Consider the following 72,089-nt stretch of genomic DNA (forward strand, 5'->3'; position numbering starts at 1 on the left):
GAGAATACTTTTGTACAAATATTTCTTGATATTAAAGGCTTGCGCAATAGTAATGTATATGTACATAATTGCACAAACTGAATTAGAAAAAAAAAGATATTGATAATTATAATTTTATTACCTAAGCCATATTGTTATGGATAGTAGCTATTGGACGGTAAGAATGTACATGCACCAATAAAACTTGTCTTAAAAAAAAATCTTCATTTATCAATAAATTAATAAATTATTCATTAATTGAGATATAATTAATTTTGGTAAAATAAAACTTTTTCATAGTACCGACAATATTATTTTATAAAGATTATAAAACATATTCGACTATTTTTAAAAATCACAAAACTTTTAAAAATAAACTTTATCAAATATTTAGTTGATGTTCTTCACATCTGATTATTCCTATGACACGGTTAACAACAATTATTAAGAATCTCATCTTGAAAATTGTTATGAAATGAAATCAAAATGTTTTTTTCTTTTCTAAAATGAACAAAAAAATCAACTTTGTTTCTATTTTAATGACGAATATGTTGTACTAACAAAACAAAAGAACTAACTTTTATGTGAATTGAAAAAGCTTTAAATGGGAAATAAATACGTACTATATCCAAAAAATCTTTATTAAATATACTTATTTCCTAATAAACTATAAAACTTGATCCCTTTATTTGTTTTGACTTATAATGACATGAATGTCAAATAAATATGTTTGAAATATTTTTTATTTATGAAAATAAAAAGATGTCATTTATAATAGGATATTAAAACAAGAAAAACAAACATGTCATTTTGACATCTGTATTTGGACTCATTTGGACTATAACCAAATTCAGACATATCTAGATTTTAGACATTAAAAAAAAAAGGCTATAAGAAAAGAAAATTAGTGTTGCTATCGTCACTGCCTCACTCACTTGTCGTTGCTATCAGTCACTAGGCACCCATTGAATGCGCCAACGTGAATCAGTGTATTTGTATCAAACCCCCTCTATACAAAATTTCTGAATCCCCCGCTACGTCTCATAGTTTAGTAATCAGATGACCTACGTCTAATAGTTTAGTAATCAGATGACCTGTCATTTAGAATGAATCCTTGATAGTTCTACTGTTTGTAATGCTGTTGCTTTTGCTTTGGACTGCAAGACTAATCGGACTGCAAGGTTAATCGGGTGATTAGGCATTATCTTCATTCGTATTCGGGGTTATTAATATCCAATTGATAAAGAATACCACAACACGCTTAGTTTGGTTTTTGTGTCACTACTTGCGTTAGATATTGGTAGTCACTGGCTGCAGATGTACAGGTACCCATTCTTTTCCCTGACATAATTCATGTGACATGAAATTGCTTGTAGAACTGGAAGATATTAGATTTTTTTTCCCTTTTTTGCTAAAGAAAAGTATTACTTTCGTTGGGAAATGTGCCTACCACTCTGGATCTCCTTTGTAGTACATTCTTGAGAGGAAAAACTAGCCATGAAGATGTAAAAGATAGCACAAATTGGCTTTTCAAAGCCTATTATGGGAACCGGATGTTTATGGGTTATTGTTGTGTGGCTTTCGAGGTAATTGTAGCTTTCGGTGTTATTATACATATCAGCATTTGCAAATGTTATCAGTACTTTTTACCTGATCCAACCTTTTCAACCCTGCAGGTTCTTTACCTAATCCTATTTCTTATTGCGGAGAAGCAGTGTGAAAGTTTGGTGGATGTAGGTTCTCATTTTCTTACTATTAGATTGTTCTGCGTATGGAAAGATTTCCCTTGTTTCTCGGTTTTCAAACAATATCTTCTTTCTGGCTGTGGTGACTGGTGAGTGCTGCACGACAGGGCTCGCCTCTTTCCTTCCTCGTTGCTTTGAGTTTATTTGGATGGGCAATCAAGCAAATGATCAACGTCATACAGGTAACTTGCACTCCATATGATGGAAATGTTTGTTTATCCTGATACTTTTTGACAATAAATAAATTTCTTGATGTCCAAAAATTAAGGAAACTTTTGTATCTGTAAAGTTGACATTTTACAATGGCATTATGGATTCTGAAGTTGATCAGTTTTAGACTCACATGCTATTATATGCTTGAATATTAAAACTCAAACCTTATCTATCTTAAATGGATTGTCGTGGATATGCCTGAGATGAACATTTTCTTCCTCTTCACCTCATCATCTTTGTCATGGTAGTTATAATTGATTGAGGAGTGTTAAAACGCATTGTGATGAATGAATGCACTAGCTATTGTCAATGCCCCACCAAAAAGGGCAAAGGAAAATGAAGAAAGAAGACAAAAGAGGAAGAAGAAAAAAATTGAGAGGAAAAGATGTCAAGGGTAGGCACCGGATGTTTGAAAAAGAAAAAGATAAATTCAAAGCTCAAAATTTCAAAGTTTGAAAACTTGAAATTTGCAGCTGTATTACTTGAAGATTAAAGCCACATTTTTTACTTTCTTGGCCATCATTTTGCTATAAATAGAAGTGCAAATGAAGAGCTGAAGCATTTCATCGAGAGAGAAGCATTTCCTTCCTTTAGAGTTGAGAGTATTTTAAGAGTTTTAACAAACTCTTGAGTGATTAGTGATTTGAGAATTTTGGGTGTATTGGGATTTTGGGTAGTGAGACAAAATACCATAATACTTGTAACTCATTTTCCCTAGTAAAATATTTTCCTTCTGTTTTCGCCCGTGGACGTAGGCTAAACGCCGAATCACGTAATTTCTAGTGTCTTCTATTGTGCTTGTTCTTTATTTTCTTCCAATTTTATTTTAGCTGCGATGCTACTTCACCCACCAATTTCCTGACAGTGGTATCAGAGCTATTGGTTATATTTTTAGAGTCGGGGGTACTGTTCACGTATATGGTATTGTTCACGTAAGGGGTACTATTCACGTATACAGTACTGTTCACAGATACGGTACTATTCACGTGAAACGGTGGGAGCGATCCAAGAATTTTACGGTGCAAAGCAGGGAATAATGTTTTGAGTAAAGCAACTGTGCGATTTTGTATATGTTTAGGAAAGTTCAGTAACAAAGGCGATAAGAGCTTAAGGAGTCTGGGTTTTATGTGGGATCATTGTGACCCCTCCAGTCTTTCCTGGGAACGTTCCTGGTGTGCATTCTCACACACACTCACAACTATTCAAGGTGGTGCACTAGCTTGTGTGCGGTAGTTATCAACAAAATGGCAGCAAAGTATGAAATTGAGAAGTTTAACGGAAATAATTTTTCGTTTTAGAAAATGAAGATGAAAGTTGTATTGAGGAAAAATAATTGCTTGGCAGCAATTGGAGAAAGACCCATGGAGATAACTGATGACAAGTGGAACGGGGTAGACGACAATGTCATTTCTGATCTACACTTGGCACTTAGGGATGGAGTATTATCCAGTGTGGCAGAGAAAAATACAGCGAAGGAAATTTGGGATACTCTCACAAAATTGTACGAGGCCAAGTCACTACACAACAAAATCTTCTTGAAAATGAAACTCTATACTCTTTGAATGGCAGAATCTACAATGGTGACCGACCACATTAACACCTTGAAGACTCTATTTTCACAACTCACAATGTTGGGTCATAATATAGAGGAAAATGAACGTGCAGAGCTTCTACTTCAAAGTCTACCAGATTCATATGATCAGTTCATCAACAACCTGACGAACAACAGACAAGCAAGTTCGCAGCAAGCAGAGGTGCTATCGGTGACGAGAGGGAGATTAATGGAACGTGGCCCCAGTAGGAGGCAAAATCATGGTAGATTAAAATCTAGAAGTAAGAAGAATGTTAAATGCTACAACTGTGGTAAGAAAGGGCACGTCAAGAAAGAGTGTTGGAGTAACCAGAAGAGAAGAGAGGGCAAAGAACTTGAGTCATCAAATGCTCAGGGGTGTGTAGCAAGTAACTCAGATGATGGCGAAATTCTCTACAGCGAGGCAACAACTATCTCAGAAGGCAGAAAACGACTATCTGATATCTGGCTTATAGACTCAGGAGCTACCTGGCACATGACCTCTCGGAGAGAATGGTTCCATACATATAAACCTATCTCAAGAGGATCTGTATATATGGGTAATGATCATGCCTTGGAGATCGCTAGTATTGGTACTATCAAAATAAAAATATTTGATGGTACAATTCACACAATTGAGGAGGTACAACATGTCAACGGCCTGAAGAACAATCTATTGTCTTTGGGATAAATGGATAGTCATGGGTACAAAACTCATGTGGAGAATGAAATAATGAAGATCGTTAAAGGCGCGCTTGTATTGATGAAGGCAGAAAAGATTGATGCTAATTTATTCATGCTTAAAGGAGAACCACTACAGGAGGCTGATGCGTGTATCACGTCAAATGGAGAAGAATCAACGATGATGTGGCATCTCAAACTTGGAATTTGCAGCTGTATTGCTTGAAGATTAAAGCCACCTTTTTGACTTTCTTGGCCATCATTTTGCTATAAATAGAAGTACAAATGAAGAGCTGAAGCATTCCATCGAGAGAGAAGCATATCCTTCCTTTAGAGTTGAGAGTATTTTAAGAGTTTTAACAAACTCTTGAGTGATTAGTGATTAGAGAGTTTTGGGTGTATTGGGATTTTGGATAGTGAGACAAAATACCACAATACTTGTAACTCCTTTTCACTAGTAAAATATTTTTCTTCTGTTTTCGCCCGTGAACGTAGGCTAAAAGCCGAACCACGTAATTTTTGGTGTCCTCTATTGTGCTTGTTTTTTATTTTCTTCCAATTTTATTTTAGCTGCGGTCCTGTTGCACCCACCAATTTCCTAAAAGCTATGTCATTAAGACTGCATTTATTAGGTTGGTGCCACAAATATTAGGCAAGATATTCACAATAGTGCTACTGAAGCTTTATATGGAATAAGGAGACCAAACCTCTATATGATAAAGTGTTGTATGAATACCAAATGAATTGTAAGAGGATATGGTTAATTTAGATTGCAATTTAAGAAAGCTTGAGTTCTAAGAGCACAGAAATGGGATCAGTCTTGCTCAAGTGTAAACTCCGTCAGTTAGGAAGCTGTCCATCAAATGCAAATATTTATGTGATTGAGAGAAATTTTGGACTTTTGATGAAAACAAAATCCTGCATGCATTTGCTTGCCCCCAAGGAGCTGAAAGTTCTCAAATTGTTTGTAGACGTAATAGTTCTCCTGATCTCATTTGGCTTGCTAATCTTTTTTGCTCGAAAATTTGCCCATTGTGTGGTCTTGACGGTGGGTGAAATTGATTTGTGGTTTCAGATGAAGAATCTGTTCGTGGTTCTCCTGCTCGAGTGCCTACTTTTCAGTGTGCAAGCATATATGTTGAGACCGGCAGATGAAATCACTAAACTTTTACAGTTGATCTGAGGCTCCTCTAAAGAAGGATTGGGATTTTGGAATTAATTTGGGGAAAGGGTTTTTTTCTGGTATATGAGTGTAAGCATTCCTTCAATCACGTAGCTTTGTGCCATTAACATAATGGCAATTCTACAATGGGGATAATGATAATTTTGTGATTGGGAACTCTTTACTGGTTTTTCTTTCGCCATTTGTGTCTATGATTAAGGTTGTTTAAAGTGTTATGGGTTTTAATCTACAACCATTGCGAAATGGACTCACTAGCTGGCAAATAATAAAACATAGTGCTGTCAAATTTTGTAAGGATTATGCATACACACTCTTTCGTCTTCAATGCCCTGAAACTGGGTAACTACATGTATGATTTTCATTCAGAAAAACTGGCGAGAACTAATGACTTTGCAGATTAAAAAATAAGTAGGATTTTCAGATTATGTAGCATTGTTATGTAATGCCTTGTGGTTTTTTTAAGGTTAAAGTTGGTTTGGAAATTAATTAAAAGACGATATTCATTCTATCATGACGAGTTTTTAACAAGAGGAAAGGTTCCTTTCATAATTTACTAATTTATACAACCTTTAATATTAAAACAAAATTTTATATATTAAGGATGATGATTCTTGCTCACTTAGTAAGATATGTACATAACATAGGTTTGTTAAGCAAGGAATCAATTATGTATTTCTTGTATCTGAAAAAATGAATCATCCTTTAACGAGGGTTATCATCAATTGCAGGTTTCTAGTTTGGTTGCTTGGTTTGAGGACTATGAATATTACATTGTCATAACTAAAGGAAAGAATATTGTATACACAGCACACTATAATTACCAATTCTTTATCTTATAATATAAGTTCATAGTGATTAATTTGACCGTCTTCAGCCAAAAAAAAAAAAAAGTCCCATTTCAGCACAAATACAAGAGCCCTCATTTTTCTTTGCTCCGGCCATTTTATAGCAGTGTCATCACAGACACCTCAAGCTCTACCGAATCATCATAGACAATTCGTGATTGGTGGGAGCATTACAAGAAAGGTACGACAACTTCAAACTGATAGATTTGTTTATATGATTTAGCTATAGTTTTAACTTTTAACAATAAACAAGAGACAATCATGTACATCGTTAGTTACATAAATGTAGATACTAATTTATTCCTGTACTTGCCAGATCCATACATATAAAAATGAGATAAATTTTAAGGTTTAAAAAATTTCAATTCATCAAAAATCTAGTGCCATATTAAGCGGTAAAATCACTTAGAGTTAATACAAGAGGTTTATGATTCCCCAACCCGTTTATATGTAGGGGTGGGGAAGGTATTAGGTAATAAAGAATTAGTAAAAATTAATAAACATATTATAAAAAGAAATAAATTTCAAGAGGGAACGTAAAAGATTGTATGTAACTTATCGTTAGTGGAATGGAATTTTTTTGGAGAGGCTATATTTGGCTTGGAACATATGTTAGAACAAGGTTATTTGAACCCACCACACTCTCCAAAATCCACTTCTCAATAAAAAAATTTGGGTTATTTCCACCTAACCCCCAAATCTTTCAACATTTTCCACCTTGCACCCAAACTTTTCAACATTTTCCACTGGACACCCAATTCCGTTAATTTGACCGTTATTTTTAACGGAACTATTTGAAAGTTAATGAAATGTCTGAAATACCCCTTATCTTGAATTAGAAAAGAATTAAATGAGATAAAATATTTATTCAATAATTAATATTTACATTAAAAATTCTTAATAAAAAATAATTAATAATAATTTCATTAATTAATTTATAAAATAAATTTAATTTATTATTATTAAATAATATTTAGGGAATAAATTTCCAAATTTGCCCTTTGACCGTTAGAGTAAATAGTCAAATTAACGGATTTGGGTGTGGATTGAGTATTGTTGAAACATTTGGGTGCACAGTGGAATATGTTGAAACAATTGGGGGCAGGACGGAATTAACCCAAAAAATTTCATTACAAAATTTTTCTTAATTAAATTACTATTTTAACCAAATATTATGTTAATTTATCTCCCTAAAGCTTTTATTTTTTTCACCCCTTTTTCTCTTTTCCTCTCCGTCTCCCCAATTTTTTTTCTAGTCCTGTGTGGTTCTTATACTTTAAGGCTTCTATTGGAGTAAAATCTCTATTGAAATTGCTTATCCAAATTTTTTTTTTTAATTTGCCTTTCCTTTACCCTCGAGTCACTATTAGATGTATATGCTCGTGATGAAACTTTAGTAATTGGATTTCTATTAAATATTTTAATTTAAAAAAAATGAGAAGATCACTATAAAAATATCAAAAGATCACCAACTTAATTATAGCAATAATTAAAGGAATTAAAAGACTTACTATTTCTGTTTGAAGTTATTATTATAAAGAAAGAAAGGGAAAAAAAGAGTCGCTGCAATTGCATCAATTGAGGACATGTTAAGAAAAGTATCATAGAAAGTAGTGAGAGAAACAACTAATGAAAATTAATGATACTTATTGAGGGTATATTGGGAATATTTGTGGTTTTTTGAATGAAAAAATAAAATTTTAAGTTGTGATAATGTGTTTATTATATAAATGGGTTTATTCAGCATTACAATGGGTTTAAATGGCTTTATCCTTCATATTATAATAAAATTTTATATTACTATAATAGCCGTAATATAGAGGACAATGTAATGAAAATATTGTTACTCTTATACCTATTAGAGAAACAATATAATCTTGTACAGACAAGAACACTCCAGTGCTCAAGTGTAAAAGTTTTAGTAAAACGTATAAGAACTGTTAAGTGTAAACAGAATTTCGTCAAGGTGCTGTAATAGAATCTAATGCTCTTTGGTAGTGTAAACTATGTGTGGCGCGTGTAGTATTTCAATCTTCACAAGTGGCATTGTAAATAGTGGCTCTTATTTCAGTTCCTCGTAGGCACTCTAGAGACAATTGAGCTTCGAAGCTAGTATTTGGTCATCACGTGTTTCTTTTAATGAAACATGTGGTTCATTTTATCCTTATACAAGAGCATTTTGTGCGGAATAACCATGTCAAATGCTCATTTATCAAGGACACGTGTCGTGTTCTCAGAACATAGTAAAAATATGATACGCTAACCCATGTACATTTATGGAAAATCAAATGAAAACAAAGAACTAAAAAAAAAGTTCAAAGGCTAATTAATAATGTTTGAGTTTGAGATGATTAATATTTAATTTTATGGTTGTAAAGATAAGAATAAAAGTAGGTCTAGTGAGGACTATACTCATATTATAACACTATTTAAAGTAAACTTTGTTATAAAAGATTTTATTCAATTAGGTACAGAGACCGTTCAAACTATATTTTAGTATGTCTCATAATAGGACTAAAATTGGTCAAATCAACCTATTTCGATAAGATCCATCGAAATTAATATTTAAAAGATTTATCATCTCATTATACAATACACAACTTTGCCATCTAGTAGAGAATGATTGGTTGGCACACCATAGTTTACATAGATATTTCTAATATTTGAATCATTTATTAGGAAATTTTAATCCTACCAAGATCTTGTAAGTAAACATATCAAATAAATAGTAAATAGATAATATATAGAAAATAAAACCAATCATACAACACAATAATTTACCGGAGAAAAAATCCTATATTGGAGAAAAACCACGGCCGCCAAAGATGACGAAAGAAAAATCCACTATGTAAAGATCATTACAATCACTCTAGTATTTTCCTCACATACAAAACCCCAATAACAAATAATCTCTTATTCTAGAAACTGTCTACTTGTATAGAACTGATTATTGTGTTATGCAAACAAGTGAATCTAACCTTCTTATATATTGTGATTGTTTCATATAAGAGAAGTATTTATTTCCTTATATAATTTGTATTCCTCCTTTAATAAGTTCTTTGGAATTACTTATTCCTTAAACATGAACCCCCCAAACAAAACAATTACTAAATAAAAAAATTCTAGTAAATATTCTAATTTAGGATTTACAAATCCTCATTGAAAAAGGAGATATGTTTCTTAAAAATCTCCACTTTGGCGAGTTTTTTAATTAAATGAAAAAATATGATCCGCCATACATCTATGCAACCATGTCGTCTCCACCTTCTTTAGTCTACCAAAACCACACTGACATTGGACTAATAAGAATCACTCCACTATGAGTAAAATCTTGTCCTCTATCCAGCAGCCATAATTTTCTACATCGAGAATCATCATACTTCACATTATCCAGAGTACCATGTTTGTCATATGTCAATCACATTTATGAAATTACCCACTCTCATGTTTGGCTTCTTTGAGAGTCCTCAATGATCAACATAAAAAGTCCACCACATACCTTTCATAAATACTAAACTACATGTTGTGTGCACATCTTGTGGACCCATTAGTAATAACACATCCTCTTCCACGACACACCAATAGATGACATAATTAGCATCTCCTTCTATTAATTTACAGCTACTTTCCAAATTTGCTATATTCTAACAATCTCTTTTAAGATGTTTTGATTACCTACACTCCTCCAGGGGTTTCTACTAGTGGAATAGGCCTAGCATTGCTCTTTGCTTTACTTGTATAGACAGATTGAATCAATATGTTATTGACTTGACCTTCCCAAAAGCCAAAATTAATTATTCGTCAAACTTTTCTGTTTCTATCTTCATAGGTTTTGAAAACCTCCTTGTTGACGTATTTGCTCTACATTGCAGCCTTAGCTCTATTATCACCTGCTAAGAAATAATTAAACTCACCTAAGATTTGCAAGAAAAAATATGAAATAAATAGTAAATAGAAAATAGGTGGAGAATAAAGCTAATAAAATAATACAAAAATTTACATGAAAAATTTCTATATTGGAGAAAAATTATAATAGCTAAGGACAATAAGAGAAAAATTTATTATGTAAAAATTATTATAATTACTCTAGGGTTTTTCTCACACCTAAAACACCAAAAGCACCTAATTTTAATAGAACTACTTATATTATTTCATATAGAAATTGTATTCCTTTCCTTATATGATTTGTATTCCTCCTTGAATAAGTTAAGTTCTAAAGAGAAAATTACTTATTTCTTAAATATGAATTATCTTCAATAAGAAAACTGAAAAGTGTAAAAAATTCCTAATTTAAGACTTAAAAATCTTCTTTGAAAAAAGAGACATCTCCCAATATCCTCAAATCCTCCTTACAATGCCACCAATCTCTTTTGTGACTAGCCCAGTTGAAACTTTTAATGGATGGGCTGTAATTGCCAATATCCAAATAAAACAAATTTCCATAGGTATATTGGTAGATTGAATGACAACTAACAACACATGATTTGATTAACTTACTTCCAAAAAAAAAGAAAAAAAAAAGATAGAATGGATGAACATAAGACTCTTTTACCAACTCATGGAATTCATCAATAAGGCCTTGGCTGATCCACCTCATGACTAGTAGAGTTCAAACCCCCGCTAAATAGTAAAAAAAATATTTGGATTATTAATTACTCTTTCTTAAGTCTATTTAAACTTAACTTTGAGAATTATGAACGTCTACACTTTAATTAAAACAATACAAGCCCACCCGTTTGTATTTAAAATTTTGTTTGAATTTATTCACGAGCAACAAGAATAGTATAAATGGAAAAAAAACCATCAAATAATATCCCATGACTCTGTTTCTTCAATTTCAGGAGCAATGGTGGAATCATATTTTTCGATTGAAAAACTTTTGGAAAAATTAGGGGGCTTTGCTTATGAAGAACTTTTATTGTTCTGCGGTGTCAAAAATGACTTAGAAAAGCTAAAGGAGACCTTAACCATTGTCAAAAGTGTGGTTTTGGATGCCGAGAAAACGCAAGTCCAGAATGACCGGTTAAGCGTTTGGCTGGGAAATCTTAAGGATGCTTGTTATGATGCAGAAGATGTGTTGGATGAATTTGAGGTGGAAGATCTACGAAGGCAAGTCATGAAGCAAAGAAGCATCGGAAGAAAGTTTCGTAACTTTTTTGGAAGCTCAAATCCGATAGCTTTTCGTTTTAGAATGTGCCAACAAATCAAGAAAGTCAGAGAGAGGTTTGATGAGATTGCAAACATGATGCATAAGTTTGATCTCACTGCACGACTTGATGATCGTAGTTGGCGAATTGTGCATGAAGAGAGGGAACCTACTCACTCGTTTGTGCGTCCATCAGATATTATTGGAAGAGATAAAGATAGAGAAAAGATTATTGAACTATTGATGCAAACAAGTGATGGCGAAAGTGAAACTGTGTCTGTGGTTCCTATTGTGGGACTTGGAGGTTTGGGCAAGACTTCACTTGCAAAATTGGTGTACAATAATCAAATGGTAGAAGAGCATTTTGAGTTGAAAATCTGGATATGTGTTTCTGAGGATTTTGATGAGAGACAAATTATGAATAAAGCATGTTTATGGTTTGTCTTAATTCATGGTTAGATGTTCTACTGTATTTTTTGTTTGGATCTGCAATAAGAGGGTGATTTATTATAACCATGTTTCCCTCTTGATTTAGTTTATCGTAATAAAAATTTTGTAAGCCAAAATTAGCATCGGATTATTGTAAATCACTGGAAAATTGCGGAAACTTGCTGGAACCTGCAGCAACGAACCAGCACACGCAGCAGCGAGCGGCCACCAGCACACGCTGCTGCACGAGCAGCACGCGGCCAGAAGCACATGCTGCCAGCAGCGCGCGCTGCACGCGAAGCGGCCAGCAGCCACGCTGCAAGCAGCTCGCGCTGCACATGCAGCAACTGCAGCGCGCGTTGCAACGCTGCAAGCAGCGCTACCTGCAGCGCGCGAGCAGCAGCTGCAGCGCCTGAGCAGCAGCGCGAACGTGGGCTGGAGGCGCGGAGCGTTTTGGTTGACGTCTTTCCGGCGTTGATGACGGCTGTCCGGTGTGGAAACAGTGAACAGCGGCTGGATTTTTTGGAGATGGCGGCTGGGGAAGAGAGGAAGAAAAATATGGATTTAGGGTTACATGGTTTTTATCATGGAGGTCCCTATGGTTCCATAATTTTTCATTTGGGCAGAAAGTTTTTTAATTTTTTACATTTATATCCAAAAACAGTTTTGAGTTTAATGAATCCTAATTTTAGGCCCAATTTCAATTGGGCTTAATGGATTAAAAATGCATAGACAAAATTAAATACATTAAATTTATTTTTGGTCCAAAAGTTTTATTTTAAAAAAAAAATAAAATAAAATAAAACTATTTATTTATTTATTTCCTTTCAAAATTAAAATTAGACCAATTATAAATTTAAAAGCCCAATTTCCCCTAGTCCATTAACAAAAACAAGCTTATGGAAGATGGACATTGACAAGAAGCCCAATGAAGATTAGGCTTAGGGTTAATGTATTTTTCATTATTAGGAAAGCCATGAATTAAGATTATTTAATTATTTTTCTATATGTTATGTTTTGGATGATAACATGCCATGATAACATGTCATATAGAATAGGTAGTGCCACTCTATGCATAATGATACATGTTATTCATTAAATAATGAATTTCATTATATTGTTTGAAATTTGCATATGCTTAATAATATTTGATATCATCTAGATAATATTATAGGAAGCATGCAATTAACAATATGTATGTTTTAAAAAGGAAAAATCAATTTTAAAATATTGAGTGGGAGAGGGAAAATTCAAGATAATTTTTCCCACGGGCTCCATTGTTAGTTCAATAATAAAATTATATATATACCTCGACTTCATGATACGGTGATGCTCCCTACGGAGGGTATATATATTGGATATTTTATTTGATGAACTTCTTCAAAGATAAAATTGAAATATTTTTTCAATCGATTGTTCGCCCCAACGGTGACTATTGATATGAAAAATACGTAGATTGAAACAATGGTTATACACTCAACTAAAGTTTGTTATTAACCTTTCCAACGAAGCTCTATTAACAAATTTAGGCCCAAAGGGATAACGATAATTATTTATCATGTCTCTACATGAAAGTAAATAATCTAATGGATAATTGGGTCTAGTAAGTGTAGACATGACTTCCCCAACGGATAGCTTGTCAAAACGGTACTAGATTATCGTTACAATAAATTAAAATGCATTTATGATTTTTTGCATTTTTGTCATTTATTGTGAATATTGTTTCAAAGTATTTATGCATGTCTATTTTGTTTTTTCAGAAAATGTCTTCCATCAACCCATTATTAATTATCCTTGGTAAAAATGAACTCACTGGTGAAAATTATTTAGATTGGAAACGCAATCTATTTAATATTCTCACTGCTAAGGGAAGCAAATATGTTTTGACTCAGCCTTGCCCTCATGAACCATCGTTATACGATTATAGAAATCAGAGGGAGCCTTATGAGAAATGGTGCGAAGCTAACAAAATGGCTAAGCGCTATATATTGGCTTCGATTTCTGTGGAACTGCATAAGAAACATCGGAGCATGGAAACAGCCACTGAAATAATGGCTAGTCTTCATCAGATGTTTGGGCAAAATACCCATTTTGCCAGAGAAGCAGCATAGAAACGTATTACGGATACTAAGATGGAAGAGGGCACAAAAGTTCGTGATCATGTCCTCAAAATGATGGACTATTTGAATGAGGTAGAGATTCATGGTGTTCAAATCAATGATAAATCAAAGATTAACATGGTGATTGAATCTTTACCTGATACATTCAAAGAGTTTAAGGTCAGTTATATCTTAAACAATAAAGTTATGACCTTAATTGAATTAATGCACGAACTACATGCTATAGAAGAATTCTATCATAGCAGAAAACTTCCTAAAAAAGGATTCTCTTCAAGGCTTAAGTCGAAAGACAAGAATGAGCAAGCAAGAGTTGGGATCGGCAAACTGTCCACTAAAAGAAGTGGCAAGCCAAAAGGCAAGTGTTACAAATGTGGACAGAAGGGTCACTGGAAGAAAGATTGTCCTAAGATTATTAAAATCAGGTATAGGAAATCTTTAAGCTTCCTAATTAGTTCAGATTTCTATTGCATCATACAATAATGAATTCTGAGATAACTAATCTTATTTGTAATTCATTTATTTGGTTTTCAGGAAACCAAGAGATTAAGTGAAGAAAGCATCAAACAGCAGTTGAAGACATGCTAGTTTATATCAATTGAAAGACTAGATCAATTTTATAAGACTTTAGTTTTGATATTTGTCTTTATATTAGAGGAATTTAATTTCGGTGGCTTGTTTTAATAAACAGGAGTACACTGTTATTTTTTGGATCCTCTATTTATTATTTATTTTGGTTATTTATAAAGACAATTTATATCATAGAAGTCCATTGATCTATTCAAAGTAAGATATAATGATAAAACGTATATGCATTTATCTAAGAAAAGAAATGTTTCTTCTAACCAAAAATCACCTCTGATATTTATGCCTAAGTCATATAAACTATAATAAGATTTTAAGAAAATGATCAATGATAGACTTGTTGGCCTATTAAGATTGATCATTGTAACTCTATAAATCTTATTTAGAAAAGTAATATGACAAGGATGCTCTTTTTGAGCTAAAAAGCATAACTATGTATTTGATGATTTAGCGCATACAAATGTATACGGACTAATCAGTTTACATGTTATAAGGGATTATGAGTATTCTATCAATCTTGTTGATGAATATTCATTTTATTTATGTTTGTCTAAATGCGTCATGATTCCATTGCTTTTGAAATTCAAAAGAGTACGTGGATAAGACAGAAGCAATTAGACAGGAACATAAAAGAACTTCGATATGATCGAAACAAAGAATATCTCTATGGAGAATTCAAGCACTATTTGGTTGTCAATGAACACTATAATACAATAGTGTAATTAAATGAAGAAACAAGATTCTTTTGGATAAGACAAGATATATACTAAGTGGTTTATCATTTACCTTTTTTGATTCCAGATACTAGTATTTAAAACTACAAAGTTTATTGAACTTAGTTTCATCTATCTCGGTGTCTACTACTCCAAGAAATTATGAAAAAGTCACAAACATGGTTTGAGACACATTCGTATTTGGAGTTTACTAGTATTTCTACTAGAATCAGAGATAGACAAGATGGATTCGTGTTCAGAAGCTTGCATGTTTTAGGTATCTTAAAGGAATAAGGGAAAGTCTGAATTATAGTCCTCAAGATAGGAATGTATTTATAGAAATATTCTTTACTTTCTTTGAGGAAGACTCTATAATGACTTATAACCTAAGAGTAAGGTAAAACTAGAGAAATAAAAGAGATCAGGTTGATGCTCAGCTTTCAACACCTGTTATAGAACAGGAAGAACAGCAACAACCAGCTGATCAGCACAGGATTATCCTTGAACAACCATCACTTTTAGAACCTTGTTGTAGTGGGAGGGTAACTAGGTTACCTGCGAGATACATATTTTTGGGAGAAACCTATATGGTTATCTCAGATGAACATGTACAAAATCCCACTAGTTACAACGAAGCTCTAATAGATAGAGATGTTAAATTTTGGAAAAATGCCATGAATCAAGAAATGGAATCTGTGTATTCCAATAAAGTCTGGGAACTTGTAGAGGCACCAAATGGGGTAAAACCTATAGGCTGCAAGTGGATCTACAAGAGAAAAAGAGGAGTAGACGGAAGGGTGGAAACATTTAAAGCAAGATTAGTAGCCGAAGGGTTTACTTAGAAAGAAGGGATCGATTATGAGGAAACATTTTTCTACGGTTGCTATGCTTAAATCCATCAGGATTCTGCTCTCCATTGCTGCAGTGCTAGATTATGAAATTTGGCAAATGGATGTCAAGACTGCCTTTCTTAACGGGCATCTGGAAGAAAACATCTACATGCAGCAACCAGATGGATTTATACAAAAAGGCCAAGAACACATGGTATGTAAGTTGCAGAGATCCATTTATGGATTAAAGCAAGCATCCCGGTCATGGAACATCAGATTTGATCAAGCGATTAAATCACTTGGATTCATTCAGAACATTGATGAACCATGTGTGTACAAGAAAATTCAGGAAAAATTTGTAGCCTTCCTAGTTCTTTGTGTAGACAATATTCTCCTTATTGGAAATGATATAGGAGTATTGACTACAATAAAGATTTGGTTAGCAAAATAATTTGATATGAAAGACCTGGGGGAGGCAAGTTATATTCTTGGTATCAAGTTACTACGAGACCGGAAGAATAAAACTTTAGCCTTGTCTCAAGCGATCTATATCGATAAGATATTGGCTAGATTTAGCATGGAAAATTCCAAGACTGGTTTATTACCATTCAGACATGGAATTACATTCTCTAAGGATCAATCACCTAAAACATCTGAAGAGATAGAGAGAAAGAGACGAGTTCCCTATGCAGACGCTGTGGGAAGTCTCGTGTATGCCATGCTTTGCACTAGGCCAGACATCTGTTTTGCGGTAGGGATGGTTAGCAGATATCAATTTAATCCTGGACCTCAATACTGGACTGTAGTCAAGCATATTATAAAGTATCTGAAAAGAACTAAAAATTATATGCTTGTGTATTCTGGTGATGAACTCATTCCAGTGGGTTATACTGATTCTGACTTTATGTCAGATAAGGATTCCAGAAAATCAACTTCCGGCTATGTGTTTACATTGGGAAGTGGAGCTATTAGTTGGATGAGTGTGAAACAATCTTGTATCACAGACTCAACAACTAAAGCTGAATATGTGGCTACATCTGAAGCTGCAAAAGAAGCTATATGGTTCCGCAAGTTCCTACGAAATCTTGAGGTGGTACCTGTTGTAACTGCACCCCTTAAACTATTTATGTGATAATGGTGGTGCGGTAGCTCAATCTAAGGAACTAAAGAACCACAAGAAACAAAACATATTGAAAGGAAGTATCATCTTATAAGGGAATAGTGTAGAAAGGTTATATGACAATATCCCAAATGGCATTAGATGCTAAATGGCAGATCTTATTACAATGGCCATTAGTGGGAAACCTTTATAACCTGCACTTAGAGCCCTAGAGCATGTGCAATATGCCAGATATGCTTTGAGAGCTAGTGGGAGATTGTTGGGAAAATATGCTCTTTAAAAGCATATGTGTTTATTTAATTGTAATAAACAATTTTTCTGATTAATAAAATAAATGAGGTATTTTATTCAAATATCTTAATTGCATTAATATTTGTATTAAAGTCCATTTAATCATATTATATGTATTTATGTGATCACTATGTGGATTCACAGAAGACATAAATACAAGTTATCTTATGATTAAATAAATTTAGTTCGCAGTTGATAAATAAAGTTGGGCACTTTATTTAGGTATAGACTGTAATAAATTCATTGAATGATTTGTCTTAATCATGTATGAATTTATTGATGTAGTACGACTACATTGAACAGGATCACATATGAGATTTAATTAACTTTGTAATAACTGTCAGACTTATTAAATCTCATAGGCGTTGATTTTACTGTAATCTTAATCTTGAGTTAATTATGATTTCATGATTGTAATTGTTATTCCATTTGAGTTACCAATGGGCACGACACAGCCTTGTGGTCAAGATTACCCGGTATCTTGGTGGGAGCAATTATGAGTATTGGAGTTATGTATTAACAATATAGAATTTGTACAACACATCTCTTGATGGGTTTTCGGCACTTGATCATAGAACTCTCTGGCCAGAGTGTGTCAACATATTTAGTATGTTGAAAATGATCATTAGAGAAAACCAGTAAGGATCAAGGAATAAGATGTTATTAAATTGATTGGACAGTTGAGATATCAATTTAATTAACGATGTGGTACAAAGGATTGTGCAGTAAAGAAATCAATGTGGCTTGGGACGAATTATTATTCGAGCATACAATTATGGAAGTCAGTTCTAATCTTTTAGTGGAGTAGATTTGAAATTAAATAATTGGACTAGTTTAATTACAGGCCTAATTATTGTAGCCACTATTGTATGTTCCCAAATGATCCCCGGGTTAGCTCATTTAATTGACTGCACCACTACTGGACTAATAAGTAAGATAACTAGCTATTTTGGTCAAAAGCCTAAATATATCATTTAGTGGGAGGCTCCATTTAATTAGCTTTTGTATAAGGGGCCTTATGTTATTTTACAAGGTGGGTCCCCTATTGAAAAAGAAAATAACGTGAGTTTTATTTAGGGTATTATTTGGAGCCTAGGGTTTTCACTAAAGGGTGATATAAAAGGCTTATTTTTCCCTAAAGAAAAATATGGAAGCCACTATATACAGATCAGAGAAAAAGATTTTTCTCTCTATTGTTGAGAGAAAAATTTTCTCGTGCTAGTTGTTTTGATAGTGATAAAGGCGCCCACATGTCAAGTGCAGATCGAACCTGAGTCATAACTTGGAAGATCATTGGAGACTGTTCGTGATCTAACAAGCGTGGTGGTGACGGATCGTGATCTAACAGGAGTGGTGGTGGCGGATCGTGATCTAGGAGCCTAAAACACTTCAGCGGAAAAAGCCAACTCAGATTTTCAAGGTACGATTTCTAGAATACAAATTCTTATATATTATATGAGAGCGATCTTCAAAAGGTTTTATAAAAATTAAAAAACTGGATTTTCCCCAACAGAAGGAAGTCATCATGATCGCAAAAACACAAGGCCTCACCTTCGGAGGGTTGTCATCGGGGAAATAACACAGTTCTTAGAACTGCCACAATGGCTTCTTCAATGTTGTACTGATACTTTACAGAGCTTGATAATTGTTGATTGTCCCAACTTCATGGCACTACCAGGGTCTCTAAAAGATCTCGAAGCTCTTGAAACTCTTGTCACTGCACGATGTCCAAAATTGTCATCGTTGCCGGAGGATATGCATCACGTCACTACTCTGAAATCATTGGCCATTGCAGAATGTCCTGCGCTGAGTGAACGATGCAAACCGCCAACAGGTGAAGATTGGCCCAAGATTGCACATATCCCTGAGATTTTACTTGACGATAAGATGATTAAATCAAGCGATTATTAGGTATGGAGCTCTCTTCTTTTTTAATTTCCTCTTTTCATGCAGCTTTCTAATTTTTAATTTCTCATACAGCTATACCGTTTATAGTTTAATGTTTTGTTATGTTTACCAAACGAAAACTTGACTTTGAACGTTAGTTAGTTCAATCAAATTTGTACTAATTTATTTTCTTCTAATACATAATTAGTTTGTCAGTACGAAACACAAAAATAATATTTCGGAAACCGCATTGTTCTAGGGGTCAGATCTGTTTCTAAATTCAAACAGTTCAGGATTTTTCAAAATGGAACTTATAATGAGATTTTTTTTTTTTAATTATCTAGTTATCTTCATATGGAATTTCAATCTTTGTTAATACTTTAACTTGCGCCGAAACATCTAACTATTCTTCCTCTTATCCTTTTTTTTTCCCAAATATTGCAGCTTTCTTGGGAGAGGTTCAACCAAACTGTAGGGACAGTGAAAATATTACTCTTAACGTTGTTCAGAACAGAGGTTCAACGGTTTTAATGTTGTGTTTTAAAGTTACAAGTATTATATATTCGTTACGTGTGGTTATGTAATTTGCTGATATATAAGTACATTGAGTGAGGTATATGTGTGTGCCTGTGTGGTCATTACTGAATTTCTCAGTAATATAATTTGCATTGACTGCAGATTTGTGTAATGGGAACGGTGGTGTCTGTATTTTTTGCTTTGTGATTGACGACTTACATTTGCCCAGGAAGAAATGAAAACAAATCGGCTTCTTGAAATTAACCATTTATTCTTTCGAATGGTAACCTTTTTGTGACATGATTCGCATATTAATCAAAAGCAGTTGGCAAACTAATCAGATATTGCATCGTGATTCGTGGCCTTGAAGTGAAATGCGTGAGCATGTTTGTGGAGGTTTTTGTTTTTGTTTTTTTTTTCCTCCATATAAAATGACTAATTCGAAAGAATATGTATTGTAATAGAACCTAGAACTTCTATGTACTTTAGGATGAAAATTCTGTACGATAGAAAATATTAAAACGAAAATTAAAGTTGATATGAGAAAATTAAAGAAGCTTGCAACTTGGAACTGCAATCTAGCTCGACCTACTATATATATATATATATATATATATATATATATATATGTTATTAATTAATTGATCAGGTAAGATAGGGAGAGACTCGCAGACTCTTTACAAGGAGCAAAAATGGTATGAAACTCTGTTTTGATTAAAATTCAATGACTTTCTTCGTATTAATCAAATTAATTGATTAATTATTTTGGTAAAAAGAATTTGCGAAAAGTCATTTTATCAAATGATTTGGTGAAATTTCAAGTACTTTCATCTTGGTTTTTGCAGTTAATAGGAAATAGTTTGGTCTTGGGATGTGGTATATGTATCAACTTCTTATTGCTGGTGAACATTACTGGTTTAGTGTGCGATCGTTTACTATCACTGCATGCATTATCAGTTTATTTTATTGAACTATCCCAAATCAGTAACGAATCCTCAATTCCCTCTGTTTTCTTTGGATCCTAGTAGTGTTTGGCATGCATCAACTAGTGTTCATGCATGTGTCGGTTCATCATAGACAACTTCAGCACACATACAACAGCCCTCATTTCTTCTTATATTGTCGGTTCGATATCATTTTGAAAAATCATATCAAAACTGCTTTTGGAGTTCTAATCCAGTGCAGTTACACCTATATTGTACTTTTGATCTGCAACCTTGAGTCACTGTCATTTTGCTGTTAGTATTTCGATTAGCAACTTGTACAGTGGTATTTGAACTGCATGGTATGTCAACTTTCACTCTATGTGTCTTAGAAACTCTGTATATCACTAATTTCCTAGCACAGGCCTTGTTGACAGTCAAAGATTTGAGGCATATTTCTGTATTGAAGGCTTTTCTGTCGTCAATTTGATGATGAGCGCATGTATTATCCCCAATATTTTGAGCAGGAACTTGTAACTAGTAATAACCAGTACCTAAGATGTTGCATTTGATTGACTTCTCTTTCTCGTTTAGTTTCAGCCGTTGGAGTTGTTTCAGACATGGTAACTGATACGTAATTTCTCTCTTTCCACCCCACAATGTATCATTAGTCATCATTCGTTCTGGTTGGCGCGGATACGCATACTAATTTGGATTATTGTCTGTGCCTTTGTCTTTTGTCAATAATCTTTTGCATTTCAGGATTAGTACATCTTGTGTACTGGTATACTCTCTCAACTATACATGTAAGACTTTGTTATGTTTTCTTGACCCGTAATCTAATGCTATAAGATGACGGCATAATTGAGCTATTTTGCATCTCCATGCAGGCCTGATTTGGTTTTTGTGTCACTACCTGCATTAGATATTGGTAGTCAATGGCTGCAGATGTACAGGTGCCGTTTCGTTTCCCTGACATAATCTCATGTAACATGAAATTGCTTGTGAAACTGGAAGATACTTGATTCTTTTTTTTTTTCATTTTTGCTAAAGAAAAGTGTTACTTGCGTTGGGAAATATGCCTACCACTCTGGATCTCCGTTGCAGTACATTCTTGAGAGGAAAATCTAGCCATAAAATGTAAAAGACAACACAAATTGGCCTTTCAAAGCCTATTATGGGAACCGGATGTTTATGGGTTATAGTTGTGTGGCATGTGAGGTAATTGTAGCTTTCCGTGTTATTATCCATATCAGGATTTGCAAATGTTATCAGTGCTTTTTACCTGATCCAACTGTTTCAACCCTGCAGCTTCTTTACCTAATCATATTTCTTATTGCGGAGACGCAGAGTGAAAGTTTGGTGGATGTAGGTTCTCATTTTCTTACTATTAGATTGTTCTGCATATAGAAAGATTTCCCCTGTTTCTGGCTTTGCAAACAATCTCTTCTTTCAGGTTGTGGTGGGTGCTGTGCGACAGGGCTCGCCTCTTTCCTTCCTAGTTGCATTGAGTTTATTCGGTTGGGCAATCAAGCAAACGATCAATGTCATAAAGGTAACTTGCACTCCATATTATCGTAATGTTCGTTTATTCTGATACTTCTTCACAATAAGTAAATTTCTTGATGTCTACAAATTAAGGAGACTTTTGTATGGGTAAAGTTGACATTTTACAATGGCATTCTGGATCCTGAAATCGGTCAGTTTGAGATTCACATGCTGTGATATGCTCTACTGTTAAAACTCAAACCTTTTCTGTATCTTAAATGGATTGTCGTGGATATGCCTGGGATGATCATTTTCTTCCTCTTCACTTCATCATCTTTGTCATAGTAGTTATAATTGATTGAGGAGTGTGAAAACGCATTGTGATGAATGAATGCACAAGCTATGTGATTAAGACTGCATTTATTAGGTTGGTGACGGCAAATATCAGGCAGGATATTCACAATAGTGCTACTGAAGCTTAATATGGAATAAGGAGACCAAACCTCTATATGATAAGAGTTGTATGAATACCAAATGAATTGTAAGAGGATATGGTTAATTTAGATTGTAATTTAAGAAAGCTTGAGTTCTAAGAGCACAGAAATGGGATCAGTCTTGCTCAAGTGTGAACTCCATCAGTTAGGAAGTTGTCCATCAAATGGAAATATTTATGTGATTCAGAGAAATTATGGACTTTTGATGAAAACAAAAATCCTGTATGCATTTGCTTGCTCCCAATCCTGTATGCATTTGCTTGCCCCGAAGGAGCTGAAAGTTCTCAAATTGTTTGTAGACGTCATAGTTCTCCTGATGTCATTTGGCTTGGTAATCTTTTTTGCTCGAAAATTTGCCCATTGTGTGGTCTTGACGGTGGGTGAAATTGATTTGTGGTTTCAGATGAAGACATCAGCAGATGTGTGTGCGCTATATCACATCGAGAAAAAGCAAAGGCCTTAAAGAGTTCATCAACATTTTCCATTTCAGAAGAATCTGTTTGTGGTTCTCCTGCTCAAGTGCCTACTTTTCGGGGTGCAGCATATATGTTGAGACCGGCATATGAAATCACTATACTTTTACAGTTGATCCGAGGCTTCCCTAGCAAAGGATTTGGAATTAATTTGGGGAAGGGGTGTTTTTTGGGTATATGAGTGTGTGCATTCCTTCAATCACGTAGCTTCGTGCCATTGACTTATTGGCAATTCCACAATGGTGATAATGATAATTTTATGATTGGGGCACAGTGTTAGGAACTCTTTACTGGTTTTTTTTTTTCGCATCTATGTCTATGATTAAGGTTGTTTAAGGTGGTATGGATTTCAGTACATTGAACAAAAAATTATTTATTTTTATTCAAATAAAAATACCTAAAAATCAAACCTAAGTTAAAAAAAATAAAGTTTAAAAAATTCTGAAATTAATCAAATTTTAAAACTTGAGACTTTTAACAGATTAATCCAACCTTTGAATAAATAAACTAAATGGGGGTCAGTTTTTCTCGTGTCAGCTTGTTCAATCGACACTATCTTTTCAACCTCTCACGAATAAACAAATCACTAATGATGTGTCCATTTCTTCTACTTTATAATAATTTTTAATAAAAAGATTATTAAAGTGGTTCGGCTGTGGGAGCCACACGTGTCTGTGGCAGCGCACACCCAAGAGAAGCCAGTCTGGTTCCAAGAAGAAAGTGAACATGAGATGATGAGATGCCGTATCAAATGGGGCCACGTAGACAGAGATGCTTCGAGGTGACATGTCAGCAGATACCTCCACCACCGATCTTCAAAATAATTTGAACGGTTGGGATTTTATTTTCAACTTACCTGTGTCCAGGCTGTTGTTGATTGTCGCTATCCTCAATTGTCCACTTCGAATTTTTTTTTCAATTTCTCCAACACTCTCCTAACCAAAGGAGTTAATAAGATTTCGATATTTTTTTCTTTAAATGATTTGAAATATCAATATTTTATAATTTTTTTTGGGTCCTATTTTGTCCATAAAATGTTTAGCGATCCTTTCGTTAATTAGTTTCGTGGCTGTCTTATCAAATTATTACAACGGTGATATTGGTTAGACACAAAAATTAAGAAAAAAAAATGATTATAATTATCTGCGTGGCGCTAACACACTCTTTCACCTTCAATGCACTGAAACTGGGGAACTACATGTATGATTTTCATTCAGAAAAACCGATGGGAACTAATGACTTTCCAGATTAAAAAAAAAAATAGGATTATCAAACAATGTAGCATTGTTATGTAAAGTTTTATGGTTATTTTAAGGCTAAAATTGGTTTAGAAATTAATTAAAAGACTATATTCATTCTAACATAAAACGAGTTTTTAACAAGAGGAGGAGGTTCCTTTTATAATTTACTAATTTATACAACCTTTAATATTAAAACAATATTTTATATATTAAGGACGATGATTCTTGCTCACTTAGTAAGATATGTAGACATAACATAGATGTGGTGATCAATTGCAGGTTTCTAGTTTGGTTGCTTAGTTTGAGGAAAGAATATATGCTATGGTGTTTGGCTGGTCTGCTTTTTCTTTTCAATTAATGTAATATTCTTATGCTTTGGAATTGATTATCATAACTAAAGGAAAGAATATATACTATGGAATATATGCTATGGTCTTTGGCTGGTCTACTTTTTTCTTTTCAATTAATGTATTATTCATATGCTATGGAATATGAATATTACATTAAGGGAAAGAATATTTTTACACAGCACACTATAATACTCTAATTACCAATTTTTTATCTTGTAATACAAGGTCATAGCGATTAATTTATCCGTCTTCAGCCAAAAAAAAAGTCCCATTTCAGCACATATACAAGAGCCCTCATTTTTCTTTGCTTCAGCCATTTTATAGCAGAATCATCACAGACACTTTGAGCTCTGCCGAATCATCATAGACAATTTGTGATTGGTGGGAGCATTACAAGAAAGGTACGACTACTTCGAACCGATAGATTTGTTTATATGATTTAGCTATCGTTTTAACTTTTAACAATAAACAAGTGACAATCATGTACATCATTGGTTACATAAATATTAAAATGAGATAAATTTATTCCTCTACTTGCCAGATCCATACATATTAAAATGAGATAAATTTTAAGGTTTAAAAATTTGCAATTCATCAAAAATCTAGTGCGATATTAAGCGGTAAAATCACTTAGGGTTAGTACAAGAGGTTTATGATTCCCTGACTCATTTATATAGGTGGAGACTCATTTATATAGGTGGAGAGGGAATTAGGCAATAAAGAATTGATACAAATTAATAATTATATTATAAAAAGAAATAAATTTCAAGAGGGATCATAAGTTCATAGAAGATTGTATGTCAGTTATTTGTAGTGGAATGGAGTTTTTTTTGGAGAGGCTATTTGGCTTGGAATATATATTAGAATGAGATTATTTGAACCTACCGCAATACTCTCTAAAATCCACTTTTCAAAAAAAAATTTCAGTACAAAATTTTCCTTAATTAAATTACTATTTTAGCCAAATATTATGTTGATTTATCTCCCTAAAGTTTTTATTTTTTTTTCACTCTTTTTTCTCTTTTCCTCTCTGTTTCCCCAATTTTTTTTTTCCAGTCCTATGTGGTTCTTATATTTTAAGGCTTCTATTGGAGTAAGATCTATATTCAAATTGCTTATCCAAAAAAAAAAAATCTTTTAAAATTTGCCTTTCCTTTACCCTCAAGTCACTATTAGATGTATGTGCTCCTCAAGAAACTTTAGTAATTGGATTTCTATTAAATATTTTAATTTCAAAAAATGAGAAGGTCACTATACAAATATCAAAAGATCACCAACTTAATTATACTAGTTATAATTAAGGGAAATAAAAGACTTACTATTTCTATTTGAAGTTATTATGATGAACAAAGAAGAGGGAGGGGGGGGGGGGGGGGGGGGGGAACAAGTCGCTGCAATTGCATCAATTGATGACATGTTAAGAAACGTATCATTGAGATAAGATTTAATTGATAAAAATAAGATTTACTAGAAAGTAGTGAGAGAAACAACTAACAAAAATTCATGATACTTATTGAGGGTATATTGAGAATATTTGTGGCTTTTTTGAGTAAAAAAATAAAGTTTTAATTTGTGATAATGTGTTTATTACGTAAATGAGTTTATTTAATATTCCAGTGGATTTAAGTAGCCTTACCTTTCATATTATAATAAATTTTTACATTACTCTATATTACCCCTACTATAGAGGACAATGTAATGAAAATATTGTTACTCTTATACCTATTAAAGAAACAATATTATCTTGTACGTACAAGAACGTTCTAGTGCCCAAGTAAAAGTTTTAGTAAAACGTATAAGAACTCTAAGTGTAAAGAGAATTTCGTCAAGGTACTATAGTAGTATCGAATGCTCTTTGCTAGTGTAAACTATTTGTGCCACGTGTAGTATTTCAATCTTCACAAGTGGCATTGCATATAGTGGCTCTTATTTCAGTTCCTCAAAGGCACTCTAGAGGTACGTTAGCTTATAAGCTAGTATTTGGTCATCATGTGCTTCTTTTAATGAAACACGTGGTTCATTTTGTCCTCATACGAGAGCATTTTGTGTGGAATAACCTTGTAAAATGCTCATTTATCAAGGGCACATGTTGTGTTGTTGGAACATAGTAAAAATATGATACGCTAACCCATGTGCATTTATGAAAAATCAAATGAAAACAAAGAACTAAAAAAAATGCAAAGGCTAATTCATAATGTTTGAGTTTGAGATGATTAATATTTAATTTTATGGTTGCAAAGATAAGAATAAAAGTAGGTCTAGTGAGAAATACCCTCATATTATAATACTATTTAAAATAAATTTTGTTATAAAAGATTTTATTTAATAAGGTATGGAGACTGTTCAAAATATATTTTACGTACAAACTCATATGTTTGACGTGATAGTATGTCCCATGCTAGGACTAGCAATGGTCAAATCAACCTATTTCGATAAGATCCATCAAAATTAATATTTAAAAAATTTATCATCTCATTATACAATACACAGCTTTGCCATCTAGTAGAGAATGATTGGTTGGCACACCATAGTTTACACGAATATTTCTAATATTTGAATCGTCTGTTAGAAAATTTTAATCCTAGCAAGATCTTGTAAGTAAAAATATCAAATAAATAGTAAATAGAAAATATACAGAGAATAAAACCAATCATACAACACAATAATTTACGTGAAAAATTCTTATATTGAAGAAAAACCGCAGTCGCCAAAGATGACAAAAGAAAAATCTACTATTTAAAGATCATTACAATTACTTTAATATTTTCCTCACATAAAAAACCCCAATAACAAATAATCTCTCATTTCAGAAACTGTCTACTTGTATAGAGCTGATTGTTGTGTTATTTAAATAAGTGAATCTAACCTTTCGTATATATTGTGATTATTTTATATTGGAGAAATATTTATTTCCTTATATAATTTGTATTTCTCCTTTAATAAGTTCTTTGGCATTACTTATTCCTTAAACATGAACCCCCCCCCCCCCCCCGGAACAAGAAAATTACTAAATAAAAAAATTCTAGGAAATATCCTAATTTAGGATTTACAAATCTTCATTGAAAAAGGAGATATGTTTCTTAAAAATCTCCACTTTGGTGAGTTTTTCAATTAAGTGACAAAATATAATCCGCCATACATCTATGCAACCATGTCGTCTCCCCCTTATTTAGTCTACCAAAACCACACTAACATAAGACTAATGAGAATCACTCCACCATGGGTAAAATCTTGTCCTCTATCCAGCAGCCATAATTTTCTACATCGAGAATCATCATACTCCACATTATCCAGAGTACACATGTTTTGTAACACTCCAAAAATTACCCACGAAAACACAAGGATAAAATTGGAATGAAACTTTACATCATTTATTCTTATTAATAAATCTCAAGATAGACAATTATTCATACTCCAACTGAATCCGTACATAAAACATCTGAAATAAAGTCTATAAAGAAAAGTCTCTAGTCCAAAATAAAAAGTCTAGCCAAATTCACTCTTGAAAGCAACTCCAAAGATCCACTAAGAAAAATTCTCCATTTAAGCACCCAAGCCACATTTCTAATCAATCTGCAAAATATTGGAGACGAGGGGTGAGCCGTCAACTCGGTAAGCAAATCTATGCACAATATTTGAAAACCTTGTAAGTTTACCTTTAAATATTTTATAACAACATCTTTATTTAGCATAAGGGGTGGATTCATATAAAAGCATTAAAAACATTAAAACATTCATAAAAACGTTAAAACATAAACATTAGTAGCTCATGCCTCGTAGTCATCATTATTCATCATTCATCATTTAGGGTGTTATACCCCGCATTTTTCCTCATTTAGGGTACTATACCCCACGTTGTTCATAATATCCTTGTGCACCAGATCATCATCATACCAGCAAGTTGGCCTTAGCATTTCATAACATCATAACATTAACATCATATATATTACTACAGACTATGAGCCAAAACATTTTTGAATCCACCTTACATCTTTTCATAAATAGCATTTAAAGTCTTCTAAAACATTTAATTCTTTTAAAAAATTCTTTAAGAAAACATTTAATTTTAAAAAAACTAATTTCTTAAGAAAAAATCATTTTAAAATACATTTATATAAATTCATTTAGAAGCGTTTTTATTTTACAAAATTCATTTAAATATTTTAGAAATCAGTTTTGTAAAAATCTCTATTTAAACATAATTCGTATTTATTATAAAGGACATCATGCATGAATCTACTTATCTTGATCCATATCAATCAATTCAATACCTTAAGAATAACCAACGAGCTCACCCATGTCCTATAATTATCATAAAAATATTCTTATCAATATCATCTCTAACCTTAAACATAATCCCAGTCATCCTTAAATCATAGGCACTTATACTAGCTTAATACTTATACATATTCTAAACATATCCTATACTTATGAGTATCATGTACATGCTGATTTTTAATAACCTATACACATGTCGGAAAACCATGAAAATTTACAGAGGCACTGTGAACATGCATAGCATTGCATACAATATTTCACAAAAATCAGCACAAGTCAAAATCGAGTCAGAATATTGACCTTTCACCAAAGTAACAAAATTGTCCAGCACTGATCAAAACAGACATTTTCCACTTATAAAATTCATAAAATTTTCTTTAGTACTCGAAATAATATGTTTCTTTTTTTGAATCACAGAAGAAACATTCAGAAAGCACTAATTAAATTTCATAATTTTTGGACTCCTGAAACTATTTTAAAACGTTTTATTTCCAAGAACATCTAACCCGTCCAGAAAATCTCAGAGTTGAAAACAGAATTTCAAACATTCGTATCTTTTATTTTACATGCCCAAAAATCACGATTCCATTTTTTAAAGATAGAGGAAAGATTGAAATTTCATTATAAAATCCTAACATGACATGTAATATTCATAAACTAGCCCAACTGTTATACGTTTCAGCTTCTGCAATTCTGGAAAACAGTTTTCAGATTTGCAGCAGCCACATGTTACGGTTTTTAATAATTCAACCATAAAGAATAAAACTACGAAATTACACATGCAAGCATAGGAGACATAGATCTGTTGATACAAAAATCGCCATAATTTTTAAGGATGTGTAACCTTATAGAAAAATTTCCAGAATTGAGAACCGCTGCTGAAAATCGGAATTTTCCAGCACCAGTAACCCAACTTCGAAAACCCATAACAATTTGCATAATCAGACGATTTCAACACAAAACCTATCAATGGAAAGCTTAGGATGTCTAGTTCCATGATATGTAAGCATATTCATGTGATTCTAAATAAAGAAAACGCTTTCAAGCAAGGAATAGAGGCTGTTCATATCATCACAACATTACAAACACGCATATATTACCCAAATCATACTACAAGTAATTAAAGGCAAACAATTCAAAAAAATAAATCATATAAGTCTAAGAAATATTTAGTACCTTAAGGAAAACACTAAGGTGGCGTTTGTTTTTTAACTTAATGACTTAAAGTGACTTAACTTAATTAATTAAGTTAATTAAAGGTGTTTGTTTTTATAACTTAATGAGACTTTTTAGATAATTTTGACTTAATAAAATAAGCCAATTTTTTTAGCTTTTTACTTAATGGAGAAATCTGAATTAAGTCAATTACTTACTAATGTCAAAAATATCCTTGCTTTATAATTTATTTTTCATGTTTATCCCAAACTCATCCATAGACATTTACCCTACATAAAAATATCCATGTTTTTCTTTCTTATATTATATACGATAAAATTTAAAATTTATGGTATTTTATCTATTAAAATTCTAAAATAATTATGTATTTACTTGAATTTAGTTTTACTTATAAATGTTAAAATATTGTGGCATTTAATATATTATTTATTTGACATTCAAATTTAATAAGGATACAAATGTAAAAGTACATATTTTTAACTTTTTAAGTTGAAAAAAACAAACAACTTAATACTTATTTTCTGAGATTCAGACGAAAAAATAAACATATTATTCAGATTCAGACATTCAGATCTATTCAGAATTCAGACTAATTCAGGTATATTCAGATTTTAGATAAAAAAACAAATGCCACCTAAAAAAAGAAAGTTATAAAACTTTCTTTTCCTTCTCCAAAGACTTATGTTTCTTTTTTTTTTTTCTTTCTAGAGTTTGTAACGGTGTAGAAAATAAAAGACGACTTCCTCTTAAATACTTGTCAATTAATAAATACTTTTAAAAAAAAAATTAATAACTTACATAATTTATTTAAAGCAATTTGATAAATTTTACCCACACACAAACACTCAATAATAATTATCCTACTCAATTTTGATAAGGGTAAAAGTAGAAAAATAAATAAATAAATAAAAGTGGGCGTTACATGTTTGGCATATGTCGATGACATTTCTAAAATTACCCACTCTCATGTTTGGCTTTTTTGAGAGTCCTCATCAATCAACATAAAATTTCATCTCATACCTTGCATAAATACTAAACTAGGGGTTGTGTGCATATCTTGTGGACCAATTAGCAATAACACATCCTCTTCACGAAACACCAATAGATGTCATAATTACTATCTCTTTCTGTTGATTTAGAACTACTTTCCAAATTTGCTATATTCCAACAATCTCTTTTAAGATGTTTTGATTACCTACACTCGTCCAAGGGTTTCTACTAGTGGAATAGGCCTTACATTGTTCTTTGCTTTACTTGTACAGACATATTGAATCATTACGTTATTGATTTGAGCTTCCCATAAGCAAACATTGATTATTCTGTCAAACTTTTTCGTTTCTATCTTCATAGGTTTTGAAAACCTCCTTGTTGCCATATTTGCTCTACATTGCAACCTTAGCTCTATTATCACCTACTAAGAAATAATTAATCCCACTTAAGATTCGTAAGAAAAAATATCAAATAAATAGTAAATATAAAATAGATAGAAAATAAAGCCAATCAAATAATACAAAATTTACATGAAAACTTCTATATTGGAGAAAAACTATAATAGCCAAGGATGATAAGAGAAAAAATTATTATAATTACTCTAGTATTTTTTTAACACCTAAAACACCAAAAGCACCTAATCTCTTAATAGAACTATCTTTTCTCTCGCAGTAAAAACTATTTACTTACAGACAATCGATTGTTATATTATGCAAATAAGTAAACCTAATCTCCATATATGTGTGTGTGTGTGTGTGTGTGTGTGTGTGTGTGTGTGTGTCTATGTAGGTATGTATGTATATATGTATGTATGTGTATGTATGTGTATATATATATATATATATACTCACACATATATAGATACCTACATACATACATACATACATATATATATGTACATGTATGTACATACATACATAAATACATACATACATACATACATACATACATACATACATATACACACACACATACATGCATACATACATACATACATACATACATACATACATATATGATTTGTATTCCTCTTTGAATAAGTTAAGTTCTAAAGAGAAAATTACTTATTTGTTAAATATGAATTATCTTCAATAAGAAAACTGAAAAGTGTAGAAAATTCCTAATTTAGGACTTAAAAATCTTCTTTGAAAAAAGAGACATCTCCCAATATCCTCAAATCCTCTTTACAATGCCACCAAATCTCTTTTGTGACTAGCCCGGTTGAAACTTTTAATTAATGGGCTGTAATTGCCAATATCCAAAATATCCAAATAAAACAAATTTCCATAGGTATATTGGTAGATTGAATGACAACTAACAACACGTGATTTGATTAACTTATTTCCAAAAAAAAAAGAAAAAAAAAAGATACAATGGATGAACATAAGACTCTTGTGCCAACTCATGGAATTCATCAATAAGGCCTTGGCTGATCCACCTCATGACTAGTAGAGTTCAAACCCCCGCTAAATAGTAAAAAAACTATTTGGATTATTAATTACTCTTTCTTAAGTCTATTTAAACTTAACTTTAAGAATTATGAACGTCTACACTTTAATTAAAACAATACAAGCCCACCCGTTTGTATTTAAAATTTTGTTTGAATTTATTCACGAGCAACAAGAATAGTATAAATGGAAAAAAAAACCATCAAATAATATCCCATGACTCTGTTTCTTCAATTTCAGGAGCAATGGTGGAATCATATTTTCCGATTGAAAAACTTTTGGAAAAATTAGTGAGCTCTACTTGTGAAGAACTTTTATTGTTCTACGGTGTCAAAAATGACTTATAAAAATTAAAGGAGACGTTAACCACTGTCAAAAGTGTGGTTTTGGATGCTGAGGAAAAGCAAATCCATAATCACCGGTTAAGCGATTGGCTGGGAAAGCTTAAAGATGCTTGTTATGATGCAGAAGATGTGTTGGATGAATTTGAGGTGGAAAATCTACGAAGGCAAGTCATGAAGCAAAGAAGCATCGGAAGAAAGTTTCGTAACTTTTTTGGAAGCTCAAATCCGATAGCTTTTCGTTTTAGAATGGGCCATCAAATCAAGAAAATTCGAGAGAGATTTGATGAGATTGCAAAATTGAGGGGTGAGTTTAATCTCATTGAACGACTTGACGATCATCAGCGAGTTGTGCACAAAGAAAGGGAACCCACTCACTCGTTTGTGCTTTCATCTGATATTATTGGAAGAGATAAAGATAGAGAGAAGATTATTGAACTATTGATGCAAACAAGTGACGGCGAAAGTGAAACTGTGTCTGTGGTTCCTATTGTGGGACTTGGAGGTTTGGGCAAGACTGGACTTGCAAAATTGGTGTACAATGATCAAAGGGTAGAAGAGCATTTTGAGTTGAAAATCTGGATATGTGTTTCTGAGGATTTTGATGAGAAACAACTTATGACAAAGATTATCAAGTCGATAACTGGTCAAAACCAAGGTGACTTGGATACAGACCAATTGCAACGAACCTTGCGAGATCGTTTGAATAGTAAGAGATACTTGCTTGTTATGGATGATGTATGGAACGAAGATCCTGAAGCATGGCGTAAATTAAAAAGCTTATTGTTGGGAGGTGCTAACGGAAGCAAAATTTTGGTAACCACACGTAGCAGGAAGGTTGCTTCAATCATGGGCACGAGGGGAGGTACTACTGGCTACAACTTACAAGGTCTACCATTCGAGGATTGCTTGTCTTTGTTTATGAAATGTGCATTTAAAGAAGAGCGAGATAAACATCCAAACCTTGTTAAAATCGGGGAAGAAATTGTGAAAAAATGTGGGGGAATTCCTCTGGCAGTCAGAACACTAGGAAGTCTACTATATGACTCAACGGATGAACATGATTGGGAATATGTGAGGGATAATGAGATATGGAAGTTAGAGCAAAAGGCAAATGACATTTTACCTGTTCTGAGGTTCAGTTATGATCAACTACCGCCTCGCCTGAAACAATGTGTTGCTTATTGTTGTATCTTTCCAAAGGATTTTGAATTTAGTAGTTATGCTTTGGTTCAATTTTGGATGGCTCATGGTCTTCTCCAATCGCATAATAAGAATGAAGAGTTAGAAGATATTGGTATGCGGTACGTGAAGGAATTACTATCAAGATCTTTCTTCCAAGATTTGACTATTGGGATGTTAGGAATGGAGACGTTCTCTTTCAAAATGCGCGACCTTATGCATGATCTTGCTCAGCAAGTGGCCAAAGATGAATTCCTAGTAGTGAACTCTGATTGTCAATCTATTCCCAAAAGTGTCCGTCATTTGTCATTTGCTACTGCTAATGCATCGAGAAATGACTTTTCAAGCCTTTTATCTGATCTAGGTCGTGTGAGAACCATTTTCTTTTCACCTGATGATGAGAAGACAAGCCAATCATTTGTTGAATCATGCATCTCAAAGTCGTAGTTCCTGAGAGTGCTAGATTTAAATGGCTCTGCTATTGAGGTTTGTCCCAGAAAGATGGGTAATTTGAAGCACATGAGGCGTCTTGATCTGGCGGGAAATTCTAAAATCAAGAAACTTCCAAAATCCATTTGCGAGCTACAGAGTTTACAAACACTGAATCTTGAAGGATGTCTGGAGCTAGAAGAGTTGCCTAAAGACATAAGGTACCTTGTTAGTCTCAGAGTGTTAGGGCTAACCACAAAACAAAAGTCTTTGCAAGAGAGTGGAATAAGGAGCTTGAGTTCTCTTCGTTGGTTGTCAATTTCTAAATGCAGGAATTTAGAACATTTGTTCGAGGAGATAGATCAATTATTGTCCTTCGAACATTATTAATTGCTAATTGTCCTCGTCTAATCTCATTGCCACCTGCTATCAAATATCTCAGCTCATTAGAGACTCTGATGTTGTGGAAGTGTGAAAGCCTTGATCTTAATCTGAACGTGGAAATGGAAGGTGAAGGAAGTCATCATGATTGCAAAGACACAAGGCCTCACCTTTGGAGGGTTTTCGTTGTGGAAATAACACTGTTATTAGAACTGCCGCAATGGCTTCTTCAATGTTGTACTGATACTTTACGGAACTTGGTTATTGGAGATTGTCCCAACTTCATGGCACTGCCAGGGTCTCTAAAAGATCTCAAAGCTCTTGAAACTCTTACCATTCTAGGATGTCCAAAATTGTCATCGTTGCCGGAGGATATGCATGACGTCACAACTCTGAAATCATTGACCATTGCAGGATGTCCTGCACTGAGTGAAAGATGCAAACCGCCAACAGGTGAAGATTGGCCCAAGATTGCACATATCCCTCAGGTTCATCTTGATGGCGAGATGATTGAATCAAGTGATAATTAGGTATGGATTTTTTTTTTTCAATAAGCGTACCACTCTGTTATATTTCCTCTTTTCATGCAGCTTTCTAATTTTTAATTTCTCATACAGCTATACCGTTTATAGTTTAATGTTTTGTTATGTTTACCAAACGAAAACTTGACTTTGAACGTTAGTTAGTTCAATCAAATTTGTACTAATTTATTTTCTTCTAATACATAATTATTTTGTCGGTACGAAAAACAAAAATAATATTTTGGAAACCGCACTGTTCTCGGGGTCAGATCTGTTTCTAAATTCAAACAGTTCAGGATTTTTCAAAATGGAACTTATAATGAGATTTTTTTTTTAATTATCTAGTTATCTTCATATGGAATTTCAATCTTTGTTAATACTTTAACTTGCCCCGAAACATCTGACTATTCTTCCTCTTGTCCTTTTTTTTTCCCAAATATTGCAGCTTTCTTGGGAGAGGTTCAACCAAACTGCAGGGACAGTGAAAATATTACTCTAAGTTACAAGTATTATATATTCGTTACGTGTGGTTATGTAATTTGCTGATAAATAAGTACATTGAGTGAGGTATATGTGTGTGCCTGTGTGGTCATTACTGAATTTCTCAGTAATATAATTTGCATTGACTGCAGATTTGTGAAGAACATTGATTCCAAACATGTGGTGTCTGTATTTTGTGCTTTGTGATTGACGACTTACATTTGCCCAGGAAGAAATGAAAACAAATCGGCTTCTTGAAATTAACCATTTATTCTTTCGAATGGTAACCTTTTTGTGACATGATTCGCATATTAATCAAACGTAGTTGGCAAACTAATTAGATATTGCATCGTGATTCGTGGCCTTGAAGTGAAATGAGTGTTGGTGCTAATTAGCAATGTAACTTGTTTTGATTAAAATTCAATGACTTTCTTCGTATTAATCAAATTAATTAATAAATTATTTTGGTAAAAAGAATTTGCCAATTTTGTGGCGGTCTTGAGACCCTTGACGGTGGTGAAATTGATTCACGGTTTCAAATGAAGACATGCAGCGGATGCGTGCGTGCCGTATGACATCGATGAAAAAGTAAAGAGTTTGATTTCTCTATTTTACCCTTAATTAATCGTTGACGTCTAATTTTACACTCCCAACAAATTTGAATGAAACAATCCTAATGTTCACTTTCTTCTTCCATTTCATTTTACGACTTAACAAAATCTCGCAACGGAGATGCTCCTGATGAGGAGAAGGAGAAGAAGACACAGCGAGTTCGCAAGAACGTGTACAGAGGAATAAGGCAGAGGCCATGGGAGAAATGGGCAGCTGAAATTAGAGACCCTTACAAGGGCGTCCGCGTTTGGCTCGGCACAGCCGAAAAAGCTGCAAGAGTTTATGCTGACGTCGCCAAGAATATCCGTGGCTCGACTTTGCTCACCGGCCGCCAGTAACTCCACCTCCAGGTAAGAAACGCTTCGTGCTATCCCGTGAGTTGACTCACCCGAATTTCGGAGATTACTTTTTTATTGGTTTTCATTGATTTCTTTTCCTGCTCTTATCTACGAGGTTGTGCTTTCCCTTGGATGCCCTTTAATAAACAGCTTTCTTAATAACAACTGAAGCGAAAAGTCATTTTATCAAATGATTTGGTGAAATTTCAAGTACTTTCATCTTGGTTTATGCAGTTAATAGGAAATAGTTTGGTGTTGGGATGTGTTATATGTATCAAGTTCTTATTGCTGGTTTGTTTCTCATAATCGTTATCCAGTCAAAGCAAACGTTCGCCTCTCACATTGACGGTTAGGCTAGATGTTTGACCCTGAATAAGATGATTGAGTTTATTATAGTCTTCTTATATTGTCGGTTCAATATCATTTTGAAATATCACATCAATTCCGCGTTTGGAGTTTTAATCCATGCCCAGTTACACCTTTATTTTACTTTTAAGCTGCAACATTGAGTCACATTCTTTTTCTGTTATTATTACGATTAGCGACTGGTACAGTGGTATTTGAACTGCATAGCGTGTCAACTTTCACTCTAAATGTCTTAGAAACTCTGTCTATCACTAATTTCCTAGAACAGGCCTCGTTGACAGTCAAAGATTTGAGGCGTATTTCTGGACTGAAGGCTTTTCTCTAGTCAATTTGATGATAAGCGCATTTATTATCTCCAGCATTAAGCAGTAATTTGTAACTAGTAGTAGCCAGTACCTAAGATGTTGCATTTGACTGTCTTCTCTTTCTGGTTCAGTTTCGACCTTTGGAGCTGTTTTAGACATGGTAACGGATAGGTAATTTCTCTCTACCCCACCCCACAATGTATCATCAGTCATCATTCGTTGTGGTTGGTGGAGATACACATACTAATTTGGATTATTGTCCGTGCCTTCGTCTTTTGTCAATAATCTTTTGCATTTCAGGATTAGTACAGCTTGTCTACTGGTAATACTCTCTCAAGTATACAGGGAAGACTTTGTTACGTTTTCTTGACCCGTAATCTAATGTTTTAAGATGAAGGCATAATTGAGCTATCTTGCATCTCCATGCAGGCCTGGTTTGGTTTTTGTGTCACTACCTGTATTAGATATTGGTAGTCAATGGCTGCAGATGTACAGGTACCTTTTCGTTTCCCTGACATAATCTCATGTTACATGAAATTGCTCGTGGAACTGGGAGATTTTTTATTTTTTATTTTTTCATATTTACTAAAGAAAAGTGTTACTTTCGTTGGGAAAAATGCCTACCACTCTTTATCTCTGTTGCAGTACATTCTTAACAGGAAAAACTCGACATAAAGATGCAAAAGACAGCACAAATTGGCTTTTCAAAGCCTATTATGGGAACCGGATGTTTATGGGTTATTGTTGTGTGGCGTGTGAGGTAATTGTAGCTTTCCGTGTTATTATACATATCAGGATTTGCAAATGTTATCGGTACTTTTTACCTGATCCAACTGTTTCAACCCTGCAGCTTCTTTACCTAATCCTATTTCTTATTGCGTAGAAGCAGAGGGAAAGCTTGGTGGATGTAGGCTCTCATTTTCTTACTATTAGATTGTTCTGAAAATAGAAATATTTCCCCTGTTTCTTGATTTTCAAACAATTTCTTCTTTCAGGTTGTGGCGAGTGCTGTGCAACAGGGTTCGCCTCTTTCCTTCCTAGTTGCATTGAGTTTATTCGCATGGGCGCAATCAAGCAAACGATTAATGTCGGACAGGTAACTTCAACCCCATATGATGGTAATGTTCGTTTAAATAAATTTCTTGATGTCTACAAATTAAGGAAACCTTTGTATGGGTAAAGTTGACATTTTACACTGGCATTATGGGTCTTGAAATCGGTCTGTTTTAGATTCACATGCTGTGATATGCTCTAATGTTAAAACTCAAACCTCTTCTGCATGTTAAATGGATTGTCGTGGATATGCCTGGGATGATCATTTTCTTCGTTTTCACTCATCGTCTTTGTCATTGTAGTTATAATTGATTGTGGAGAGTGAAAACGCACTGTGATGAATGAATGCAAAAGCTATGTAATTAAGACTACATTTATTAGGTTGGTGACCACAAATAATCGGAAGGATATTCACAATAGTGTTATTGAAGCTCTATATGGAATAAGGAGACCAAACCTGTATGTGATAAGAGTTGTATGAATACCAAATGAATTGTCAGAGGATATGGTTACTTTAGATTGCAATTTAAGAATGCTTGAGTTCTAAAAGCACAGAAATGGGATCAGTTAGGGTAAACTCCTTCGTCAGTTAGTGAACTGTCCATCAAAAGTAAATATTTATGTGATTGAGAGAAATTTTGGATTTTTGATGAAAACAAAAATCCTGTATGCATTTGCTTGCCCCCAAGGAGCTGAAGATTCTCAAATTGTTTGTAGACGTAATAGTTCTTCTGATATCATTTGGCTTGCTAATCTTTCTTGCTCGAAAATTTACCCGTTGTGTGGTCTTGATGGTGGATGAAATTGATGTGTGGTTTCAGATGAAGACGGCAGCAGATATGTGTGTGCCATATGACATCGAGAAAAAGCAAAAGCCTTAAAGAGTTCATCAACATTTTCCATTCAGAAGAATATGTTTTGTGGTTTTCAATATAATTGAAGAAATGATGTTTGTACTGATGCAGATGCAGGAACTTTACACATCTTAAGTTTACGAGATATATATATATTTTTTTGACTCTGTTAGATAGCTGTCAGTTAGTTAACCAATTTATGTTACTCTTCCTTGGCTAGCCAATTAAGAACTTATGTTTGCTGGATTGTAAAGCCTACATCTGGAAGCCACAGGTGATTTTATTTGAAGGCAATTTGTACTAGGCTATATGCGGATTTCTATCTTGATTTCTGTATGCTTGAAGGAGATTTTTTTATGCGTGAGAGCTTGAAAATTATACATGTACATGTTGAAACTATTGGATATATGTTAAGAATCAAGCATAATTGTGTCAAGATGAAACCATAATTTGGGTGCTGTTTTATGAGTAAACTATCTGCAATTTGGGTGCAGTAAACCTAGGTTGAATACCAGGACATGGTATAAAAGTGAAATCACACATTGAATCTCGCATAAAGATTTTAAAGATGCAAATTCGAATTGTACATGAGATGTTATCTTGATCGAATTGCAGCGGCTTTGTTTTGGATCCAGAAAACAAAATTGAAGGCATAGAGAAGTCTCTATGGGATGCTTATATTAAGGTGCATAATGGCCTCATTGAGTTTTGTGCTGTTGTTCTACGTTGTTTGAGTTTTGTGCTGCGGTTCTGTGTTGCTGCTTTTGCTACCGATTTTGGCTATTTTCTGCCACTCTGTTATTTGCTATTTTTTACTACTTTCGCTGCTGATTTTTACTGTTTTCGCTGCTTTAGCTGTTGTTTTATCTGCTGTTTTTTTTTACTGCTTTTATTTTTTATTTTTTCTGTTCTCTATCGTGTTTTACCCACTGGTTGTCGCATGTTTATTAATATTGTTTGCTGCTGTTTGATTTGCTGTTTTTTGCTGCTAATTTTTTTTCCTGTTTTCTGCGGTTATTTGCTGCCGTTACTGTTTTACTCGCCAGTTGATGATGTTTTGTGGTTCTCCTCCTCGAATGCCTACTTTTTCCAGTGTGCAAGCATATCTGTTGAGAGTGGCTGATGAAATCACTAAACTGTTACAGTTGATCTCATGCTTCTCTAGAGAAGGAATTAGACTTATTTTGGTGAAGGGGTTTTTTCTGGTTTTTATATCAGTGTGTGCATTTCTTCAATCACGTAGCTTTGTGGCATTACGATCGATAATGGCTGTTAAGCGAATAAAAGCACCAGGTCGGCCATACTATTATTGCCACCCCGGCATGGATCACCTCAGCCCTGTGGTACGAGCAGAGCACAGGGGCACACATCGACCAGATGTTCATATCAAACCGATATACATTCCCCAGAAAAGCGGGAACACGATCCCACAGAATCACTGCAGTTGCGCTTTGCCCAGAACCGTTGAAGGACACGGGAGATCCCACGTTTGCCACAATGCAACAATCAGAGCCCCATGAGGGGCGGCCACCACCCGAAAAAAGGGGGATAGAGGGTAAGCGGAAAACGTGGGACAAACAGCGGCTATAAAAGAAGAGGAAATCGATGAAGAAAAGGACACAGAAAAATTGAGAGGGGAAAACGCTGCCAAATTGCAACCAGGCCATTTTCTTACAAATTTCGAACAAACTTCTTGAATCCAAATTACATTGTTTTCCCGTAAACACCTTGTACTAACTTAGGCATCGGAGGGTTTACGCCGGCAAAACCACCGGCGTCTCTGATCCGTTTTTGCTGAACGCAGGTCTAGTGAGAGAAAGGAGGGTGATTCCAGCCTTAGCGGTTCGTGCAACAGTCGATATCTTAAACGTTGGTGGAAGAATCTGGTCAGTCCAAGGACGAGCAGATTTCGGCATCAACATTTTGGCGCCGTCTGTGGGGAGCTGGATAAAAAGCTACCACCGAATCAGTAGTTACCGGAGAAACAGCGAACGATTAGATATGGATGTGCCGAGAAAGGATGCTTTGAGGGAGGATAACGAAACTGTGGAGACAATCACTCTCCGGGAAATTGCAAATGAAGCTTGGGAGAGGATGATGCAAGACCGATTGGAGCGGATGGAGAAACAAATGGAGACTCTCGCGACCATAGTGTATGAGCTGAGGGATGAGCGGAGAAAGGATTGTGAAACCCCCGTGGGGAGAGATGATGTTGGAGCAGAACCCAGCTTCCGAAGGCGTAGAGTTGAGGAAATCCCTCCGCCGGTAGACCAACTTAATGGGGTGCATCCCCACAGAAGCACTAGTCGGGCTTCAGGAGAACGAGTAGATGAAGGGAGGGACCAACCTTGCCCCGGACGGGTACCGGAGATTGATGGCCGAGGGGCCAGTATTGATGAAGGAGAGCTCAGACAGCGGTTGCAAAATGCCGAGCAGGAACGAGTTCAGATAGCTGCGCGTGATCCTGACCGTGCCGTAGAATTGGAGGAAGAAGTGCGCAGATTAGCGCAAGTGATAGAGGAGATACAGGGCAAGAGAAAGTCCCCGAGCTGGAGGATAATGCTAGATGAAGAATCTCCACTATCAGCTGTGATCATGGGTACCATAATCCCAAGAGATTTCCGCTTTCCCGACCTCAAATACTCCGGGCGAAGTGATCCATTGGTGCATATTGAACGTTTCAACGACGTGACGGGTGTTCAAGGGTTAACACCAGCCCAGAGATGTAGGGTGTTACCATTGACACTGGAAGGACGAGCCGGAGAATGGTACCGCAAGCTGTCACGAGGAAGTATCAGAGGGTACGAGCAGATGTGCCAAGAGTTGGCCGAACAGTTCCGAGGAGCAGTGGCCTCAGAGGATGATATGATGGAGCTAATGGGAATGAAGCAGGAGGAACAAGAATCCCTTCGGGATTTTGTAAAACGATACCACCGAGCCGTGCTTGATTTGGGGGCCTTCAATCACCCGCAGGCGTTGAGGGGATTAAAGGAGGGAGTGAGGATAGGCCGGCTATGGTATAACCTGAGAAGTCCCTTGGTACAAAATTACTCAGCGGGGTATGAGCAGGCAAAGAGAGACATTGAAATCGAAGAGAAAAAGTCGGCGAGGATAAAAAGTGAACAACTGGAGGAGCTGAGAAGAAAGGAAAGGAGAATCCCGAGTGGGAGCGGATCGGGAAAGCGAGCTGGGGAGTCCTCAGCTATGGGCGGAATATCAGCTTGGTCCCGCCCTTACCACGTAGCTCCGAGACCACAACAGTTCCAACACAGCCGAGCCCAACCTCCGCGCACTTCATTCCCGGAGCGGCAACGAGAATTCAGGCAGATGGCTGCCCGCCCTTATTACAACGCTCCCAGAGCATTACATGCAAGTGGTTCCAGGGCAGGAAGACCAGACCAGCTAGCGACTATACCAACCCGAGATGACATTCAGGATAGCCGAGCAGTTCAACTGGTAGACCAGAGCTTGGCATATAGACAGTACACTCCATTGAAGATCTCAATGGAGGAATTGTATGAGAGGATCGAAGGACGAGGCCTGCTGTACCCGCCAGCCCCTATAACAAAACTGGCTCACCGACGGGATAAGAACAGATTCTGCAAGTTTTACGACACTCATGGTCACACAATCGACCAATGTCGTGACCTGAAGATTCAGGTGGAGGACTTAGTACGGAACCGGTACTTGGATGAGTATGTAGAGGGGGTGTCCCCGATCATCGAATCAAAGTATATACGGGATGAAGAAGTTCAGAGGGGTTTGGAACGTGAACAGCCGACCATCCATGTGATAGCTGGGGGGCCAACATTGGCTGGGGATTCGAACAGAGCACGGAAGAACTATGGGAGATACGCCATGACTGGCAAAGAGGTGCTTCTAAATTTGCCAGCGGCCAAGAAGGCGAAGGTACGGCAAGTTCCCATTATGTGGACGGAGGATGACGAGGAGGGTATTTTGTATCCTCATGAGGATGCACTGGTGATTAAAGCATTGGTGGCTAGCACAGAATTGCGGCGAATACTGGTGGACACGGGCAGTTCAGTTGACATTCTATTTAAGTCAGCCCTAAATGATATGGGGATTTTAGATTTAAAGCTGGAGCGGATGAATACATCCTTAAAAGGATTTGGAGGGGGACGGTTAACTCCCTTGGGGATCATTGAACTCCCGATTACTGTGGGGACAAAGCCGTTTGAAAGAACGGTGATGCTGGACTTCGTCGTGGTAGAGGAAAGAAGCCCTTATCAGATGATATTGGGGAGACCGTTCATGAGGATAAGCCAATGCGTTGTATCAACGCATTATTTGGCGCTAAAGTACAGAGTAAATAAAGTGGTAGGCGTTGTAAAAGGCGACCAGAGGATGGCAAGGAGCTGTTATGCTACAGCAGCCAAGGAGACATTATAGGTTACTTCTCTGGATAATCGAGGAGATTCTAAAAAGGGTCGCCAAGAGCCTGTTGAAAAGCTAGAAGAGATTGTTATAAGCAGAAGCAACCCGAGTAGAGTGGTTAAGATCGGATCAGGACTGGTCGGGACAGTAAAAGACGAGCTGGTAAAGTGCCTACAGTCCCATGCAGATATATTCGCCTGGTCTCACGGGGACATGCCAGGAATTGATCGCAAGGTAGCTTGCCACAAGTTGACAATCAAGAAGGGGGCAAGGCCGGTGAGACAGAAGAGGATATGCTTTAACCAGGAAAGGTACGAGGCCATAAACACCGAGGTGGAGAAGCTGTTGAAAGCATGATTTATAAGGGAGGCCAAGTACCCAGAGTGGATTTCCAATGTAGTACTGGTGAAGAAGGCCAACGGGAAGTGGAGAATGTGTGTGGATTTCACAGATCTTAATAAGGCGTGCCCGAAAGACAGTTTTCCTCTACCAAAGATAGACCAATTGGTGGATTCGACAGCGGGTCACAGTCTGCTCAGCTTCATGGATGCCTTTTCGGGATACAACCAGATACCCATGGACGAGCAGGATGAGGAAAACACCACCTTTATAACTAATATGGGTTTGTTTTGCTACAGGGTAATTCCTTTCGGCCTGAGAAATGCCGGAGCTACGTATCAAAGGATAGCGAACAAGATCTTCAAGCCCTTGATTGGACATACTATGGAGGTATATGTAGACGATATGATCACAAAGTCCAAAGAACCGAGGGATCACGTGAAACACTTGGAAGAAACCTTTGAATTGTTGAGGAAGTATGAAATGAGGCTAAACCCGGAGAAGTGTGCATTTGGGGTTAGCTCGGGCAAATTTTTATGATTCCTAGTAAGCCACCGAGGGATCGAGGCCAACCCGGAAAAAATACGGGCGGTGATAGAAATGAGGTCCCCACGAACAGTTAAGGAGGTGCAGAGCCTTACAGGGAAGTTGGCAGCATTAAACCGATTCATCTCGCGGGCCACAGATAAATGTCACCCTCTCTTCCAAACCATAAAGAAAGGGAAAAAGATGGAGTGGACATCAGAATGCGAGGAAGCGTTTGAGCAGCTGAAGGAATACCTGACCCGGGCCCCATTACTATCGACTCCGAGAGAGGGTGACCAGCTGCTGTTGTACTTAGCAATCTCTAAATGGGCTACCAGCTCGGTATTAGTCAGGGAAGAAGAAGGAAAGCAACACCCGGTATACTACACGAGCAAGGCCCTGGTAGATGCAGAAACTAGATACCCATTGATGGAGAAGTGGGCGCTGGCTCTAATAACGGCAGCACGAAAACTCTGACCATATTTTCAGGCCTATCAGGTTATTGTGATGACCGACCAGCCGCTTCGGCAAACACTTCAAAAATCAGATGCATCGGGTCGATTAGTAAAATGGTCCGTAGAGCTAAGTGAATTTGACCTCTCCTATAGGCCCCGAGGAGCAATCAAAGTCCAAGCTCTGGCAGAATTTATGGTTGACCGAGCTGATACAGGGGAAGAAATTCGGGAGGAGCAACTAACAGAGCAGGAGAAGCCAGAGGGGGTGTGGTTGGTAATGGTTCACGGATCATGTAGTGAGCAAGGATCCGGAGCAAGAGTTGTAATACGGAGCCCAGATGGAACCGAAATAACGTATGCAGTGAAGTTTGAATTTCAGCTCACAAACAACCAAGCTGAATATGAGGCCTTTATCACCGGGCTCGGACTTGCACATGCTCTAAGAGCAGAGAGGGTAGAAATTCGAGCAGATTCCCAACTGGTGTGTAATCAGCTCAATGATCAGTTCGAAGCAAGGGGAGAGAAGATGTGTCTTTATTTGAAGAAAGCGAAGCAGATGGTTGGGCTTTTCCAAGCGGTGGAGGTAAAGCAGATATCTCGGAATGAGAATTACCGAGCAGATATGTTGGCTAGGATGGCTGCCATTGCAGATCCAAAATTACCTAAGTCGGTTCCACTAGAGGTGAGGATCTCACCAAGTATAGAGGAAGAAGCAGAGGTTATGAGAATAAGTACTGGAGAATCTTGGATGGACCTGATTCGCGCATATGTCCGCGATGGAGTTTTACCAGAGGACAAAAGGCAAGCAAGAAAATTAAAATGCCGAGCAGCGAGGTATACGCTACTGGATGGAGTGCTGTACTGCCGAGGGTTCACCTTGCCCCTTTTGAGATGTTTGGATGATGAGGAGGCGGATTATGTGCTGAGAGAGATTCATGAGGGAATATGCGGCAATCACTCGGGAGCAAGAACTTTAGCCTTCAAGGCACTCCGACAAGGATACTTCTAGCCAACCATGCACCAGGATGCGAAAAAGATGGCAAAGAATTGTAAAACATGCCAAAGCTTCTCCGAGGTTCCTGCACAACCCTCGGAAAAGCTGACGGCTATGACATCCTCGTGGCCTTTCGCTCAATGGGGAATCAACTTGATTGGTCCGTTGCCTAAGGGACGAAGAGCGGCGACACATGCAATTGTGGCAATAGACTACTTCATCAAGTGGGTGGAAGTGGGAGTCCTCAGCCAAATCACAGAGAGAAAGACAATAGATTTTATTTGAAAAAATATCATCTGCAGATATGGGATCCCTTACGCCATCATCACAGACAATGGGAGGCAATTTGACAACAGCAACTTCAGGAAATTTTGCCGAAACTTGGGGGTGGACCTGAAGTTCTGTACCCCCGCACACCCCCAGGCAAATGGACAAGTGGAAGCAGCCAACAAGGTGATAAAGAAGCTCCTGAAGACTAGATTGGGAGAGAATAAGGGAGCTTGGGTTGACGAGCTACCAGGAGTATTGTGGGCCTATAGGACAACTCACAAAACCGCCACAGGGGAAACCCCGTTCGCTTTAGCTTTTGGTCATGAGGCGGTAGTCCCAGCAGAAGTGGGAGTGGGGACACATCGGACGGAATATTTCACTGAGGAGCAAAATGACGAGCAGATCTGCTTGAGTCTGGACCTGCTGGAGGAAAAAAGGGAAGGGACATCGCAGAGAGTGGCCCAGTGTCAACAAAGGGTCATGCGTTATTACAACAAGAACGTACGCGTGAGGCAGTTCCGAGCAGGAGATTGGGTACTTAGGAAGGTGAACCAGAACACCCGGGATCCTAACCATGGCGCTCTTGGCCCAAAGTGGGAAGGCCCATACCGAGTGATATGAGCCACTGGACCAGGAGCATATAAATTAGCGTACCAAGACGGACGAGACGTGAAGAGGTCATGGAACGCCGAACACCTGAAGAAGTATTTCCAATAAGCAAAATGCTCTATTAAATCCTCACTCTGGCAAGTTATTTCTGTTACAATGCATGATGGCCTGTAGCACATGCATATATTTTGTATTTTTGTAATACATTCAAATTTCAATAAAGATGAATTCAGAATGAAATCCCCTGCTAGCGAGCCCAATAAGAAATTTTTTACTAAGGCAAGTAAGTGCCTACTTCTGCTCGGTCAGTGAAAGACTAGCAGCTAATTTCTTGTAAAAATTTTACTAAGGCAAGTGAGTGCCTGCTTCTGCTTGGTCAACAGAAGACCAGTAGCTAATTTACGAGAACTTTACTAAGGCAAGTGAGTGCCTGCTTCTGCTCGGTCAACAGAAGACCAGCAGCTAATTTATGAGAACTTTACTAAGGCAAGTGAGTGCCTGCTTCTGCTCGGTCAACAAAAGTCCAGCAGCTAAAGCTTCGAAAATTCTACTAAGGCAACAAAGTGCCTGTTTCTGCTCGGTCAACGAAAGACCAACAGCTAAAGCTTCGAAAATTCTACTAAGGCAACAAAGTGCCTACTTCTACTCGGTCAACAGAAGACCAGCAGCTAATTTACGAGAACTTTACTAAGGCAAGTAAGTGCCTGCTTCTGCTCGGTCAACAAAAGACCAGCAGCTAATTTACGAGAACTTTACTAAGGCAAGTGAGTGCCTGCTTCTGCTCAGTCAACGAAAGACCAGCAGCTAAAGCTTCGAAAATTCTACTAAGGCAACAAAGTGCCTGTTTCTGCTCGGTCAACGAAAGACCAGCAGCTAAAGCTTCGAAAATTCTACTAAGGCAACAAAGTGTCTACTTCTGCTTAGTCAACGAAAAACCAGCAGCTAAATTTACGAAACCTTGACTAAGGCAAGTAAGTGTCTGCTCCTGCTCGGTCACTGAAGACCAGCAGGCAATTTTGCAAAAATTTTACTAAGACAAACGGATGCCTATTCCTGTTCGATGCACTAAAGAACCAACAGGCAAAACCAGACAAGAAAGCCAATAGAGAGCATTCAAAAAATTTTATAAACGTTCAAATGTTTACAAAGCAAATGAAAAACTAGAGTCTTTACAAAAATAAGACCTAAGGATTAGGAGGATCAACGGCCTCAGCAGGTGAAGGGTCAGCTATCTCGGGAGGTGGAAGGTCAGTAATATCGGGAGGTGGAAGGTCAGCAATATCGGGAGGAGGAGGCACGGACCTCTGTCCTACTTCAAAAACACGCTGCCCAGCTTCTCCCTCCTGCACCCCATCCAAAGGAGCCTCCACCTGCTCCTGCTCACCCTGCTCCTTATCTGCTTGGTCGACCTCTGCCATATACCGCTGCACTCCGGCCTCCAGCTTGCTCATGTCCAGCTCGGGATATTCAGTCTTAAGCACAGACATGATGCACTTGTAGGAGAAGGCAACCCCAAAATCATACTCGGCATCCAGCCGATCATCCACATCAGCGGATTTGCCTCTCTCCTCAGTCAGCTGCTCACCCAAGGATTTGATTTCCCCCTCAAGGGCGGCCCTCAAAGTATTCCTTTCAGTTTGAGTAGCTTGAAGATCAGATCTCAGGTCACCCAACTCGCCCTCGAGTTTGGAGGAAGTGGATTCAGCAACCGCAACCTTCTCCTCTAGCTCCGTAATCTCCTTGTTCAGCTCAGCCAGCTTCTCCTTGGAGCGATCAACAGAGTCAGCTTTCTTCTTCAATTCCTGATTATCAGCTTGGAGCTTCCTCTCATGGCGCGCGGACCCAATCTTATAGCACGAAACCATAGTGGCCAACCTGAAGGACACTCTCTGAACAGAAGCAGCTAGCTCGGAGAGGTTCATACTCTCGATGTCCTTCACCATCTTGGGCCCCACCGATTTCTTGAAATCCTTCTGATACGGGCTCAGGTAGTCTGCTTGATCCCGAGATGGTAGAGGAGAAGATCGGTCCCCAGACTGGTGGCTGGCCTCAGGACTCTTGTCAGAAGTTTTCTCCCCGCCACTCTTACGGGGTGGGGGAGGGGGCAGAGCAGGGACAGGAGCCTTGGAAGGGCCGACGCTGGTTTTCTTCGGAGGAGGAGGGGGGTTGCTGGAGCTACTTGGAGCTCGACCACTCTTCCTGCTCATTGCGCTAAGGATCGTGTTATCCATTCCAACAGCTAGGTCCACTAGGCCCGAACCGACCAGGCTTGTTGGGGACAGGAGGTCTTGGCAGGTAGAAGCGTTAAACAGAGCAGTTTCCACCCAAAGCAAAGGTCGATCTTCAAGCCCCCCGATTAAACCCCACGATTCTGAAATAGCAAAAGAGGTTAAAGAACTCGATAAGTGACAATTTGACTAAGAACATAGGCAAAAATGAACGACCTGGGGTGACAAAATGTGTGGGAAGATAAATGTCCCCACCAAGCGACCGAACCGCTGGACACCAATTCCCTCCAGCAAAGAAGAATTTGTTCTTCTAATTTTTACATGAAGAGGGAAACCCAATGATCGGTTTCCTCTTTGCAGAACTGGACATAAAGTAGTACCAGCCCGCTTCCCTCGGGCTACTCCGCAGCTGGTACAGATATTTCACTTCAACAAGGGAAGGCTCCTCCGACCCGCACCTCTCTCACAACACAAACATTGCCGAGAGAACCCTCCACCCATTTGGGTGTAGCTGACCTGGGGCTAGGTGCATATCGCCCAATATCTTGGCAAAATAACGTTGAAGGGGCAGCCGAGCTCCTAGTCTGAAACTCTCCAAATGCATCGTCACATACCCTTTCGGAGGCCGACTAGGGACATCACCTTTTCCAGGAACTACAAGAAGAACATCGTTGGGGATGTCGTAGAGGTTCCTAAGCTTAAATAGATCAGTGGGGGTGGTGGCACAAGCTATGAAATCAATAGGGTAGGAATCAGCCTCCACCCTATGGCCAAGATGCCTTTTTTTAGCAGGTCCGCTCGGTCCGAAACTACTCCCCTCACCATCACCAGTTCCTTCAGGGATCCCAACCCCACTAAAGCCGTGGTCCTCACCAGAGCCCGACGCAGGCCCACCTCTATTCCCTACAAGCTCTAGTTCGGGGGAGGGAGAGACAACCAAGGGTCGTGGGTACTCAAGGGTATCCTTACCATGGGAAGGACCTACACTACTGGAGGGGCCTAAGAAATCTGTGGGTATTGACACGTTGAGGCCTGAATCCCCTGATTCTTCATCACCCTCGTCAACAATTAACTTTCTTTTCCGATTTGACATATCAGAATCCCAAAAGAAAAACAAAGAAAAGAAAGTTTAGGGTTGACAAGGTTTGACTATCAATTTCTACTCTTGACTCATTTCACTCACAAGACCAGAAACTGGGGGACTGGTGTTAAGCGAATAAAAGCACCAGGTCGGCCATACTATTATTGCCACCCCGGCATGGATCACCTCAGCCCTGTGGTACGAGCAGAGCACAGGGGCACACACCAACTAGATGTTCATATCGAACCGATATACATTCCCCAGAAAAGCGGGAACACGATCCCACAGAATCACGGCAGTTGTGCTTTGCCCAGAACCGTTGAAGGGCACGGGAGATCCCACGTTTGCCACAATGCAACAATCAGAGCCCCATGAGGGGCGGCCACCACCCGAAAAAGGGGGGATAGAGGGTAAGCGGAAAACGTGGGACAAACAGCGGCTATAAAAGAAGAGGAAATCGATGAAGAAAAGGACACTGAAAAATTGAGAGGGGAAAATGCTGCCAAATTACAACCAGACCATTTTCTTACAAATTTCGAACAAACTTCTTGAATCCAAATTACATTGTTTTCCCGTAAACACCTTGTACTAACTTAGGCATTGGAGGGTTTACGCCGGCAAAACCACCGGCGTCTCTTATCCGTTTTTACTGAACGCAGGTCTAGTGAGAGAAATGAGGGTGATTCCAGCCTTAGCGGTTCGTGCAACAGTCGATATCTTAAACGTTGGTGAAAGAATCTGGTCGGTCCAAGGACGAGCAGATTTCGACATCAACAATGGCAACTCCACAATGATGATAATGATAATTTTGTGATTCAGACACGTTGTTAGGAATTCTGTATTGGTTTTTCTCTCGCCTTCGATGTCTACGATGAAGCATATTATGGCTTTTAATCTGCAACTGCTGCAAAATGGACTCACTAGCTAGCAAATAATAATATATAGTGCTGTCAAATTTATAAAGATTATATATACACACACTTTCGTGTTCAATGCACCGACACTAGATGTATATTGGCATTTAGAAAAATTGGCAATAACTAATGACTTTCAAGATTAATTAAATGACAATATTCAGTCTATCATAAAACAAGTTTTCAACAAGTGAAGAGGAGGTACTCTTTATAATTGGATAATTAATGCAACCTTCAATATTTTCAACCAAAAAAAAAATGATATTTGATATGTATTCAACATTAGGGAAAAACCTCCCATATCGAAGGTTTGCTTAAACGATCAAATAAATCCACTTAGTTTCGTAAATGGTTGTACATATCCTCTTTTTGACTATTTATTGGGTTATGTTTGAGAGTTAGGACTAAGTGTGGGATTATACTAACTTTGAGATTAAATATTATTCTATATTTAGCAATTTTCCTTAGATTGGATTATGAGAGACTAAATTCTAAGTTAGTTGTTAAATAAAGGGGATTGGCAATACCAATTTATAAATAGATTTAAATGGGATTAGAATAAGAGGATAAAATGTTCATTTGTAATATTTCTTTCATATATAACACCATCTTTTATTTATTACTTCAAATTTAATTAATGAATTAATTATTTTATTCATGATTTACTTGAAATATATTTTTTATTTTGTTTTTATATTCTAATTAAATTGGTACTTTAATTTAATAATTTTTTACATTAATTGATTGTACTAAATTTAATAATCACCAATGTGATATTAAAATATAATTATGAAAATTAATAATACTAGTAATTAATTGATTTTATATATTATTTGCTAATTTTTTGATAAAATAAAATATATATCTAAAATATCTAAATAATCAAAAAGTTTTATTAATTTATATTTTTTATTACAATTATGACTACCCATAAGTAATTTACTGTATATTTAATGTTCTTATTAATTATATTTAAATTAATCTTAATTATTATTCTTAAATATTCATAAATAGTTTTTTATTTAAATATAATTTAATATTGTCTAATCCAATGTTGTACTAAACATAAGACAGTAGTGTATAATCCAACATAACACTTAGTCCAATTTAGTCTTGCATGCCAAATGTAATCTTATACACTTTGATTACAACAAGCCAATAATTGACTTAAATAAACTTCTATAAAATTATAAGTTAAAATTAAAATAGTATGATATATAAAATAAGATAAAATTTATAAATTATTTTGAATATTAGAAAAATGATTTTAACATTATTAATTTGTCATATTCTTTTACTACTAATAAAATTTGTTTGACAAATTAATAATATTAAAATAATTATACCTAACATTCACAATAATTTATAAAATTTATATATTTTGTTAGCAATTTTTTTAATTATGTCTATATTAATATAAATCTTAAAGTCAATTTTTGGATTAATAGATTTTAGTATATATAATAATAACTTAATATTAAAAATAATTTTCATTACATACGTTATTCTATTAATTATCTTATTGTAATATTTTATTTGTATCATATGATATTTATTAATTATTTTTTTATCTTATTAGTATATTTATATTTATTTGTGTTGTTGTAATCAAAGGGTATAGTAACTAAAAATGTGTTTATGTGACTATTTAACCTAAAGGGTCTTTGTGACCATTTAAGTAAACCTTGGAAATGTGTGACAATAGTCATTCTAATGACTTTCAAGATTGAAAGTGAGTCGGATTATCAAATTATGAAGCATTAATACGTAATGTTTTATGGTTATTTTAAGGTTGAAGCTGGTTTATTCATTAAACAAGCTTTTAACAAGAGGAGAAAGTTCCCTTTAAAATTTAATAATTAATACAACCTTCAATAACAAAAAAGTCATATAATAAGGATGATGATTCTTGTTCACTTGGATACATATATATAACCTATGATGTGGTAAGCAAGGTATCAATTATGTATTTCTTGTATCTGAAAAAATGAATAATCCTTTAACGAAGGTTATCATCAATTGCAGGTTTCTAGTTTGGCTGCTTAGTTTTAGGACTACGAATTTTACAATATCATAATTAAAGGAAAGAATATATGCGGTAGTCTTTGCCTGATCTACTTTCTTCTTCTTAATTAACCACTTAAAAGGAAAGAATATTGTATACGCAGCGCACTATAATACTCTAATTACCAATTCTTTATCTTATAATATAAGTTCATAGTGATTAATTTGCCCTTCTCCAGCAAAAAAACAAATCCCATTTCAGCACATCTACAAGAGCCCTCATTTCTCTTTGCTCCAGCCAATTGATAGCAGAATCATCACAGACACCTTGAGCTCCGTCAATCATCATAGACAATTGGTGACTAGTGGGAGCATTACAAGGAAGGTACGACGAGTACAAACTGATAGATTTGTTTATATGATTCGGCTGTAGTTTTTATATATGGTTAAATTATGACAATAATCAAGAGATAATCATGTACCTCATTAGTTTCATAAATGTACATACTAATTTATTCCCCTGCTTGCCAGAATCAAACATGTAGAATAAGATAAATTTTAAGATTTAAACTTTTCAATTCATTAAAAATCTAGTGGGATATTAATCGGTAAAACCACTTCGGGGTAGTACAAGAGGTTTGTGGTGCTAACCAATTTATGTGAGTGGAGAAAGAATTAGGCTTTTTTAATAAAAATTAATAATCATAATAATAAAAGGACATAAATTTCAAGATTTAAAACTTTAGACTTCATTAGAAGTAAGAGGGGGATCGTAAAAAATTTGAATGTAACTTATCGATCGTGGAATGGATTTTTTTTTTTTTTTTGTTGCAGCTATTTACACACCTTTGAACACATGTTAGGGTGAGGGTATTTCAATATTTTACCCACATCTCAATAAAATATTTTGAGGTGATGCTACCACTAAACAACTCATTAAACTCATTTACTTAATACACACACTTCTAAAATTTAAAATGCACAATTTTATTTTACAAACCCATTAATACCTAAAATACCCTTATTAAGTTAAATTATCACAATTTCTCTTATCATTTTCTTTTCCCATCATTTCTCCGTTTCTTCACTCTTTTCTTCTTCATTTTTGGAGCTTTACCCATAGCTTTTTTATTCCAAATTCTCAAACTTTTTATTTTATTTTTTAATAGCTATTTTTCCCGTTGATATTTCATGCGTTTATATGATTCAGCTATAGTTTTAACTTTTATATATGGTCAAGTTATAACAGTAATCAAGAGATAATCATGTTCATCATAAGTTGCATAAATGTACATACTAATTTATTCCTCTACTTGCCAGAACCATACATATAAAATGAGATACATTTTAAGGTTTAATCTTAGGGTTGGCAATAAGCTCCGGATCCAGCCCAGATCCGCAACAATCCGGAAGATCCGGATCTGGAAAAATACGGATCCGCATGCTAAAAAATGCGAATCCAGATCTTAAAAATCACAATCCGTGCGGATCCGGATGTAAGTGCATCCGGAAAACCGAATATCTGGATCCACAATTTTTTATAATTAAATTATTTATTTAATTAAATTTCAATTGAAAAATAGATAAATTAAATTATTTATTTAAATGTATAAGCATAATTAACTCTCTAGTCTTCATTAACTTTAAAAAATATGTTAATAAACTAATAATAATTATAATAATTAGAGAATATTGTAATAAATCGGTTTACCTTACATTTTTTTTATGCTTGATTTATATTGTGAAATTATTATTTGTGAATTTATGGTGTTGTTGTATGTTATTTATGTTGAATTGAAGTTAAATTGTTGATTCTTAAATTATAATTGAATTTTATTTAATATTATTATGTAAATTATTAAATAAAATTATATTTAAATTTATTATTATGCATATCCGAATATCCGGAATATCCGTCCGCAATTTGTGCGGATGTTATCCGCATCCGGATTCTTATTTTTTTTTGCGGATCCGGATGTCAAAAGTTTAATCCGGATCCAGATGCACTAAGATCCGGATCCAGATCCAAATTTTGCCATCCCTAGTTTAAAACTTTGCAATTCGTTAAAAATCTTGCGGGATATTAACCGATAAAACCACTTAGGGATAGTACAAGAGGTTTATGATTTCTCAACCCATTTATGTGGGTGGAGAGAGAATCAAGTGTTTTTTTAAATAAAGAATAATTAATAATTAATAATCAAATTAATAAAAATAAATAAATTGTAAGGGGGATCGTAAAAGTTTTGTATGTAACATATCGGTAGTGGAAAGAATTTTTTTTGGAGAGGCTATTTGGCTTGGAACATATATTACAATACTCTCTTCATCCACTTCTCAATAAAATATTTTATTAAAAAAATTTCCTTAATTGAATTATTGTTTTAGCCATATATTATGTTCGTTTATCTCCCTAAAGTTTTTATTCTTTCACCCTTTTTTCTCTTTTCCTCTGTGTCTCCCCAATTTTTTTCCAGTCCTATGGGGTTCTTATTAAAGCTTCTATTGAGTAAAATCTATATTAAAATTTCTTATAAAAAAAAAAGAAAAAAAGAATTCGTCTCTTTTAAAAATTGTCTTTCCTTCCTTTACCCTTGAGTTACTATTAGATGTATAAGCTCAAGATGAGACTAGTAATTGGATTTCCATTAAAAGTTTTAATTTCAAAAAATCAAAAGATCACCATACAAATATCAAAAGGTCACTAACTTAATTATACTGGTAATAATTAAGATAAATAAAAGACCTACTATTTCTGTTTGATGTTATTATGATAAAGAAAGAAAAAAAAGAAATAGCAAGTTGCTGTAGTTGCAACAATTGAGGATATGCTAATAAAAGTGTTACAGAGATAGATTTAATTGATAAAAATAAGATTTTAATAAAAAGTTTTGAGAGAAACAATTAATAAAAACTAATGATATTTATTAAGGGTATATTATGAATATTTGTGGCCTTTTTTGAGATAATTAAATAAATTTTAAGTTGTGATAATGTGTTTATTACATAAGTGGATTTATTCAGTATTCTAGTGGATTTAAGTAGTCTCAACTCTCATATTATAATAAATTTTTATATTGCTACAATTGCCCTAATATAGTGGACAGTATTATATTGTACACATAAGAATACTCTAGCACCCAATTAAAATTTTTAGTAAAACATATAAGAACTCTAAATGTAAAGAGAATTCCGTCAAGGTATTGCAGTAGTATTTAATGCTCTTGGCTAGTGTAAACTATTGTGCCACATGTAGTATTTCGATCCTGACAAGTGCATTACAAATAATGACTCTTATTTCAGGTCTTTTAGGTACTTTAGAGATATATTAGCTATGGAGCTAGTATTAGGTCATCACGTGCTTCTTTTAATGAAAGATGTGGTTCATTTTTCCCTATACCAAAGCATTTTCTGTGGAATAATCGTGTCAAATGCTCATTTATCAAGGGCACGTGTGGTGTTGTCAGTATGATATGCTAACCCACGTGCACTTATGGAAAATCAAATGAGAAAAATGAATTAAAAAATACAAAAGCTAATTAATAATGTTCGAGTTTGAGATGAAGAATATTTAATTTTATGGATATAAAGATAAGAAATATTTAATGAGAACTATCCTAATATTAAAATACTATTTCAAATAAATTTTATTTGACGTAATAGTATGTCTCATAATAAGACTCATCGATGTCAGAATCGTACATGTAAAATGAGATAAATTTTAAGGTTTAAAACTTTGCAATTCATTAAAAAATCTAGTGCGATTTTAATTGGTAAAACCTCTTAGGGGTAGTACAAGAGGTTTATAATTCCCTAATCCATTTATGTGGGTGGAGAGGGAATTAAGAGTTTTTTAATAAAGAATTAATAAAAATTAATAATCATGTTAATAACTTATTGGTAGTAGAATGGAATTTTATTTGGAGAGGCAATTTGGCTCAGAACATATATTAAAATGAGGATATTTGAACCCACCACAATACTCTCTACATCCACTTTTCAATAAAAAATTTATTACAAAATTTTCCTTAATTAAATTATTATTTTAGCCAAATATTACGTTCATTTATGTCCCTAAAGTTTTTAATTTTTAACCCTTTTTTCTCTTTTCCTGTTTGTCTCCCCAATTTGTTTCTAGTCCTATGTGGTTCTTATATTTTAAAGCTTCTAGGAGTAAAATCTCTACTAAAATTGATTATCAAAAAAAAAAATCTCTTTTAAAATCTGCCTTTTCTTTATCCCCAAGTTACTATTAGATGTATATGTTCACCGTGAAAGTTTAGATCTCAAACCTTTTCTGTATCTTAAATGGATTGTCGTGGATATGCCTAAGATGAGCATTTTCTTCCTCTTCACTTCATCATCTTTGATATAGTAATTATAATTGATTGAGGAGTGTTAAAACGCATTGTGATGAATGAATGCACAAGCTATGTGATTAAGACTGCATTTATCAGCTGGTGGGCGACCGCAAATATTAGGCAGGTTATTCACAATAGTGCTACTGAAGCTTTATATGGAATAAGGAGACCAAGCCTCTATATGATAAGAGTTGTATGAATACCAAATGAATTGTAAGAGGATATGGTTAATTTAGATTGCAATTTAAGAAAGCTTGAATTCTAAGAGCACAGAAATGGGATCAGTCTTGCTCAAGTGTAAACTCCGTCAGTTAGGAAGCTGTCCATCAAATGTAAATATTTATGTGATTGAGAGAAATTTTGGACTTTTGTTGAAAACAAAAATGCTGTTTGCATTTGCTTGCCCCCAAGGATATATGTTGTGCAAGCATATATGTTGAGACCGGCAGATGAAATCACTAAACTTTTACAGTTGATCTGAGGCTCCTCTAAAGAAGGATTTGGATTTTGGAATTAATTTGGGGAAAGGGTTTTTTTTGGGTATATGAGTGTAAGCGTTCCTTCAATCACGTAGCTTTGTGCCATTAACATAATGGCAATTCCACAATGGGGATAATGATAATTTTGTGATTGGGAACTCTTTACTGGTTTTTCTTTCGCCATCTGTGTCTATGATTAAGGTTGTTTAAAGTGTTATGGCTTTTAATCTATAACCATTGTGAAATGGACTCACTAGCTGGCAAATAATAAAACATAGTGCTGTCAAATTTTGTAAGGATTATGCATACACACTCTTTCGTCTTCAATGCCCTAAAACTGGGTAACTACATGTATGATTTTCATTCAGAAAAACTGGCAAGAACTAATGACTTTGCAGATTAAAAAATAAGTAGGATTATCAGATTATGTAGCATTGTTATGTAATGTCTTGTGGTTTTTTTAAGGTTAAAGTTGGTTTGGAAATTAATTAAAAGACGATATTCATTCTATCATGACGAGTTTTTAACAAGAGGAGAAGGTTCCTTTTATAATTTACTAATTTATACAGCCTTTAATATTAAAACAAAATTTTATATATTAAGGACGATGATTCTTGCTCACTTAGTAAGATATGTACATAACATAGGTTTGTTAAGCAAGGAATCAATTATGTATTTCTTGTATCTGAAAAAATGAATCATCCTTTAACGAGGGTTATCATCAATTGCAGGTTTCTAGTTTGGTTGCTTGGTTTGAGGACTATGAATATTACATTGTCATAACTAAAGGAAAGAATATATGCCATGGCCTTTGGCTGGTCTACTTTTTTCTTTTCAATTAACCTCTTGCGGGGAAAGAATATTGTATAACACAGCACACTATAATTACCAATTCTTTATCTTATAATATAAGTTCATAGTGATTAATTTGTCCGTCTTCAGCCAAAAAAAAAAAAAGTCCCATTTCAGCACAAATACAAAAGCTCTCATTTTTCTTTGCTCCGGCCATTTTATAGCGGTGTCATCACAGACACCTCAAGCTCTGCCGAATCATCATAGACAATTCGTGATTGGTGGGAGCAAATTGAAAGTGTTTATAAATATAACTTAACAATTCACTAGATAGCTTGGATTCAAAATTAGAAATATCAATCAATAAAATAGGAAGAAAAAATATTGGAGGTAATTGGAATTAGTCTCAAATTTCAATTAAAAAAAGCGTGCAGTTTCATATATTAATTCACTGAACCATTTTTTTATTTTTATTTTTTTTTGCTGGAAAAACGAGTTTCCCAGATCTGTCCATTGTCAAAATCAACTGATGAACCACCACACTTCGTCGCATCGCCATTCACCAACAGCCCCAACTTTTGAGTCTCGTACCCTTGTTAAACAAATACACAATAAAACAGTGAGATAACAAATTATATGTTAGCTAATTTAAACAATAGTGTAAACTAGGAATCGGAAACACTAAATGAAGAACAGAAGAGGCAGAAACTGAATCGAAATAAAAAAAATTGAAACCCGAGGCCTGCACAAACACAGTCTCCTTAAAACAGATTTACCACCTTTACGGAGTGCTTAAGGTTTGCTAGGTATATGTTTCCCAGGATGCAACGGGTACGATTTTCCAGTCAAGCACAGGCTGGAAATTCCGACGAACCACAACCAGCGAACTCGATCAAAGAAAAACGAAGAAGGATGAAGGGAAAACAAGTGTGGTTTGTGCTCGTTTTTGCAAGTAGAAAAAACAGAAGTGAAGGTGCCTTTTTATACTCAAGGGAGGATGTAACAGCTTTTGTATTGAATTTTCGAATTCAATACATTTTAATTATTTTGTTATAACAGCCAAATCAATTTAATAAATTGATTTCAAAATTGAATTCAAACAAAACGTGAATAACAGCTAAATAATTGTAAAAGCTGTTACCAATGCTTTGAATTCACATGAACTGTTACAATAAAAAATTCAAAAGGAATTAAAAACGTGCCTAGCTTGCATGGATGATTTTGGGCTGACATTCGTGTACGCAGGACGCGCACGAGTTCAACTAAATCGGGCTTGGATTCGCACCCCCCCCTGCGCACGCGCGTGTGGAGAGAGCCTCTATCCTCATAATTCTTACTCATGCATGGTTAAGTGTTTATATTTAAACACTAATTCCTAGGCTTCTTTTTCCCATGTGGGATAAGACTCATTTCCTTTTAAATTTCCAACTTCAAGGGTGAACTTTGAGAGACAATTTCTCATTCACCCAAGCACCATTTTGAGAAAATAAAATTATACTATTGAAGTATTAACGGAGTAGAATCCGAACCTCACAATATTTTCCACTTTCGTTAAGTGGGACCCACTCAAAATGTGCTCTCAAAATAGCATGTTATGCTATTTTTCCAACAACCCTTACTTCAATAATCCAGACCCAAGATGTCATCAATACCCAAACCCTCAATTTCATCTTCTTCTTCTTTTTTTAATTGACCCAAGATCTGCCAAATATTATGTTAATTAATCTCCCTAAGGCTTTTATTTTTTTCACCCTTTTTTCTCTTTTCCTCTCCGTCTCCCCAATTTTTTTTCTAGTCCTGTGTGGTTCTTATACTTTAAGGTTTCTATTGGAGTAAAATCTCTATTCAAATTGCTTATCCAATTTTTTTTTTCTTTTAAAATTTGCCTTTCCTTTACCCTCGAGTCACTATTAGATGCATATGCTTGTGATGAAACTTTAGTAATTGGATTTCTATTAAATATTTTAATTTAAAAAAATGAGAAGATCACTATAAAAATATCAAAAGATCACCAACTTAATTATAGCAATAATCAAGGGAATTAAAAGACTTACTATTTCTGTTTGAACTTATTATTATAAAGAAAGAAAGGGAAAAAAAAAGTCGCTGCAACTACATCAATTGAGGACATGCTATGAAAAGTATCATAGAAAGTAGTGAGAGAAACAACTAATGAAAATTAATGATACTTATTGAGGGTATATTGGGAATGTTTGTGGGTTTTTTGAATGAAAAAATAAAATTTTAAGTTGTGATAATGTGTTTATTATATAAATGGGTTTATTCAGCATTACAATGGGTTTAAATGGCTTTATCCTTCATATTATAATAAATTTTTATATTACTATAATAGCCGTAATATAGAGGACAATGTAATGAAAATATTGTTACTGTTATACTTATTAAAGAAACAATATTATCTTGTACAGACAAGAACACTCCAGTGCTCAAGTGTAAAAGTTTTAGTAAAACGTATAAGAACTCTTAAGTGTAAACAAAATTTCATCAAGGTGCTGTAATATAATCTAATGCTTTTTGGTAGTGTAAACTATGTGTGCCACGTGTAGTATTTCAATCTTCACAAGTGGCATTGTAAATAATGGCTCTTATTTCAGTTCCTCGTAGGCACTCTAGTATTTGGTCATCACGTGCTTCTTTTAATGAAACATCTGGTTCATTTTATCCTTATATGAGAGCATTTTGTGCGGAATAACCATGTCAAATGCTCATTTATCAAGGACACGTGTTGTGTTCTCAGAACATAGTAAAAATATGATACGCTAACCCATGTACATTTATGGAAAATCAAATGAAAACAAAGAACTAAAAAAAAGTACAACGGCTAATTAATAATGTTTGAGTTTGAGATGATTAATATTTAATTTTATGGTTGTAAAGATAAGAATAAAAGTACGGCTAGTGAGGACTATCCTCATATTATAACACTATTTAAAATAAATTTTGTTATAAAAAATTTTATTCAATTAGGTATATATTTTAGGTACAAACTCAGCTATTTGACATAATAGTATGTCTCATAATAGGACTAACATTTGGTCAAATCAACCTATTTCAATAAGATCCATCGAAATTAATATTTAAAAGATTTATCATCTCATTATACAATACACAACTTTGCCATCTAGTAGAGAATGATTGGTTGGCACACCATAGTTTACATAAATATTTCTAATATTTGAATCATTTGTTAGGAAATTTTAATCCTACCAATATCTTGTAAGTAAACATATCAAATAAATAGTAAATAGATAATATATAGAGAATAAAACCAATCATACAACACAATAATTTACCCGAGAAAAATTCCTACACTAGAGAAAAACCACGGCCGCCAAAGATGACGAAAGAAAATCCACTATGTAAAGATCATTACAATCACTCTAGTATTTTCTTCACTTACAAAACCCCAATAACAAATAATCTCTCATTCTAGAAACTGTCTACTTGTATAGAACTAATTATTGCAAACAAGTGAATCTAACCTTCTTATATATTGTGATTGTTTCATATAAGAGAAATATTTATTTCCTTATATAATTTGTATTCCTCCTTTAATAAATTCTTTGGAATTACTTATTCCTTAAACATGAACCCCCCAAACAAAAAAATTACTAGGAAATATTTTAATTTAGGATTTACAAATCCTCATTGAAAAAGGAGATATGTTACTTCAAAATCTCCACTTTGGCGAGTTTTTTAATTAAACGACAAAATATGATCCGCCATACATCTATGCAACCATGTCGTCTCCACCTTTTTTAGTATACTAAAACCACACTGACATTGGACTAATGAGAATCACTCCACCATGAGTAAAATCTTGTCCTCTATCCAGCAACCATAATTTTCTACATCGAGAATCATCATACTTCACATTATCCAGAGTACACATGTTTGGCATATGTCGATCACATTTCCGAAGTTACCCACTCTCATGTTTGGCTTCTTTGAGAGTCCTCAACGATCAAGATAAAAAGTCCACCACATACCTTGCATAAATACTAAACTACATGTTGTGTGCACATCTTGTGGACCCATTAGCAATAACACATCCTCTTCCACGACACACCAATAGATGAGATAATTAGTATCTCCTTCTATTAATTTACAGCTACTTTCCAAATTTGCTATATTCTAACAATCTCTTTTAAGATGTTTTGATTACCTACACTCCTCCAGGGGTTTCTACTAGTGGAATAGGCCTGACATTGCTCTTTGCTTTACTTGTATAGACAGATTGAATCAGTATGTTATTGACTTGAGCTTCCCAAAAGCCAAAATTAATTATTCCGTCAAATTTTTCTATTTCTATCTTCATAAGTTTTGAAAACCTCCTTGCTGACGTATTTGCTCTACATTGCAGCCTTAGCTCTATTATCACCTGCTAAGAAATAATTAATCTCACCTAAGATTTGCAAGAAAAAATATGAAATAAATAGTAAATAGAAAATAGGTGGAGAATAAAGCTAATAAAATAATACAAAAATTTACATGAAAAATTTCTATATTGGAGAAAAATTATAATAGCTAAGGACGATAAGAGAAAAATTTATTATGTAAAAATTATTATAATTACTCTAGGGTTTTTCTCACACCTAAAACACCAAAAGCACCTAATTTTAATAGAACTACTTTTCTCTCACACTGAAAACTATTTACTTATAGATAACTGATTGTTGAATTATGCAGAGAAGTAAACTCAATCTCTATATATATATGTAGTGATTATTTCATATAGAAGTTGCATTCTTTTCCTTATATGATTTGTATTCCTCCTTGAATAAGTTAAGTTCTAAAGAGAAAATTACTTATTTCTTAAATATGAATTATCTTCAATAAGAAAACTGAAAAGTGTAGAAAATTCCTAATTTAAGACTTAAAAATCTTATTTGAAAAAAGAGACATCTCCCAATATCTTCAAATCCTCCTTACAATGCCACCAATCTCTTTTGTGACTAGCCCAGTTGAAACTTTTAATGGATGGGCTGTAATTGCGAATATCCAAATAAAACAAATTTCCATAGGTATATTGGTAGATTGAATGACAACTAACAACACATGATTTGATTAACTTACTTCCAAAAAAAAAGAAAAAAAAGATACAATGGATGAACATTAGACTCTTGTGCCAACTCATGGAATTCATCAATAAGGCCTTGGCTGATCCACCTCATGACTAGTAGAGTTCAAACCCCCGCTAAATAGTAAAAAAATATTTGGATTATTAATTACTCTTTCTTAAGTCTATTTAAACTTAACTTTGAGAATTATGAACGTCTACACTATAATTAAAACAATACAAGCCCACCCGTTTGTATTTAAAATTTTGTTTGAATTTATTCACGAGCAACAAGAATAGTATAAATGGAAAAAAAAACCATCAAATAATATCCCATGACTCTGTTTCTTCAATTTCAGGAACAATGGTGGAATCATATTTTCCGATTGAAAAACTTTTGGAAAAATTAGGGAGCTTTGCTTATGAAGAACTTTTATTGTTCTGCGGTGTCAAAAATGACTTACAAAAGTTAAAGGAGACGTTAACCACTGTCAAAAGTGTGGTTTTGGATGCTGAGGAAAAGCAAATCCATAATCACCGGTTAAGCGATTGGCTGGGAAAACTTAAGGATGCTTGTTATGATGCAGAAGATGTGTTGGATGAATTTGAGGTGGAAGATCTACGAAGGCAAGTCATGAAGCAAAGAAGCATCGGAAGAAAGTTTCGTAACTTTTTTGGATGCTCAAATCCGATAGCTTTTCGTTTTAGAATGGGTCATCAAATCAAGAAAATTCGAGAGAGGTTTGATGAGATTGCAAAATTGAGGGGTGAGTTTAATCTCATTGAACGACTTGACGATCATCGGCGAGTTGTGCACAAAGAAAGGGAATCCACTCACTCCTTTGTGCTTTCATCAGATATTATTGGAAGAGATAAAGATAGAGAAAAGATTATTGAACTATTGATGCAAGCAAGTTCTGGCGAAAGTGAAACTCTGTCTGTTATTCCTATTGTGGGAATTGGAGGTCTGGGCAAAACTGCTCTTGCACAGTTGGTGTTCAATGACCAAAGGGTAGAAGAGCATTTTGAGTTGAAAATCTGGATGCGTGTTTTTGAGGATTTTGGTGGGAGACAAATTATGAGAGAGATTATGGAGTCGATCATTGTACAAATTATGAGAAAGTGTGTGTTCCTAGGTGACTTGAATACACAACAATTGCAACGAATCTTGCGAGATCATTTGAATAGTAAGAGATGTTGGGAAAATATGCTCTTTAAAAGCATATGTGTTTATTTGAATGTAATAAACTATTTTTCTGATCAATAAAATAAATGAGGTATTTTATTCAAATATCTTGATTGCATTAATATTTGTATTAAAGTGGGCACGAGGGGAGGTACTATTGGCTACAACTTACAAGGTCTACCATTCGAGGATTGCTTGTCTTTGTTTATGAAATGTGCATTTAAAGAAGAGCGAGATAAACATCCAAACCTCATAAAAATCGGGGAAGAAATTGTGAAGAAATGTGGGGGAATTCCTCTGGCAGTCAGAGCACTAGGAAGTCTATTATGTGGCAAAACAGATAAACGTAATTGGGAATATGTGAGGGATATTGAGATATGGCAGTTAGAGCAAATGGACACTGGCATTTTACGTGCTCTGAGGTTAAGCTACGATCAATTGCCACCTCACCTGAAACAATGTGTTGCTTATTGTTCAATCTTTCCGAAGGGTTATCAATTTTATGGTGATTCTTTGGTTCAATTTTGGATGGCTCATGGTCTTCTCCAATCGCATAATAAGAAAGAAGAGTTAGATGATATTGGTATGCGATACTTGAAGGAATTACTATCAAGATTTTTCTTCCAAGATTTGAGTTTTGGGATGTTAGGAATGGAGACGTTCTCTTTCAAAATGCACGACCTTATGCATGATCTTTCCCTGCTAGTGGCTAAAGATGAATTCCTAGTAGTGAACTCTGATTGTCAATTTATTCCCAAAAAAGTCCGCCATTTGTCATTTGTTGCTGCTAATGCGTCAAGAAATGACTTTTCAAGCCTTTTATCTGATCTAGGTCGTGTTAGAACCATTTTCTTTTCAACTGATGATGATGAGAAGACAAGCCAATCATTTATTGAATCATGCATCTCAAAGTCGCAGTTCCTAAGAGTGCTAGATTTAAGTGGCTCTGCTATTGAGGTTTGTCCAAGAGAGATGGGTAATTTGAAGCACACGAGATATCTTGATCTGTCGAAAAATTATAAAATCAAGAAACTTCCAAAATCCATTTGCGAGCTACAGAGTTTACAAACACTGAATCTTGCTGGATGTTTGGAGCTAGAAGAGTTGCCTAAAGACATAAGGTACCTTGTCAATCTCAGATTGTTAGCGCTAACCACAAAACAGAAGTCTTTGCAAGAGAGTGGAATAAGGAGCTTGGGTTCTCTTCGTTGTTTGTCAATTTCTAGTTGCTGGAATTTAGAACATTTGTTCGAGGAGATAGATCAATTAAGTGTCCTTCGAACATTATCAATTGAAAGTTGTCCTCGTCTAATCTCATTGCCACCTGCTATCAAATATCTTAGCTCATTAGAGAATCTGTATTTGGCTAGCTGTGAAAGCCTTGATCTTAATTTGAACATGGAAATGGAAGGTGAAGGAAGTCATCATGATCGCAAAAACACAAGGCCTCACATTCGGCGGGTTTTCATCAAGGAAATAACACAGTTATTAGAACTGCCACAATGGCTTCTCCAAGGTTCTACTGATACTTTACAGAACTTGTTAATTCTTGGTTGTCCCAACTTCATGGCACTACTAGAGTCACTGAGAAATTTCGAAGCACTTGAGGTTCTTGTCATCGGGAATTGTCCAAAATTGTCATCGCTGCCAGAGGATATGCATCACCTCACTACTCTGAAATCATTGGCCATTGCAGGATGTCCTGCACTGAGTGAACGATGCAAACCGCCAACAGGTGAAGATTGGCCCAAGATTGCACATATCCCTGAGATTTTACTTGAAGGCGAGATGATTAAATCAAGTGATTATTAGGTATGGATTTTTTTTTCAATAAGCATACCACTCTGTTATATTTCCTCTTTTCATGCAGCTTTCTAATTTTTAATTTCTCATACGGCTACACCGTTTATAGTTTAATGTTTTGTTATGTTTACCAAACGAAAACTTGACTTTGAACGTTAGTTAGTTCAATCAAATTTGTACTAATTTATTTTCTTCTAATACATAACTAGTTTGTCAGTACAAAACACAAAAATAATATTTTGGAAACCGCACTGTTCTAGGGGTCAGATCTGTTTCTAAATTCAAACAGTTCAGGATTTTTAAAAATGGAACTTATAATGAGATTTTTTTTTAATTATATAGTTATCTTCATATGGAATTTCAATCTTTGTTAATACTTTAACTTGCGCGGAAACATCTGACTATTCTTCCTCTTATCCTTTTTTTTCCCCAAATATTGCAGCTTTCTTGGGAGAGGTTCAACCAAACTGCAGGGACAGTGAAAATATTACTCTAACGTGTTTCAGAACAGAGCTTCAAAGGTTTTAATGTTGTGTTTTAAAGTTACAAGTATTATATATTCGTTACGTGTGGTTATGTAATTTGCTGATAAATAAGTACATTGAGTGAGGTATATGTGTGTGCCTGTGTGGTCATTACTGAATTTCTCAGTAATATAATTTGCATTGACTGCAGATTTGTGAAGAACATTGATGTGTTGTGTAATGGGAACGGTGGTGTCTGTATTTTGTGCTCTGTGATTGACGACTTACATTTGCCCAGGAAGAAATGAAAACAAATCGGCTTCTTGAAATTAACCATTTATTCTTTCGAATGGTAACCTTTTTGTGACATGATTCGCATATTAATCAAAAGCAGTTGGCAAACTAATTAGATATTGCATCGTGATTCGTGGCCTTGAAGGGAAATGAGTGAGCATGTTTGTGGAGGTTTTTGTTTTTGTTTTTTTTTTCCTCCATATGAAATGACTAATTCGAAAGAATATGTATTGTAATAGAACCTAGAACTTCTATGTATTTTAGGATGAAAATTCTGTACAATAGAAAATATTAAAACGAAAATTAAAGTTGATGTGAGAAAATTAAAGAAGCTTGCAACTGCAATCTAGCTCGACCTACTATATATATATATATATATATATATATATATGTTATTAATTAATTGATCAGGTAAGATATAGGGAGAGACTCGCGGACTCTTTACAAGGAGCAAAAATGGTATGAAACTCTGTTTTGATTAAAATTCAATGACTTTCTTCGTATTAATCAAATTAATTAATTAATTATTTTGGTAAAAAGAATTTGCCAATTGTGTGGCGGTCTTGAGACCCTTGACGGTGGTGAAATTGATTCACGGTTTCAAATGAAGACATGCAGCGGATGCGTGCGTGCCGTATGACATCGACGAAAAAGTAAAGAGTTTGAATGAAACAATCCTAATGTTCACTTTCTTCTTCGATTTCATTTTACGACTTAACAAAAACGAGATGCTCCTGATGAGGGAAAGGAGAAGAAGACACAGCGAGTTCGCAAGAACGTGTACAGAGGAATAAGGCAGAGGCCATGGGAGAAATGGGTAGCTGAAATTAGAGACCCTTACAAGGGCGTCCGCGTTTGGCTCGGCACAGCCGAAAAAGCAGCAAGAGTTTATGCTGACGTCGCCAAGAATATCCGTGGCAACAAGGCCTAGCTCGACTTTGCTCACCGGCCGCCAGTAACTCCACCTCCAGGTAAGAAACGCTTCGTGCTATCCCGTGAGTTGACTCAGCCGAGTTTCGGAGATTACTTTTTTATTGGATGCCCTTTAATAAACAGCTTTCCTAATAACAACTGAAGCTCTGTCGAATCATCATAGACAATTTGTGATTAGTGGGAGCATTACAAGAAAGTTACGACTACTTCAAACTGTTAGATTTGTTAATGTGATTCGGCTATAGTTCTATAATTGGTGAGTTTTTGTGGGTTTGTTTGATATTTTTTTGTGGGTTTGTTTCTCATAGTCTTTATCCAGTCAAAGCAAACGTTCGCCTCTCACATTGACGGTTAGGCTAGATGTTTGACCCTGACTAAGATGATTGAGTTTATTATAGTCTTCTTATATTGTCGGTTCAATATCATTTTCAAATATCACATCAATTCCGCTTTTGGAGTTTTAATCCATGCCCAGTTACGCCTTTATTTTACTTTTAAGCTGCAACATTGAGTCACATTCTTTTTCTGTTTTTATTACGATTAGCGACTGGTACAGTGGTATTTGAACTGCATAGCGTGTCAACATTCACTCTAAATGTCTTAGAAACTCTGTCTATCACTAATTTTCTAGAACAGGCCTCGCTGACAGTCAAAGATTTGAGGCGTATTTCTGGATTGAAGGCTTTTCTCTAGTCAATTTGATGATAAGCGCATTTATTATCTCCAGCATTAAGCAGTAATTTGTAACTAGTAGTAGCCAGTACCTAAGATGTTGCATTTGACTGTCTTCTCTTTCTGGTTCAGTTTCGACCTTTGGAGCTGTTTTAGACATGGTAACGGATAGGTAATTTCTCTCTACCCCACCCCCCAATGTATCATTAGTCATCATTCGTTGTGGTTCGTGGAGATACACATACTAATTTGGATTATTGTCCGTGCCTTCGTCTTTTGTCAATAATCTTTTGCATTTCAGGATTAGTACAGCTTGTCTACTGGTAATACTCTCTCAAGTATACAGGGAAGACTTTGTTACGTTTTCTTGACCCGTAATCTAATGTTTTAAGATGAAGGCATAATTGAGCTATCTTGCATCTCCATGCAGGCCTGGTTTGGTTTTTGTGTCACTACCTGTATTAGATATTGGTAGTCAATGGCTGCAGATGTACAGGTACCTTTTCGTTTCCCTGACATAATCTCATGTTACATGAAATTGCTCGTGGAACTGGGAGATTTTTTATTTTTTATTTTTTCATATTTACTAAAGAAAAGTGTTACTTTCGTTGGGAAAAATGCCTACCACTCTTTATCTCTGTTGCAGTACATTCTTAACAGGAAAAACTAGCCATAAAGATGCAAAAGACAGCAAAAATTGGCTTTTCAAAGCCTATTATGGGAACCGGATGTTTATGGGTTATTGTTGTGTGGCGTGTGAGGTAATTGTAGCTTTCCGTGTTATTATACATATCAGGATTTGCAAATGTTATCAGTACTTTTTACCTGATCCAACTGTTTCAACCCTGCAGCTCCTTTACCTAATCCTATTTCTTATTGCGGAGAAGCAGAGGGAAAGTTTGGTGGATGTAGGCTCTCATTTTCTTACTATTAGATTGTTCTGAAAATAGAAATATTTCCCCAGTTTCTCGATTTTCAAACAATTTCTTCTTTCAGGTTGTGGCGACTGCTGTGCAACAGGGTTCGCCTCTTTCCTTCCTAGTTGCATTGAGTTTATTCGCATGGGCGCAATCAAGCAAACGATTAATGTCGTACAGGTAACTTCAACCCCATATGATGGTAATGTTCGTTTAAATAAATTTCTTGATGTCTACAAATTAAGGAAACCTTTGCATGGGTAAAGTTGACATTTTACACTGGCATTATGGATCTTGAATTGAGTCTGTTTTAGATTTTCATGCTGTGTGATATGCTCTAATGTTAAAACTCAAACCTTTTCTGTATGTTAAATGGATTGTCGTGGATATGCCTGGGATGATCATTTTCTTCGTTTTCACTCATCGTCTTTGTCATCGTAGTTATAATTGATTGTGGAGAGTGAAAACACACTGTGATGAATGAATGCAAAAGCTATGTAATTAAGACTACATTTATTAGGTTGGTGACCACAAATAATCAGAAGGATATTCACAATAGTGTTATTGAAGGTCTATATGGAATAAGGAGACCAAACCTGTATGTGATAAGAGTTGTATGAATACCAAATGAATTGTAAGAGGATATGATTACTTTAGATTGCAATTTAAGAATGCTTGAGTTCTAAAAGCACAGAAATGGGATCAGTTAGGGTAAACTCCTTCGTCAGTTAGTGAACTGTCCATCAAAAGTAAATATTTATGTGATTGAGAGAAATTTTGGATTTTTGATGAAAACAAAAATCCTGTATGCATTTGCTTGCCCCCAAGGAGCTGAAGATTCTCAAATTGTTTGTAGACGTAATAGTTCTTCTGATATCATTTGGCTTGCTAATCTTTCTTGCTCGAAAATTTACCCGTTGTGTGGTCTTGATGGTGGGTGAAATTGATGTGTGGTTTCAGATGAAGACGGCAGCCTCGGCAGCAGATATGTGTGTGCCGTATGACATCGAGAAAAAGCAAAAGCCTTAAAGAGTTCATCAACATTTTCCATTCAGAAGAATCTGTTTTGTGGTTTTCATGCTCGAGTGCCTACTTTTCAGTATGCAAGCAGAGGATTTGGCATTAATTTGGGGAAGCCTTTTCTTTTTGGGTATATGAGTGTGTGCATTCCTTCAATCACGTAGCTTTGTGCCATTAACATAATGGCAATTCCACAATTGTGATAATGATAATTTTATGATTGGGGCATATTGTTAGGAACTCTTTACTGGTTTTTCTTTCCCCATCTGTGTCTATGATTAAGGTTGTTTAAGGTGTTATGGCTTTTAATCTGCAATCATTGCGAAAGGAACTCACTAGCCGGCAAATAATAAAACATAGTGCTGTCAAATTTTATAAGGATTATATATACATACTCTTTCGTCTTCAATGCACTGAAACTGGGGAACCATCTATATGATTTTCATTCAGAAAAACCGGCGGGAACTAATGACTTTCATGATTAAAAGTAGGCTTATCAGATTATGGAGCATTGTTATGTAACGTTTTATGGTTATCTTAAGGCAAAAGTTGTCTTAGAAATTAACTGAAAGGCAATTTCATTCTATCATAAAACAAGTGTTTTTTTAACAAGGGGAGAAGGTTCCCTTTATAATTTACTAATTTATGCAACCGTTAATATTAAAACAAATTTTTTTTTATATTAAGGATGATGATTCTTT

General features: G+C 35.2%; 5 protein-coding genes and 2 pseudogenes across 5 annotated transcripts; 6 read left to right on the top strand and 1 right to left on the bottom strand.

Annotated features, from left to right (window-relative positions):
• The first annotated feature begins 33,301 nt into the window (after positions 1-33,301).
• LOC18031657 (putative disease resistance protein RGA3) lies at positions 33,302-34,681 on the top strand. The gene has a single exon (XM_024187746.1). The coding sequence runs from the start codon at positions 33,302-33,304 to the stop codon at positions 34,679-34,681; it is 1,380 nt and encodes a 459-aa protein (XP_024043514.1).
• Positions 34,682-36,946: 2,265 nt separating this feature from the next.
• Positions 36,947-39,615, top strand: LOC112100069 (annotated as a pseudogene).
• A 1,335-nt stretch (positions 39,616-40,950) lies between these two features.
• Positions 40,951-44,847, top strand: LOC112100071. Its single transcript, XM_024187755.1, has 4 exons — positions 40,951-41,128; positions 41,378-43,899; positions 43,984-44,279; positions 44,607-44,847. The coding sequence occupies exons 1-4, from the start codon at positions 40,951-40,953 to the stop codon at positions 44,845-44,847; spliced, it is 3,237 nt and encodes a 1,078-aa protein (XP_024043523.1).
• A 60-nt stretch (positions 44,848-44,907) lies between these two features.
• LOC112100072 lies at positions 44,908-46,296 on the top strand. The gene is made up of 2 exons (XM_024187757.1): positions 44,908-45,234; positions 45,322-46,296. The coding sequence occupies exons 1-2, from the start codon at positions 44,908-44,910 to the stop codon at positions 46,294-46,296; spliced, it is 1,302 nt and encodes a 433-aa protein (XP_024043525.1).
• A 2,048-nt stretch (positions 46,297-48,344) lies between these two features.
• LOC112100073 (transcription initiation factor TFIID subunit 3-like) lies at positions 48,345-50,481 on the bottom strand. The gene is made up of 2 exons (XM_024187764.1): positions 49,905-50,481; positions 48,345-49,531 (listed from the first exon to the last, which is right to left on the bottom strand). The coding sequence occupies exons 1-2, from the start codon at positions 50,479-50,481 to the stop codon at positions 48,345-48,347; spliced, it is 1,764 nt and encodes a 587-aa protein (XP_024043532.1).
• Positions 50,482-64,463: 13,982 nt separating this feature from the next.
• On the top strand, positions 64,464-66,765 carry LOC18031313 (disease resistance protein RGA2). The gene is made up of 3 exons (XM_024187772.1): positions 64,464-65,235; positions 65,422-66,650; positions 66,697-66,765. The coding sequence occupies exons 1-3, from the start codon at positions 64,464-64,466 to the stop codon at positions 66,763-66,765; spliced, it is 2,070 nt and encodes a 689-aa protein (XP_024043540.1).
• A 1,894-nt stretch (positions 66,766-68,659) lies between these two features.
• On the top strand, positions 68,660-71,397 carry LOC112100076 (annotated as a pseudogene).
• Positions 71,398-72,089: the final 692 nt, after the last annotated feature.

Source organism: Citrus clementina, unplaced genomic scaffold (genome assembly GCF_000493195.1).
Source record: "Citrus clementina cultivar Clemenules unplaced genomic scaffold, Citrus_clementina_v1.0 scaffold_9, whole genome shotgun sequence".
Classification (NCBI taxonomy): domain Eukaryota; kingdom Viridiplantae; phylum Streptophyta; class Magnoliopsida; order Sapindales; family Rutaceae; genus Citrus; species Citrus x clementina.

What these genes read in the sequence shown, in the direction of transcription:
- LOC112100072 (XM_024187757.1), top strand. Translation starts at nt 44,908, where the DNA reads ATGAGGTCCCCACGAACAGTTAAGGAGGTGCAGAGCCTTACAGGGAAG. An exon ending in ACTACACGAGCAAGGCCCTG is followed by an intron (nt 45,235 to 45,321) that starts GTAGATGCAGAA and finishes CCATATTTTCAG; the next exon opens with GCCTATCAGGTTATTGTGAT.
- LOC112100073 (XM_024187764.1), bottom strand. Translation starts at nt 50,481, where the DNA reads ATGTCAAATCGGAAAAGAAAGTTAATTGTTGACGAGGGTGATGAAGAA. An exon ending in CGATATGCACCTAGCCCCAG is followed by an intron (nt 49,532 to 49,904) that starts GTCAGCTACACC and finishes TTGCTATTTCAG; the next exon opens with AATCGTGGGGTTTAATCGGG.
- LOC112100071 (XM_024187755.1), top strand. Translation starts at nt 40,951, where the DNA reads ATGTTCATATCAAACCGATATACATTCCCCAGAAAAGCGGGAACACGA. An exon ending in CGAAAAAAGGGGGATAGAGG is followed by an intron (nt 41,129 to 41,377) that starts GTAAGCGGAAAA and finishes TGCTGAACGCAG; the next exon opens with GTCTAGTGAGAGAAAGGAGG. An exon ending in ATTTGGCGCTAAAGTACAGA is followed by an intron (nt 43,900 to 43,983) that starts GTAAATAAAGTG and finishes GAGACATTATAG; the next exon opens with GTTACTTCTCTGGATAATCG.
- LOC18031313 (XM_024187772.1), top strand. Translation starts at nt 64,464, where the DNA reads ATGGTGGAATCATATTTTCCGATTGAAAAACTTTTGGAAAAATTAGGG. An exon ending in GAGAAAGTGTGTGTTCCTAG is followed by an intron (nt 65,236 to 65,421) that starts GTGACTTGAATA and finishes TTTGTATTAAAG; the next exon opens with TGGGCACGAGGGGAGGTACT. An exon ending in CATTAGAGAATCTGTATTTG is followed by an intron (nt 66,651 to 66,696) that starts GCTAGCTGTGAA and finishes TGGAAATGGAAG; the next exon opens with GTGAAGGAAGTCATCATGAT.
- LOC18031657 (XM_024187746.1), top strand. Translation starts at nt 33,302, where the DNA reads ATGGGCCATCAAATCAAGAAAATTCGAGAGAGATTTGATGAGATTGCA.